Genomic DNA, 72,089 nt, shown 5'->3' on the forward strand with positions numbered 1-72,089 from the left:
GCTGAGTTTTCCTATCTCTAAAATATGGCTAAATCTACCTTGTATTCTTATATAAGGGGCTTCCCAAGTGGCTTAGTGGTTAAGAAAATGCCTGCCAATAAAGGAGATGCAGGTTTAATCCTTGGGTCAGGAAGATCCCCAGAGAAGGGAATGGCTACCTAGTCCAGTATTCTTGCTTGAGAAATCCCATGGACAGAGGAGCCTGACAGGCTACAGCCCATGAGGTCACAGAGTCAGACATAACTGAGCGCACATTCTTATATAAAGCAACACTTGGTGCACAAGTATTCAAAACATGTTCACTGAATTACAGTTCTATTTTATCAGTAGGATGAGGACCAATTAGGCCAAACGTGAAAATCAGAATCAGAGACTGGGCAATAGAAATGGAAAAGGATTCTGGGACCCTTGGTAGAGAGAGGACAGCATCTGATAGTAATCCTGTGTGGGGAGGAGAAGTCCACTGAAAAAGGTCCTGCTTGAATGAAAAGTAATGAACTTCTGAAACAGAAACAGGAGAGATGGACTCGATGGAGAATAAACACTGAAATTCTTAGGAGCTTTCAAAGTGTTAATTTTTTAATTAAAAGTTAATTTATTGAACATGCTTAAATTTTTTTCATGGACATAATTTTTATACCAAATGTCAATAAAAACCAAACCAAACATTAACATATTAAATATTACAAAGATGTGAAAACTCAGGAGGGTATGCCTAAAACTCAAATTTTAGGAATTAGAAGTAATTTGAGGGGCATCATAAATTATGAACCAAGCTCAAGAGACTCATTACTGTATTACCGTGTGCCTTTCTCAACAGGAAGTCTGCCAGCACCCAACACCACGGGCGTGCCCACTGAGCCGAGGGCCACGTCCTCCACTATATTCCGGCTGTCGGTGTAACCTCGGCTGAATGGCTGAGCCAGCGTCAAGAAAGGTATCCTGATGCTCCACGAGCAGTCTCTTTCTGTGGCAACATTTACACGCTGGAGCACAGGGGGCTCGGTGTCCTCGACTTTTAGGGTTGACAGGGAAACCGGAAAGAAGTGACAGGGGTATAGATGAGAAGAACTAGCTTTCCATAGTCATCTGAATTGTGTTTACAGCGTGCTTTCAGGAGTCTGCTCTCTAACACGCCTGTACTGTTTATTTCCTTCTGGGTGAGTCATTTAAAGTGACTTTTCACATGAGGGGAAAGGTAGTCGAAACTTCTCCTGAAATCCTCTCCCAGAGAGGACATTTAAACAAGGCTGACTGAGCTAGAACCATTTTATTGATGGTCTAAGTTTAAAACTGTTTCAAACGTGTTATGTTTTCATATGTTGTGTTCTTAAGAGTTTTGCAGGTGATGATTATTTTAAAAATATTATTGACTTAAATCTCACAAGACTGAAGTAAATCTGTGAATATCATATCCACTTCATAAAAAGAATAAACAGACATGGTGGCTTGCCTGAGAAACTATAGTAATTCAGCAGTACACTGGATCTCTCTGCTAGACCTTATTTTTAAAGCACAGCTATAATAGCTATATCGAGATTTTATGAAGTGGAGTTTCATTCTACTACTCCACGTTAATGAACAGATGTTCCAACCGTGGTTTATCTGCCATGGTTCATGGAAAACAAACAAAACAAAAAAGAACCAAACATACCTACACCTCTACCCTGTGATCCCATTAGCTAGTTTATTGCTGACAGCTAACCAGCACATTCTCTGTAGCAGGATAATAAGATAAGTCACTTGTTAGATCATTGCATAATTAAACAATTAGATGTTGTTAGGGTTTATGGATGACCCCTGTCTACCTTCAGATGCTGTACTTGTTTTAGCTTTTGACTATCCCATTCTACAAATGGCCATCATTTTCAAAATGGTAAACATAAGCTTAACATGACTTAGCAATTCCACTCCTAGTATATACACAAGAGAATGTAAAACATCTCCACAAAAAAACTTGTACATGAATGTTCACAGCAGCATTATTCATAATAGCCCCAACATGGAAAGGACCTAAATGTCCATCAACTGATGAATAGGTAAGCAAATGTGGTATATCCATGCAGTAGAATGTTATATGCCATAAAATAACAACAAAGCACTACATATGTGCATGTTATATCACGGATGAGACTTGAAAACGTTATGCTCCAGGAAAGAAGCTAGGGACTCCCACAGTAGTCCAGTGGCTAAGACACTGTGCTCGCATTGCAGGGGGCCCAGGTTTGATCCCTAGTCAGGAAACTAGATCCCACATCTCAACTGAAGATGCTACATACCATAACTAAAACAAACAAATAAACAAACGTTAAAAAAGAAAGGAAGAAGCCACATAAGATTCCATTCCATTCCATTCCATTGTAAGATTCCATTTATATGAAATGTCCATAATAGACAAATCCATAGAGACCAAAAGATCAGTGTTTATCAGGGGTTGGGGCAGAGCAGAGGAAGAGTGGTTGCTGGTGAGTATGGGGTTATTTGGGGGGATGATAAAATGTTCTGCAATTACATAGTGGTCATGGTCGCACAACTGTAACTACTCCAAAAATCCATGAGCTATACATTTAAAACTGAATTTTACGGTATGTGAATTATTTTTTAATAATTACTTTTCAATTATTTTTCAAAAAGTCATCAATATTATTTCCTATTTCTCACATGCTGGAGACAATTAATAGCACTTCCAAATGAGCAAGAAGGAAAGGTATATTTTATTTTGCTAAAGTGAATCTGAGAATCTTGATACTAACTATTGCTAATATATGTATTGGCTTAGAATAGTTTTATCTCACACTCTGATCAATAATGGATTTATTCTTCTTATCTGAGAAAAATTAAAAGTATAGGGAGCTACAGTCTGGAAGGAATTATTATAGGCTAGAACTCTTTGAAAAAGAAAAATACTTGTTCTCAGCAATATGAAAATGAAAACTTACCAGGAACTGACCCATGGATGACAAGAGGTAAAACAAAGCCACCACGTTAGACAAAGGTTTACACTGACAAAGTTTTAAAATTTACAGCACATGGAAATCCAGACCCAAAACAGAGTCTTGAAGGTCCTAGTTCCTGCTCTCTCCACTTTAGGTTCCCTCCGAGAGGCATTTCTACGGTGAGCTGGTGATGGCTCTCCCTGCAGAAGTCACCCGTGCCGCTCCCAGCATTCGCTGGGGATGGCCACAGATGGCCAAAGTCACAGGTCACGTGCTCTGCAGCCACAGCAGCTTGCTCCCTACCACCAGGGACAACGCTGCACAAAGTAAAGTGACGCACAGGAAGTTGTTTTTTACTCAAAACAGTGCAGTCTAGCCTCCCTTCAGTCTAGTCTGGCCTCCCTTTAGTCTTGACCGCCCCTTTCACGTTCGTGTTTCACAGAACACTGGTCTGCTGCCTGCGACGCACTCCAAGCCACCTGGATGCCACAAGGACTATGTCTGCATGATTGAGTAGAGCTTAAAAAAAGAACAGCACGCTTCTTGCACTGTGTTCACGTATGAAAAGGGAAAAGACGGCTGTCAGTTTTCCAGGTCTTTGGCTAAAGCGTCACGGATGAACTGTAAGGTACGCTGGTACAAAAAAGCATCCTTTTTCTTTGGCTTACAAATGTTCAGATGGTTAACATCCACAGGAATTAGATCTCCAAGGCCTAGATCTAAAGAAAACAGAAATGTCAATAAAGTCTAGGTAAAAATATAAGCTGCCCTCGTCAACAGGGAAAGAGACCACCAGATGGGTAGATGTAAATGTCAAGTTGGTTGTGACAGAGATCTCTAAAAGATAAAGGAACTTAAAGTTTGACTCTAGCTAAACGGTATGTGCCTACTCATGAGAGGACGGAGTCTTAGGCAGTGCCCTTATATGCCTATGCTTTTCTCATCAATTCTGCATATGTGTGCACTGCCTGCTTCCTGACCTAACAGTGAGCTGTGCCAGAGCACTGTCATCTTCAAAGCCTTTATACACTGCAGGCTGTTCCTAAGTTACCCCACACTTCTATGAACCACTTCTTTTTCTAGAGTTAATGTGAGAAACTTGATAGTGAGCTCCCTTGCCCTGATGAAAAGAATGGGAACGTCTCACACAGAATCCTTTCTATGCCCAGACCCTCCATGCTCACTCTACCAGGGAAGGCGATGACATGGTGCTTGGGAGACCTGGGTGAGTTTTTCATGTTTCAACCTAGCCAAGTCCACCTCCTGGGCATGCCAGGAGGTACAAGTGAGGCCAGCCTGGTGAGCAAGTGCAGGTGGAGGTTATGAAGGAAGACAGGCCAGCTGGTGACACAGAAGAAGGGGTGGACAGAGTCACAGCAAGGCTATGTCACTGCCAGCAGCTGGTCCACCATACTGATTCTGCTTTAAGCTTCCAAAGTCGTCATAAAAAACAAACAAAAAGCCACTGTTCTTTGAACTCTTTAGGTTCTTCAACTACCAAAAAGCAACCCCTCACCTCATGGCATATTACTTTAAGGTAAAGTCTCTTCAGGTTCCACTACAGGGTATCAAGCCTTTTTCATTTTACTTAGATAATAATTAACGCAGCAGGAGAGAAGGCCCATAGGCAGGCACTCCGGATACGCTCCACACCTGGCTGCCCGGAGCCCGCAGTGCCACCAGGACAGCACCTGATTCAGCCTCTGAGGCGATCAGAAAAGAGTTTGATGAGCAAACTCAAGAGTTAGCCGGATGAGGGGAAAGCATTTCAGGGAGTGGAGTGTCCATGCTGTTTACTATGCACAGAGGAACAGAGGAGGCTGCAAGGAGAATGGAGACTTGAGCCCTGCCCGCAAGGAGCCTTACATGGGCTATAGGAGTGGGTACTGGCCATGTCCCTCATCCCAGGAGCAGGAAGAGACTTTACACTAGTTTTTTTCCTTTCAAATCTTTGTTGCTTGAATATTCCCCATGTACCCTCCATTTATTTACTAAGCATCCATGCCTTTAGTAGATTTAAAGGCTCCTGAAGGTGGCTATCAGTCTGTTAAATGAAATAGTCCTTTTGATTGGGCTGATAGAAAAGTTCTGTATTCTTACCTGAAGGCAGCAGCTTTCAGTGTGGGAGCTAACACAGCGTTAGCCAGTTAACCTATGCCGTCTAATCAGTTAAATCAAAGCAGGGGAGGAAATGCCAAGGTTAAATGTTTGCCGAGAAATTTTAATCTGTGGCTTAACAGAGTAACAGAATCTAAATCTTCATAAAGCTGTCTTCTAAAAACTGAGAAACTGAATCTAAAAGCTGACGTTTATGATGACCACCTACCAGGAATCTAAGGTCAAACAAGTTTCAAAAGAGTGAATACCTGCCGAGTCCAGGGGCACCACGTGGAGCTTAATCATGCTACCGATGTAGGTCGGTAGTGTTTCTACAAAACTCAGCACCTGGAAGTTTTTGTCTTTTGCAAACTCCAGAAAGTCGTCCTGTAGTGTTTTAAGGGCAGGAGAATCTGTAGAATTATAGAGAATGAGAACATGACAAGTCCTGTGTATCTAGTTCATAATAAAATGCAGCAGCCTTGTGAATTTCGGGAGGAAATTAGGTTCTGATTCAAGATAGTGGCTTAGTTTCTTCACTTCCTAAGGAGCCATGAAGATGAGAGTAAAGGGCTAAAACCACGCGAGAACTGAGGAGCTGGTAGCAGCAGCAGCAGTTTCTCACGTTACTGGCTGACAGGAAGCAGTGCCAGGGCAGTGTGGTATGTAGGACGGAGGGTCCTGCAGTGTGCTGGCGGACACACCTGCATGCATCCTGAAACACCTCTCACCAGCAGAGCCTGTGTGTAGTCACAGAGCGCCTGTCCCCCACCCTCAGATAAGAAAAGGGCAACCAAGAGGCGCCAGGTCTCAGGAAAGCCTGCCACTGGAGAGAGACCCGGCGAGCAGACAGAAAACCTGAGCACAGGAGACAGTTAAAAACAAAACCTCTGGTATCTTTAGGATGATTTCAAAAGAAAATGGATCACAGAAGAAAGCTGCTGGAAAATAAAATTTGACTTCAAAAAATAAAATTCACCAGAAGGTTTCAAGGTAAAGTCCAATAACTCTCCATAAAGCAGAAAAAAGAACATCTGAGCAAAAGGACAACGGCATATTAAGGCTTAGGCCAGGGGTCCCAAAATTCTCATAGCAGGTGTTCCAGAGAAAGAGAAGATGCTCATTAACCCAAAATAAATATAATGCCTTATAGTTAATATGGTGAATATCTTTAAAGCTCATGTATATTTTAATAGTTGATTTTCCAAACCTGTGGGAAAAAACAGTTCATTGGTAATTTGGAATAACACTTAACGCAGAACATTATGTATCTCTTAAAATTGTAAATATTTAAGATAGTATTAAAATTGTTGTATTTCTTGAGAAAATAATGTGTGCTAAAAAAAATGTGCTAAGTTGCTTTAGTGGTATCTGACTCTTTGAGACCCTAATGATCACAGCCCTTCAGGCTCCTCTGTCCGTGGGATTCTCCAGGCAAGAACACTGGAGTGGGTTGTCATTTCCTTCTCTAGGGGATCTTTCCTACCCAGGGATCGAACCCGTGGTTCTTATGTCTCCTGCATTGGCAGGTGGGTTCTTTACTACTAGCACCACCTGAGAAAATAATGCTAAGAAGAAAAAGGGATGGTATCAAAGAAAAATTCACCCCAAACTAAAAGTTTTCCATGCTAGTCTAAACACAACTAATATAGAAACAGTAAAGTGAGGTAATCTGGGTCAAGTTAGAAACTGTCTTCTCCTCCTATATACTGGTGTTAACACAATGCCAATTTTCTTCTGAAAGAAAGAATTACCTTTGCTGAGTTCTTTGACTTCCAAAGAGGGAAAGAGAAGATAGCGAATATTAACAGAGTATTCAGCCAGATGGGATCCATGATGAGGGACGCTATAAAAAATTATTCCTCTGGTATTGTTTATAATAGTATTCATTTCTGGCTTCTTCGAGGCTTCCAACAGCATCTTTTTGACAAGAAGACCTAGTCACAGAGAAGGGAAAAAAAATGTGTAAGCTAATTTCCTTCGCAAACAAGAATACAGAAAGAGATGCTTTCTTTAAAAAAGCTGAAACAATTGTTCTCTGTAGTCCAACAAGCAAGGCCTTAAAATATTAACACTTAGTCATGCTCCTAAGCCTCTAAAATCTGTGGCACAAGACTGCACACAGGTGAGATTCTACAAACTGTTTGTAAGGCAGCTCTTACTTCACAGGACGCCCTCTCCCAGAGAAGAAGGTCAGGCCTTGCATGCTGAGTGCCCATCAAGGCGGTGAGTATGCATGGCCAACCCCCACCCTAACCCACAGTAGCCCACTAACCGCCACTCCATTAAGACAGTACTAAGATTAAAAAACACAGACTCTCATATCGTGGGAAAAACAAAGCTGTTGTGGGAGAATGCACCTAGGAATGCACCTTCTCCTCTGTCCCCCAACCTGTGCTTAGAGCTGACAGGGAAACCCAAGGTAACATGGAGGGGAACAGTGGGTCTCTGAGAAAGTGTTACATCCACCTTTCGGCCCAGACACAGAGCCAGCAATCCTGAGCATTTCACCAGATAATCTAAGCCAGGAGCTGTACAAAGGCCCTCTGTGAGGTAGATGGTGAAAATTTAGAACTGGACTCGGGGAGAGGGTTGGGAGAAACAGGAGATGTGGCTAGCAAGCAAGCATAAGGACCGAAGAGCCAACCCCTGCGATCACACCGCCATCGTGGGCTCCAGCCAGGGGAAAGCAGGCCGGAAGGGGGCTGGGGCTGTGGGCACCGGAGCAACGACAGACTCTCAATGATGGTTGAGAAACAGGGAAGAAAGGGAGGGCCCTGGGACCAGCCATGCGTGCTGAGCGATATTTACAAGTCAGGCTTATACATGCCATGGACAGCTTCTGACATTTACTCATTATCACGCTTAATGCCTCATGAAAGCATTAAGTGGCAAACTCATTTGCTTCTTTTTAGTTTCTCATTTTTCTTTTTATATGATCTGTTACTAGTTGTCCCTTTCTAGAAAAACAAATAGCATGGAAGGAGAGTAGTCATTCTCAACCTCCAAGCTATCGCCAGAAACATTAATTCAGGGGAAAAGGGGCCACCATTACACAGCCGCAGAGACTTCGCTCAGCCTGCTGGCTGACGACTCACAGTGCTGGCTGGCAGCAGTGAAGCGCACTGACCTCCCATGCTGTGCGACACCCATACCACCGGCCTGTCCCCAACGCCAGCAGCTCTGAGCTTCCGCAGAAGTTCGTTGCTCCTGAACGCGATGGACTTCCTGAACAAAATGAGAACATCAGGCATGACAGGACGCTGTCGCTCTCCCCCACCCCCAGACTTTGCAGTCCATTCTTTAAAGCAAGAGCCTTTGTTCACTGTACCAATTCTACAGGCTACATTTCGGAGTCAGGACCACCTCCATTCTCTCGGGTTGATCCCTGCAGTTGCTTATTCCCCATTTCTAACTTAATCACGCTAGCGGAAGTGGACATCTTTACTAAACAAGCACTGTTCAGGCATCTAACATGTATCTGGCAATTTTCACGGGTCCAACTGCCCCCCCACCCCACTTAGACTGTGCATCCCCCTCTCAGTATGTGGCCTCACTGGAGACCACGTGGTCCCTTGCAAGTTCACCTGTGGAGTCAGCTCTCACTGCTGTTTAGCTCTACTTGTATTTATGTCACAAACACTAAGCTTCTATCATTTTGGTTATATTCCTTAGAAACAGCACAAAGCTAATCAGAATCGAAGCATTCAAATACATGTTTTTAAACTAGAAGGGAACTTTAAAGCTGTCTGGTCTAGTAGATTTAAACTGTGTATCTGGAGAATCCTTTCTTTAAATAAAGGTGTATGAGCACTCGTCCGAATTAAGTGGGGAGGGAGCCCTGTGGACTTGTTCACTGACCCCTAGGCACCATTCCTCCATCGTCTGGGTGGGGATCATTCAGAGATAACAGTTTGAGAACACTGATCAGACCAACCCCCTCCATTGGCAGATCAAACTTCCCAGACCAGTGAAATGACCTAAAGTGGCTGGTGAGTCAAAGGCAGAATTGGCTACAGTCTGGTTCCTGACACCTGGAAGTCGCGTGCTGTCGCCTGTACCTACAACTGGACGAACGACGTACAAGTGACCGAAGGAGCCCACACGGTGCAACCTCTCTCGGCTGCCTTCAGGTGGTGTGCTCGGGAACACAAAAGCCAAAAGCCTCGTGTTTACTTCCAGGAGTTACGGAGACTGTGCTCCGAATCTGTGGTCCTTACTCAGTTCAGTTCAGTTGCTCAGTCGTGTCCGACTCTTTGCGACCCCGTGGACTGCATCACGCCAGGCCTCCCTGTCCATCACCAACTCCCGGAGCTTACTCAAACTCATGTCCATTGAGTCGGTGATGCCATCCAACCATCTCATCCTCTGTTGTCCCCTTCTCCTCCCGCCTTCAATCTTTCCCACCATCAGGGTCTTTTCCAAGGAGTCAGTTCTTCGCATCAAGTGGCCAAAGCATTGGAGTTTCAGCTTCAGCATCAGTCCTTCCAACGAATATTCAGGACTGATTTCCTTTAGGGTGGACTTGTTGGATCTCCTTGCTGTGGTCCTTATTATGAGAGGAGTTTTAAGTGAACCATGTTAGGAACCCAACAGTAATACTCTAAGCCTTTGGTAGTTTCATTACTTATAGCTAACTGTCTCTAGAAGGAAGAGGGAAAAGGTTAAGAAGAAAATCCTGGCTGTGACATCAAAGACAAAACTCCCCTCCTTCCGGGCCACCTGTGGCCCAGCCCCTTCCCCTCTGTTACCTTTCTGTAGGGCACCTGGCTCTCCAGTCGCTGAGGCTGGTGTCGTACTCCACAGATATTATTCGGAGAGCAGGACAGTCTCTTGCTAACCACGACTATGTAAAATAAAAAGTACAATAGGACAAATATTAATTTCCACTATCCCACTTACTTCTTAGCACCTGAAATGTGTACCTGAAGGCCCCTTGTTAATACTGACAGCCAGTCAAAGACTGCATTGGAGTCAGGTGTGAAGGTGACCAGAAAAATGATCGCAGCATTTTATCTTTATATCACTGCTCGCAAAGGGATATCAGTATTTACAGCATAAGGCCTATGTAGGTGTTAAGAGTATGCTCAATTTTAATCTGCTATAGACAAAAGCAGAGCCTGGTTTTGGAGTCTAGATCAAACTGGCTTTTTGAAAGCATTTAACAGAAAGCTATGATCTCAGGACAGACAGAACAGAGTGACGGAGGTTAGAGAGCCGATCTGAGAACTCAGAGACACTGATCAGAGTCACGGTTCTGTCTCCATGTTCCGATGGCACCAGAGGGAGGGCGCCAACTATTCTTTCTGCTGATAAGCCTCGTGAAGGTGAATAAGCAGCAGTGGGACAAAGCCCCAGAAACTATACATATTTACAGCATCAATTTTCACCAAGCTTTAGATCAATTTCATTCAGTAAATTCATCCCAGCATTTAGGCTCTTTAGAGAAATCATGTCAAAGAAATCCAAAGCAGAATTACTTCTTCAAAGTCTTTCTATTATAATTATTGAAATCACAGAACTAGTCAACTGTCATTAATATATTATTTACTGAATTATATTTTCAGTGTGAGTGAACTATTACTGGCCCTCACCCCTGTTTTTTTTCACTTAATACACTTTGTATCATAGCATGTACCCAACATTATACAACAGAGTGACAAGCCCAGCTGTTCATGTAACATACTGTAGGTGTCTCTAAGGGAAAGAAAAACTGCACGGAAAAAAACCCCAGTAGAAGGAGAAAAACAAGTCACAATGAGGACCCAAAGGCTGGTGGCACAGCCGTGTGTCAGGATACGGGTGGCCCGCCGGAGGCAGCCGCTTCCTTACCTTGGGCCAACATGTTGTATACTTGGTTTCATCTTCTGAGACCTTTTCAGTTAAATCCTGATCATTGTCCTGCTGGCGCCACGTTTTGAATGCTGCTCCCATAAGGCCATGAATAAAAAGGACATCTGCTTTAATGGGCTGACTAATAGGCGGGAGAGAGTTTTGAAAAGAAGCAGAAAAAAGTGCGTTATTACTTTGATAGCACAGCTGGCCAGGCAGACCAACCAAAATCAACTGTAATGCACTTAGAGATCAATGAAGTGACATGTCATAGATTACCCTCCAGAGAATTCCATGAGAATATTACACAAATCAATAAAAATATTTAAGACATTAAATAATATGCTAATGTAGTTTCAAACTCAGAGTGCACGAAAGATTCTTTTTACCAAGGTAAGTGATGTTTATCAGAAACAGAGCAAATGAGATTTTAAAGTAACTTTATTCTCTCTTTGTATATGACATTTTAAAAATTACAATAGCATATTACTTGCAAGCTATTTATAATACACACACAGTTATGCCACACATATAAAATACATTACCATATCACATTATTTACAAATGAGAATTAACCAGGCCATCTATTTTTCAAGTTGAAAAGAAGTTCTTGCTATTTTCTGAGGTATTATTTTTAAAGTACCTGACAAAAACCCAAGATATGTGTAATTTTTTTGTTGTGGTCCTTTTTATATTTATTGTCTTAGCAATGATACAGCTAGAAATAGTGGCCAGAAATAACCTGAGGAAGAAGCATGAGTCAGATGTATCATTACAGCCCATTCTGCCAGGCACCGGCCTTTATACTCGCCTAAGCCTTCTCCAGTCCCTTGAGTTCTAGGCCCAGGCTCATTTGGTGCCTGCATATAATAATGTCCTAGTCCCTCTTCATCCAGATCAGCCTCTATGACCCTAATCAGTCAATAACTTACATCTCCATGAAAAAGTATAATGTAACAAAGATGAAATAGGCATCACAAAGTTTAAGTGAGACAAGTTATAAAAGGTGAATGCAGTCTTCCTAAAGGTAAGCCCTTGGTAGAAAATAACCCTGGTAACTTAGCTGGTTCCCATTCTTTGGTGAGTGCAGACTGGGTAAATGAGGTATCTGACGTATTTGTACGGGATTTCACTGGTCTAAATCGTGCAGAAGGCAGTTAGAATGTTAAGCCCTCCAGGCCCCAGGCCCCCGGGGACGGAGCGGCGCTGGGCCTTCTCACCTGGTCCGGTACTGCGGGTGCAGCACATACACGCCATCGTGGTACTTGTCTGGCACGGTCTCTCGGTCTAGGTTAGCCAGCGTTCTGGCGGCATGGGAGGCCTCCATGACGTGCTGAGACTTGATTGCTTCCGCCAGTATGGAAACCCAGCCTGGTGAAGAGAACAGACTCCCTAAATACCAGCCCCCATTGCTCTCAGACTGCTGAGAGGCTTCAGGCTAAAAAGGGCGGGAGGAGGGCAAACCTCTGCCTCTGTCTGCGAGGAAAAGCCTGACCGCCCCAATTCCATTCTTCCCTAAGGCCCTCTGGGTCCCACAACACAACGCCACGATGTCCCCAGCCATTTTTTTTTTGTTTAGAAAATGTAACAAAAGTTGTAATTTCTAGGGATGAGGTCATAAACTGTAAGAAAAGGTCCTATTTTGCTTTAGCAATGATTATTAAACTCAGTGAGTTAATACTAGTTATTTCATTCTGATTGGCAGTCAGATTAGCAGGCCTTAATATCCATGAGGAAGTTGTTTCTTAATTATGAACTTAAGACCTGAGGTTCAGAGGGAAAAAAAATATTTTTTTAATTGAAGCATAGTGGATTTACAGTGTTGTGTTCATTTCTGTGTACAGCAAAGTAACCCAGTTATACCTGTATCTATATATTCTTTTTTATATTCTCTTCCTTTATTGTTTATCTCAGGATACTGAGTATAGTTCCCTATGCAATACGGTAGAACCTTGTTTATCCATTCTCTATATAACACTGGAAAAACTTTCTTAAAGGGAGACAAAGAAATACTGCCTGCAGTACCACTGCATTTCTTTTTGATGTTTTTGTGGTTTAAAAGTGTACTGCTTTATGTACATAAGTATGTATGAAAGTCTACGCATGCGTGCACACATCACACGCAAAGACCTAGAAAGAGGCACCAAACTAACAAATAGCCACTACCTCTTAGGAGGGGAGGCAGTTGGGATTGGGGTGGGCTCTGTAAAGGTGGGTTTAATTTTTTGCTGTATCTGTGTTCTCCGAAGTATTTACAGTGAGAGTCTGCCCATGCATTATTTAATTTAAAATAAAATAGGACATGGGCTTTGAGGTCAGAGAGACTTGGGCATCCAATTTCTGTGCCCTGCTGACTTGCTATGGAGCCTCAGTCAAGTTACTTTGCTCCTTTGACCCAAAGGAAGGTTCTAATAATTAATCTAGATAAAAACTGCCATTACCAAGCCCAGCAGGTGCTCAATAGACAGCGGCTTGTCCTCATGTCCTCCTCCCACTTTCTGTGGCAAAGTGTTGAGAATCACTGTGATGATAGGAGGCCATTATTTACTAATCCAGAAGAAATTTCAGACCCAACAATTTTTTAAACAATATTCTAATTTTAAAGAAAACCCTCTTCAAAATCTGTTGTAGAATGCTTTATAATAGATAATGTTTTAAAATTCTACCTAGAGAGATATACAAGTTTGTTACTGGTATGTACAAAAATATGGCTTCGTTTTTAATGGAGTCACAAGAAAGGTAACAGTAGAGAGAGCGTGGCACAAGCCATTTCTACAGCATTCTTCAGTTGACAAAGTATTTTAACAAGGCCTGCAATGTTTCACCTTTATAAACCATCAACTGCTCCTTGGGAAACTTGTGTCTTTCTTATATATTTACTGTTTTTAAATTATATAATCTCTGAATATATTTTAATTGTAAAAATGAACAAAAACAGCATTTAAAAATGAACTCTAGCATCCCCATCATTTCCCAATTCTCATTATATCCTCAGAAGTAACCAAAGTTAAAAGTCTGGTAGATACCCTTCCAAACCTTTTTAAAAATTCAACTACATACCAATTTATACATATATCCTAGCTCCATATACTTTTATTTTTGCTAAATGGAATTATCCTGTTCCTACTGTCCAGTGAGTTGATTTTATACTTTAGCCATGTACACAGATCAAATACCAATAATGAAATTGAATCAGTAACAATAGTAATAATAATAAACTCCCAACAAACAAAAGTCCAGGACAAGATGGCTTCACAGGCGAATCCTACCAAACATTTAGAGAAGAGTTAACACCTATCCTTCTCAATCTATTCCACAAAACTGCAGAGAAGGGAATGCTTCTGAACTCATGCTACGAGATCAGCATCACCCTAATGCCAAAACCAGACAAAAATATAACAAAAAAATAAAATAACAGACCAATATCACTGATGAACATAGAAGCAAAATTCTCAACGGAACATTAGTAAGCGGAATTCAATGTACAAGAATCATACACCATGACTGAGTGTGATTTACCCCAGAGGTGCAAAGATGCTTCTACACCTGTAAATCCATCAGGGTGACACACCACATTAACAAATTAAAAATTGTGAATTACTATGCTGTATACCTGAAACTTATCTAATACTGCACCTCAACTATACCTCAACTATACTAAATAAAAGTTCATTAAAAAACAGAAAGGGAAAGCACAAACAAATGTTTGGAAAGATATGGACAGAGCCTCAGTGACCTGTGGAACAGAATCAAGAGGTCTAATATACAGAATTGAGGTTTCGGGAGGAAAGAGAGAAAAGGGGACAGAAAAAAATCTAACGATACACTATCTGTAAAGTTTCCAAATTTGAACAAAAACATCAACTCACAGATACAGTCAGCTCAGTGAACACCAAGTAGGATCAACAAAACAGACTAGATACTTCACAGTCAAACTGCTGAAAATCTTAAAAGAAGGCAGAGGAAAAAAAGACACATATCATATAAGAGAACAAATGGACCTAAGAGACTTCTCATCAGACAATACACACACAAACCAGCATGGTGACAGGAGCCTGCTCTTGGTGTCTTGGAAACATGCCCCCAAACTGCTGCTTTGTTATCAATAAAAGATTGATGTTCAAAAGAAAAAGGAGAATAGAATGATATTTTTTAAGTGCTGACAGAAAAAAAAAAAAAAACACCACATTATCAATTAAAGTATTTTTTACCCATGGAAAATAACCTATCCCTGGATAATAAAAGTCAAGATATTTTCAGAAAATGAAAGGTGAGAGAATTTATTGCCAGCAGACTCAGGTCTTTAGGTTGAAGGGAAATGATATCAGATGCAAACTTAGATAGAAAAGAAGGTAGAGTTCTGGATATAATATGTAAATAAAATTTGTTTTCTTATATTCTTTAAATATCACTTGACTGTTAAAAGAAAACTAACCACAATATATTGTGATGTCTATGGCCTGTAACATATTATAGTATGACAGTACCACAAATGATGGCAGAGGGCATAAAGTGAATTACACTGTTGGAGACACTCACATTATATATGAAATGGTATACTATGAATTCAGAATAGACTTGTAAGTTAAAGATACAGTCAATCAAAAAGTACACATTAAATACTGTAAAAAAGCTAAAAGAGGAGAAAGAATAGAATATAAAACAATACTCAAGTAACCCCAAAATTGTCAATAAAGGAGAAAAAAAGAAACAAAAACCAGAAAGGGGGAAAAATGCAAGACAACAGACATAACCAAACAATATCAATGATTATATTAGAGGCAAACAGACAAAACACTCCAATTAAAGGGGATTATCAAGCTGAACTTTCTAAAGAAGATGTAAGTGTGTGATGTCTGTGAAAGATGTACTTATTTTTAGGCACAGCAAAATGAAAGCAAAAGAGAAAAACACAAAAGACATGCAATGCAAACAGCAAGCACTGAAAAAGGCCAGCTGGCTATTTTAATACCTGAAAAAGTAGACGCCATGAAAAGGAGTATTACCAGTGATAGAGAAATTACTTAATAAAAAAGGAACAAGTCACCAGGAAGAAAAATCTGAGAGAACTAAAGGGAGAAACAGACAAATTTATAATCACAGTTGAAGAATTTAACTTGTCTGGGTAATTGATAAAAACTAAACAAAAGATCTGGAGAAGATTTGAATAATATAATCAACCAGCTTGGTTTCACTGTTACCATCGCTGTAAAACACTTGACCCAACGACAGGATATTCATTCATTTCAAGTGCAAATAGTTCACCAAGAGAGACCATAAAACAGGTCATCACATGAGTGTCAAATTACCAAAGACTAAACTCTTATAGGGTATGTTCTTTGAACGCCTGGAATATTAAACTGGAAATAAGAGACATATGATATCTAGAGAGCCATTAATATTTGTAAATTACTCCAACACACTTTTAAGCAACCCATGAAACAAAGAAGAAATCATAAGGAGAACTGGAAAATATTTCAAACCGAATACTGATGAAAATACATACAAAATTTGAGGGATGCAGCTAAAGCAGGTTGGAGGACATTTACAGCTCTAAATACCTATATTAGAAAATAACTAATGATTAAATTAAATTTATTTTAATTAGTTATTTAAAATAACTAATAATTTAATGATTTTAAAACATGTCTTCAAATTCTTTTGACACTGTTCTCATCAAGAGGGGATGGATCTAAACCCCTTCTAAATCCTCTCCCCTCAAATATGAATTAGCCTTAGTGACTAGCTTTTAATCAACTAATACAATTATGTAAAGTTTAAAAATAAAATAAAATTTAAAAAATAAATAAATAAAACAGCATTTGGAGCAAAAAAAAAAAAAATAGATTTGGCAAAAATTACTTCCAGTGCTTGATTTTTTTGTAAAAGGCAAAAGAGCATATTATACCTGGCTCTTTCTCGGAAAATTTGCCCTTGGAATCCAGCCACCATGCTTTAAGGAAGCCCAAGGTGGCTGTTGAAGGAAGCGAATGCTCCTGGCCCTGGCTGAGCTCCCGGCTGAAAGCCGGTACCAATTTACAAGTTGTATGAGTGAGCAATCTTTAAAGGGTAATCTCCATCCCATGGTTGAGCTGCCCTGCTGATGTAGCATAGAGCCCGTAAAGGCCCTCCCTACTGAATCTTGCTCGAATTTCAGATTCATGCACAAAAGATATGACTGACGTTCTAACCAGTGAGTTTGGGGTGGTTTGATACACAGCAATAGATAACTGAAACAAGAAAAAAGGTTCAAATCACTGATCTAAGTTCCCACCTTAAAAAAAGAAAAACAGGAACAAATAAAACCAATACTGTAAGTGGTCCTTTACAGGAAAGTCTGCTGATCCCTGTATCAGACTTCAGTAAGTTAAAATCTTCTGCTTATCAAGACACTCTTAAATATAAATTAAAAAAAAAATGGAGAGAGATACAAGAGAAAATAGAATATAAATTCATCATTTCTACTAAATATTGTTGAACACATGCATGCATATGTGCACATATGCATGGATATTTACATATGTGTATGTATACATTTCAAATAAATGTATACATTTATTTGTATATATCACCCTGCTTTTTCCACTGAAAGAGCCAAGAAGCAAAGACATCCCAGGAGCAATAAGCACATCTAACGCTATAGCACCCAACCTTGGTCTCTTAACAATTAGCCTCCACTAAAAGGAAACAGGAGTCTCTGAAGAAATAAGCCTGGAACATGTCGTTACACCAGCACGTAACGAATGCCTCCCAAAATGAGGTGGGTACATCAGAGGACACAGGAGCTAGCTGGCTGGGCTCCACTGACCAAAGCTGGGACAATCTGGCATCAAAGTACAGTGAGAAGTTGTAAACCATGAAAAATTAGGAATCCATGTGCCCATACTGATAGGGAGGGAGGGAGGGAGAAGGAAAGGAGGGAGAAGGAAGAAAGGCAGGAGGCAGAGAAGGAAGGGCTCTTGCTTACAGCAGAATGCCAAATGCTGAACTGTCAACGAGGCAGGGATGCTGCAGTTGGAAAACCACCATGGTGCAGGTATCATGATGCATCATGACAGAGACCAGAGCAGGTGGGAAATTTCATCCACAGCATCTCCCCACAGGTGCTTTATTAGTTACAAGGCAGGGATATCACCTCTCTTTAGTCTTACTATGCCTCTTGGTTACCCAGATCATATCAAAGATGGTCGTCATGGCCGAAACTGCTCTCCTATGACTGTCTACACACTGATTAGCGTAGGTGAGGATTATCCACATGTCTCAAGCAATTCTTTGCCCCTACTAAAACGACATGCTCTAAGGACCCAAAACTAACCCTAAGCAAAGCCTTATGTCTGTTGAGAAATTAGAGTACCACGACGGAGGGGTAGAGGTGGGAGAAGAACAGAGGGCTGGATTCCAAATACTCAGTATGTAAAGTTGTTACCTGAGCGAACTATAGTAGAATGAAGATGTTCATTCAAAGCCATATTTCCAAGGATGCGCATTATATTTCTCTGCACTTTAGGACAGTCCTTGTGAAGTTGGTACAGCCTCTGCAGTAGCTGCAAGCCTCCATTTGCTTCAATTTTATCACAATGTGTGGGTATCTAGCACAATAAATTAATGAAAGCTCACTTTACTTTGTACAAGTTCACTAACCAGGTGACAAGAGCATGCTGGCGGGCAGCCAGGTGGCTCCTGCTCAAGGAAGAGACCCAGGGAGACCCCCAAACTCTCAGCTCAGCTCAAATATATCAGCCAACCCCCATCTGCGTGGAAGTGCTTTAAAAATTACTGGAAAATGAAGGCCACTAGGACTTGTGACATTTTTATTCTTAAAAGTCATTCTGCTTAGCTCTTGGTTGGATGGAACCATGATATCATTATTTCAGAATTGTTTCAGTATATATGGATATTTTGATTGGTTTCAAACTACATTAAAGGGTCTTCTCCCCTTGAGAAACCTGCCACCTGATGCCAGGAAATAACCCCCTGTGTAAATGGCAGATGTTGCTTCTGTCTATATGAACTCCCAGATACAGATAAGCAACATCTGTGATCCCACACAAGCCCACAGCTTGAGGGGGCGGTGCTCGGAGAGGCATGCTCACCTCAAACTTAAGAGTTGGACATGTTTTTAAAAGAGAAAGATCAGGTAAAAATTAGAAAGAAAAGGGGATGTGCACTTTTAATGGAGAAAAGAGATCAAAGAAAGCCACAGGAAATCTATGGATTAAGGTAAGACGACAGAACTGACCCAGGACAGTCTGCCACGATCCCCAGGGTGGTCTTGCTCTTTTTGCCAGCACTTAGTTTTATCACTTATGTGACACCATGTCCTGTAGATGCAATGACTTTCCCTTTCTAAATTCTTATTAAATTTCACCACATTTTAAATGCATTTAAAAGTATGCCTTTGGGACATGTATCAGCTGAGATATGTCATACATTGAGAAGTTTCTGGAAAGGAAACTGTTACATTCTGTGCACTGGACCTACTACTACAGATGCACCTGTTATTTCAGACAACAGTCATAAGTCACAAAACAGTCAAGCTGCTTCTCCCACGTTCCCTTTTCAGTGTGTTACCACACTCAAGACCCTGGTGCTCATTCCTGATTCCACCAGTGGGAGCTGAGATGAGCACTGCGCTTCTGTGCCGTGTCTAACGGTTCTCAGTTAAACGGGAGCATTTAGAGCTGATTCTCATGATGTGGGATGACCCGCCTGCATCAGCCTCACCAGGGGTGCCTGTTACCAATGCGAACTCCTGGACACCACCGCACATCGACTCCATTCAAATGGCCAGAGGTGAGTAGGAATGTGCATTTTAAGCATGCTTCCTGGATAATTTTTATGCACTAATGCTTGAGCACCACAGTTTGTTGCTTTTTTCTTTATAAAATCAAACTATGATCATGATAGAAACGTTGTCATAATGCAAAAAAAAGTTTTTAAAATCACTGACATATACATGCTATGGTTAAAATTCAAGGCTATGGTCAAGTAGATACTTTTGCCAAGTATTTACTTTTTTCCTGTCTTACATCTTTGGCACATATTTTAACTGGAAATTAACTCCAGTTAAATACTAATACTTGTAAATTTTAATATTATTGATAATATTACTTGTAAAAACTATCTGAGAAAGGTAATGGAAGACAGCATAATTGAAAGGTAAATGCTATATTTAGACAACAGGTTGCTTTATGTACACTTGAGATTAAATCCATTTTTAGAAATACTTAGCAAAGATGAAATTCATGTGTTGGTGCTAAATCATGATTATCAATGCTAATAATTGAGAAAAAAGCAGGAAAACAAGCAAAAAAAATTTTTTTTTCTTTTATAAAAAATTAGAATTACTTCCCTTGAATGAATCAACATGTATAATGTTTTCAATGTGATCATAAAATGTGACCATATTTTGAAAATGTAACTTACCTCAGAATGCTTTACTAAAGCTTCCAAACAGAACATTTCCACTGTAGCTGAAGGAACTTCTCCAAAACTTTCCGCATAAGGAAGTCCATTTCCTCCGAAACACCATAAACCACCCTGACAATGAGATGATCAAAATTCTTAGTGCAAAAAAGGGCCTAATATTTTTTGTTTCACAAAAAAAAAACAAAAAACAAACAAAAACCTCTGTACTATATATAGTAATTAGAAAGAACTAATATGTAGGACTCAAAATATTTCAGAGACTTACAGGGAACTTTCATTATGCAAACTGTTGCTAGACTAGAAAACATGTGGGATTATTCTTAGAAAACAGCGGTCTTTGAGCTTCTCAGTTCTTTCCTCTGTGTCCTCTTATCTGAAAGTACAGAAACTAACACACAAATCTTCACCCGGTAAGAAAAGCCAGGGCTGAACAAATGGTGTTCTGGTGTCAGATTATGCCAGTAGAGTCTAGCTAAAATCTATCAATAAGAATGATAGAAAAGGCATTACTCAAAAAAGTTAAAATACAGACAATAACAACTGATCAAAGAGCTTTTAATTAAAAAAAGGGGGTGGGGCACGAATTCCCCGGCAGTCCAGTGGTTAGGGCTCGGTGCTTTCACTGCCAGGGTCGGGGTTTAATCCCTGGTTGGGGAGCTAAGATCCTGAAAGCCATGCAGCACAGCCAAAAGAGAGAGAGAGAAAGCTTTTAAGTCTTCTTAAGTTGAAATTCAAATTCACATGGAAGAATAAACAGAAGAGTTAGGAAAATTACGAAGGAGAGGAGTAGTGGGGACTAGTCCTTAGTAGATACTAAAACACAAAAATAAACTGGGAAAGGAAAATTTCAGTTCTTACAGCAGATTGCTAACATGTGATGATCGCCCACAAATCAGTGAGAAATACCAACAAGGCTATGGAAAAATGAGCAACAGTCAGAAGCAGAAAGTTCTTAGGAAAAGAAATATAATGCCTCTAAAATATATGAAACAGTGCCCAACATTGCTGGATTGTCCTTAAACCAAGACCACAAGAGCTTCACAGTGGAAAAACCACTGCACCACGTCCACTGTTCTTTGACCCCAGGCGGTTTGTCATATTGGATCAAAAAGAAGTCACAGTCTGCACTGTCCAAATGTTTGCATCCTGTTTGCACCCTTGGGCTCTGAGGTCCTCCAACAGAGGCTGAACCTGGAGACAAGGTGACTGGGAGTGTCCAATGGTAAGAAAAACCAAACAAGACAAACCTGGATCCCGACATCAGAGGAGGAGCAATCTTGATGGTAACATGTGGGATGGTAGAAGACCAAGGACCATTCCTGCCTGGCCTCCCTCCAGAAGTACAGTCAGCAAATTTCCCAGGCTTTAGCAGTGGGAGTAGGTGACCATTAAAGCTAAGAAGCGCTTTCCTGCTCACCGACCCAGTTCTCCCAGTGAACTGAGAAAGTAAAAGCAGGGAAGCCAAATCATCACCAGGGTGGGTGGGGTGCAGGGGGGTGGGGGGTTTTGATACTGCCTCTAACTGTGGGTCCCTTCCTTTTAATACATGTGAGAGCTAATCTCTAGTGTTTGTTCATAAAAAATTACAACCTTAGAGCTCTGCAACTTGTTCAGATTCACTGGGCATAAACGACGTTCATTCTAAAGCACGAGTTTGTAACCCAGGTTATCCTTAAGGGTCTGGGGTATAGAGAATTCGGGGAAGAGAGGATGTAAGCTTGGATGGGAAAAAATTGTCTCTTTAACTTTCCTAACCCTTAAGTGAAACTTTTCATTGTGTTCAATTACCAACAAAGATAAAAAGCCACAGTGACAGCAGCAGTCTGTGCGCCTCTGCCAGCAATAGAAAAGAAAGAAAAGGGACGTCGCTCAGTCGTGTCCAACCCTTTGCGATCCCATGGACTGTAGCCTACCAGGCTCCTCCATCTGTGGAATTTTCCAGGCCAGAGTATTGGAGTGGGTTGCCATTCCCTTCTCCAGGAGATCTTCCTGACCCAGCGATCGAACCTGGGTCTCCCGCATTGCAGGCAGATGCTTTAACCGTCTGAGCCACCAGCGAAGCCCTGCAAATAATAGAAGGTGCATCTTTTCCCCACCACACGTCACTTGCTGCAGCTGCCTGAAAACAGCATCATGCTCATGGTTCCTTTGAATGCCAACTGCATATTCTCACACTGGTGACCCCAAACTGACCCTGCATCTAACTCTCAAAAGGCACAGGGTGGAAAACTGTAAACGTGCGTAAAAACAGACATAGAAAAAAATGTATCTATAGGGCTTCCCTGGTGGTACAGTGGATAAGAATTCACCGGCCAATGCAGGGTACATGGGTTCGATCCCTGGCCCAGGAAGATTCCACATGCCTCAAAGCAACTGGGCCCACGCGCCACAACTACTGAGCTTGCGTGCAGCAACCACTGAAGCCCGCGCTCTAAGATCCAAGAGCCTGTGCTCTGTATCAAGAGAAGCCACTGCAACGAGAAGACCGAGCACTGCAACTAGAGAGGAGCCCCTGCTCACCACAACTAGAGAAAGCCTGTGCAGTGATGAAGACCCAGCGCAACAAAAAAAAAAAGGAAAAAAAAGTATACACACATATATATGGAGAGTAAATGGGGAATGATAAAACAAATGGGATAAACTAGGAATAACTGACAAGTCTACTGAAATATATTATTGTTGCAATTCTTTAAGTTTGTAATTAAAGTACATACTTTACAAATTTGTAAATTGGATAATAGTATTTCAATATAGTCGGTCTCCCGTGTAATCCTATGTATTTTAAGCACCTAGAAATGAGTTCATAGGCTTTATCAAGTCACCAGAGGGATCCATGGTGTGCAGAGGTTAAGAAGCCAGGCTCTGAACCCAATCCTAACTGCAGGCTGTCCGCTAAGCCCAGAGGGACCTCTGCACGTGAGGAGTGTTGTAGAGAAGCTGCAGCCCCCACCGCCCCACTGAAGGGGGCTTGGGGACTGTCACGGGACAGGTCTGTCATAACTGGTCAGATCACTAAAAACCAGACGGGCGTGCCTCCCACTCCTTCCCCCAACTTACAAAAAAAACCAGAGCCTGACTAAACTGGGAGTAAGAGTAACTGAAGTGGAGTTGCTCACTGGTCTGATGAGATGGGATCTCAGAACTAAAGTTACTGATTTCAATACGAAACTAACTAAAGATGGGCTACTCCTCTAAACTGCTGGCTGAGGCCACGATGTCCAGGTAGCAAGGAAGTGGTACAACGTGTTACACCATGCACTTTCTTCACTTAGCGAAAGGTGAGGACACCCTGTAGAAGGTGACAGAACACTAGAGAAGGCAGAGGGATGTCAACTGAATAGTCATAAGCAGAAGAAAATCTTTGGTGCTGAAAAATGAGGAACTCCAGGCCAGGTAGCAGGAGCTCTGCAGGGGCGTGAGGACAGAAGTTGAGAGAGAAGTTGTGGGAGACGGAAGCGGTGGGATGCCCTGTGGGAGGCAGGAAGAATCGAGAAGAGCCAGGGACCTCTCACCATCAGAAAACACAGGTGCTCTCACAGCTACCTTGGGGATAGAATTAAAAAGGACAACGAGGAACAGGCTCTGGTGGCCAGGCAGTGACGCTCTGAGCATCGAAAGGAAAACGATGATTACACTTCATTTGAGCGATTCCAAGACACGGCCCAAAGGAGAAATTGTAAAACATGGGCTAGAGAAGTCATAGCTACTAGTATGTCCCTAATTTCTCATAAAAACGGAAATGAGGGAAAGACAAGCTGTCTGGAAAAAAATGAATAATGTGAGAGTTGTGAGTGAAGTTTTATTTGGGGAAAAATGAGGACTGTAGCCTGGAGAGAGAGCGTCTCAGATAGTTCTGAGGAACAGAGGCAGGGGGAAGGCCAGCATTTTATGTGGTTTTAATGACACACTATGGCAGAGGCCGAAGTGAGGAGCGCATGACACTGTTAATGATTTTACTGCTTTTCTAGATAAGAGGACATGCGAGAACTTGGGCTCATAAAATCTTTTCCTAAAAATATCCATCTGAAGGCCTGTTCTGCCGGTTTTCCCCAGAGCACAGAGGGCCTCATTCCTGATCTCCACCCTGAACTGCCTTCGGGGTGTGTTGATAGTGGCTACCGTGGTCAGTGACTTAATCCTTGTGGAGGCAGATAGCAAGTGCAAATTTTTAGCTGGCAGTTCAATTGGTAAAAGAATACAGAATACTATGATTTGTTTTACTGATAATGCTTTTTATTTTATTGCATTTTTATTGCAAAACAAATGCAAACAAAATGCATTTGTTTCACTGATAAAATGCTTTCTCCTCACTGAGTTGATTATGTAATTAATATAGTAATAGTGACTATAATTTGTTTGGATTCCTCTTAGAGATGTAAGAGCTATTCTTTTTAACTTTTTATTTTGTATTGGGGTGTAACTGATCAACAAACAATATTGGGATAGTTTCAGGTGAACAGTGAAGGGACTCAGCCATACACATACCTGTATCCATTCTCCCCCAACTTCCCATCTACCCTGCCACGTAACAGAGCCAAGCTCCCTGTGCTGTACAGTAGGTTCTTGTTGGTGATCCATTTTAAATATAGCAGTGTGTACATGACCATCTCAGACTCCCTAACTGTCCCTTCCCCGTGACAACCATTAAGTTTGATCTCTAGGTCTGTGGGTCTCTTCTGTTGTAAGAGTTATTTTTGGAAGACAGAAGTCTTGCTGAGATGATAGCAGAGGAACAGTGGAAGCCAGTGACCACGCTGGGCAGGCCGGAGCGGGAGTCTGTTTAGGAGGCTGCTGTGATTCACCGAGAAGCCCTCTGCTACATATGGGTGGTTTTATGCCAGGTGTTCACATCTGGTCAACAGGCCGTGGCTAGAACAGCAGGAGTAAGGGTTGCGGGGAGATAACAGACACCTCCATCGGAAGTGATGGTTTTTCCTGTCTGAAAGTAGTCTTACTCCCAAGGAGTGGAGCTTCCCTGGGGAGCACTCTAAGAGCTCTGACCACGGTGCAAACACCGCCTTCCTCACCTAAGTGTGGTCTCCTTCAGTTTTCAGCCTCTTTGCCACCAAACAAACTTTACATCTGTGCCCAGTGGCGCCTCCCTGTCAATCTCCTCACCACTCCTAGGGGCAGGCACACCGGTAAAACACAGGCCAGTCCGTGCCTGGATCACAGTGAGGGGTTCAGGTTTAATGTGCAACGGGGAGCCATTTGGAGGGCTCCAAGCAGGAGTGTGACCTGATCGAACTTGTGTTTTGTTTTTAAATCACTGCAGCTGCTGAGGACACAGAACTGGAGACAGAAGTTGGAGGTTGAAGCAGTGTCTATAGCTCTTGGAGGTGATGGAGACATGATAAGGAAGCTTTCTAGATGCAGCAAGAAGGTGAACTTGGCTCCCAGGTACGGACACAGAATGTAGCCTATCATTACACTAAACAAAAAATGTACCCACCATCAAGCCATCAGCCACTGCGGCACAGGCTACCCACTGTGCGCCCTGGGGGAATTCCAGATGGAGGGAAACAGAGAAAAGTCTGCACTCTGGATACTGGCCCGAGGTGATAAAGATGCATATCTAATGAATAATTTCAATGAGCCCAGATTTTTAACTCATGATGTGTTTGTGTGTGTGTGTGTGTGTGTGTGAGAGAGATTAGCAATAATCTTTGGTGTTCAACCGCAGGGTTTTTTTCCCAACAAAAACTCATATACCCTGGCTCCTTCCTCACCTCTGTGGAGCAGTTCCTTGGAGCTACCTTAGCTACAATCCTCAATAAGTTCCCCAAATAAAACTTAACCTGGAACTTAAGGTTGTGATTTTTTCTTTAGTTAACATACTGAGCCCCTCCCATGACAAACATGCTTAATAAAATATAGCAAAACTATTTTGAAACAAAGTTAAGCTCTAAAGAAAATAAAAAAGAAATAAAGGGAAACCCCTGGGTGCTAGAACTGAAAACAATGTTCAGCAGAAGTGGTCAGCACATCGGTGATGGGTCAGCACATCGGTGATGAGGTAGAATGCTTGCAGGCCCCTGAGGATGGGATAGTAACACGTGTTCAGGGGTCACATCACCGCAGAAGATGGGGTTTGAGTCTCACGTTCTCTGGGAGCTAGATCCAAGATCTCTATTTAAAGAGAGAACCCTGCAAAGTTTGCCTCCTTGTCTATAAGAGAGTCTAGAAAAACTGTGCTCACCAGCCCATGAGCAAGAAGCCTATCTCTGCTGGGCTTTGAGTGGGAAATCACAACCACAATCTGTATCATCCACAGATGTATGTGAATTCACACTACCAATGTGCTCTAGAAATTCCAAGCTAAGGAATTAATATAAAAAAAAATTAGTCCCATTATAGTGAACCCTTGGGGTATCCAAAAGAAGCAAACATAAAAACTTCTCCGTAGCAATAAATTTAGAATCTGAGGTACTTGGGACTCCCATAGAAAACAATCAGTCTAGCTAAAGATAAGCTCACAGTAAAAATGATTAACGTGTGTTAATCCACAATATAATATATCGGGGAGCCTCCACAAATAGGAATCAACACCCCAGTAAACTGAAATAAAAAAAGAGACTTTAAAATTATTTTTAAATGAAGGGAAGAACAGAACCAGGATGAAGGAACAGGACACTATGAGGAAGAGATGATGGTGGCCAGGAGTAAGTGGCTACAGTGAGGATGGTGAGACAATGGATTCAAGGCATATGTGAAGGAACAGCTTACACTAACTGCTGATCAGATGAACATGGAAGAAAAGAATCAAGAATCCCTAGGCTTTAGCTTAAGCAACTACATGGATGCTCTGCCCTCTACTGAAACAAAACAGATTAGGGGAGGAAGAGCTTTGTGGAGGGAGGGAGGGAGAGTTCAGTATGTATAGTTGGGATGCCTGTTAAACATCCATGTAGAGACATCAAGAAGGAGGCTGCAATATTTAAACCTAGAGCTTAGGTGAGAACACAGGTTAGAGAAGTTGAATTCAGGCATCACCAACATAGAGGTAATGTTTAATAGCCTTGTCGGTTACTACCTATTTATTCTTCAAGATCCAACTTCAGAGGACGTCCTATAGAGCTTTTTGAACATGGCCTCTTACAAAGAGTGATGGGATCCTGGATCTCTCTTACACGCTCTGTAACTTTGTTTATTAACTGTCTCCCGTTATCCTGAACACCAAGCCCAGGATGTGGCAGACAACCAGGAATCAGAAGTATTCAGTTCCTAGATGAATGACTGCCCTACAGCTCTAAGTGCTAGCCTCTAGCACAACATTTTAGAAAAGTGGACACTCAAGGGTATTTACTAACAGAATAGAAGAGCTAACCTTCTGAGCAGCTAGACTTTGACTGCTCTCACTCAGAGCCAAAGCTGTAAAACACTGGATACACTCGTCCAGGTCCGTTTGAGGTAAAGAAGCCAGCAGGTGTCTGAGCTCTTCTTCAGTGGAAGAATCCTGAAATAAAGGGAAAAAATTCTTCATAACTAAATTCAACAATTGAGTATAATGAAAAGCACCCAAAGAATCTAAGCCAAAACAAAACAGTAGAGGTAAATCAGTGCTTTTAGTCTTGCAGCCGGTTGCCCACCCTGGTAAAAGAGGACTGTTTAATTTTGAATTCCATACTTTCCTGTCTACTACCTCAGCCTGAAAGACCTACTGCAATTTATCGCTCAAGATTTCACCTCATGGGCCACTTCACATCTTGACTCAAAATGAATTACTATATTCTCTCTAATTAAAGCTGGCTTTTTAATATCCACAACTTGTTCCTATTGTTCTGATTTTCACTAATAACTTACGTCTAGTATAGTTTTTTTCTGTTTTTCAAAAACTCATGGCAAAGTTTTCAGATTTTCACTTTCTAGGAAAGCCTAGGAAAAGCACTTAGGAAACATGCTCTAATATCTTTATTAGTGGTTAACAATTAACCATTGTTATTAATTAACCACTATTATTTATTATTAATTAACCACTATAATTAATACTATTAATGTATACTAATACAGGGAGACCTGGTGTGCTGCAGTCCATGGGGTCTCAGAGAGTCGGACACGACTTGGCGACTGAACAACAACATGGTAATACATTAGTATCTAAATGCAGTGCTTCTCAGGGGCTGTTTTGCAGACTAGGAAATATTTAGAAATATCTGGAGACATTTTCGGTTGTTACAATTGGGGGGTGCTTCTGTCCTCCAGGGAGTAGCTGCCACTGTGTACAGAACATCTTCCAACAACAAAGAATTATTTGACCCAAAATGTCAGTAGTGTTGAGATTGAGAAAAACCGATCTATAACAATCTTAGTACAAAGGACCAATTGATGGATGCTGATATGCTAAGAAGCCACCCTCTGGTAAAAAGAGACTCCCAACTCCACAAAGAGGAAAATAATTTAGGAGAAATAGCACCTCCTGAGGAATCAAGAAACCTTGGAATGGAAGCTACAATTGCAGGTTTACAGCCTAACTAACCTGCTTGTGAGAAGCTGCCAAAAAATTGTTTTTTGAATTGTTATTTTGCACCCAAAGTGAAGATGATATATTAAACTTTTTTTCACTCAGCAGATTATTTTTACTTACTTCTTTTAAAGATGGCAGGGGAGGAGGGCGGAGAAAAAACCGAAGATCACTGTCTTTGCTTCGTGCCAAACCAGTAAGAGTTCTCATATCACAGGCTTGAGCGATTATCCTGTACTGGTAATCTATTGCAGAAGTATGCTGTTAGCACCCAACTTAGGCTATGGTTGTTTCAAAGATTAAATGAAGAACATAATTTTTAAACTATAAGTTTATAATTCAAAATTTTGCTGCATTTACAATACCAATAAGCAAAATATCCAACATTTCCATGACTGATCTAATTTTCAACACATATCTAGACATATCACAGTCTAACTAGCCTTTTTGAAAAAATAAACCTCAAATGTGAAACCTGATAGATCAGAACCAATTTAATTTCTTCTCCTTTAAAAAAGAAATTCCAGCATTCAAAAGCTATTTTGATCACTACAGAAAACCCTGCAAGGAGATCAAACCAGTCAATCCTAAAGGAACTCAATCCTAAATATTCATTAGAAGGACTGATGTTGAAGCTCTAATACTTTGGCCACCTGATGCAAAGAGCCAACTCATTGAAAAAGACCATGATGCTGGGAAAGACTGAAGGCAGAAGAAGGGGGTGGCAGAGGATGAGATGGTTAGATAGCATCACTGACTCAATGAACATGAGTTTGAGCAAACTCCGGGAGACAGTGAAGGAAAGAGGAGCCTGGCATGCTACAGTCCAGCGTAGCAAAGAGTCAGACATGACTTAGCAACTGAACACCATCAACAAAAGCCTGCGGTTCCATTTAGATCCATCATCCCCTGGTACTGCTATTGTGCTCTGGCATTTCATGATGCTGATGAATAATCTGAGGTCCCAGATAGCAGTACTTTGGTTTAGCCTTCATGATTTCACTGTTCCATTCTTTATGTATTGCTATAGAGTGAATGTTTGTGTCCCTCCCAAATTCATGTGTTGGAACCTAATCCCTAATGTCATGGGATTTGGAGGTAGGGCCTTTGCAAGGTGATGTGCAGCGCTCATGACTAGGATTAGTGCTCCTGTAAAAGGGACCCTCCATCCTTACCAGACACCAGGGTGCCAAGTCTGCTGCCCTGATCTTGTATTTCTCGGCCTCCAGAAAACCGTGAGAAATAAATTTCTGTTGTTTATAAGCTACCTGAAAAGTGAAAGTCGCTCAGTCGTATCTGACTCTTTGCAACCCCATGGACTATATAATCCATGGAATTCTCCAGGCCAGAATACTGGAGTGAGTAGCCGTTCCCTTCTCCAGGGGATCTTTCCAGCCCAGGATCAAACCCAGGTCTCCCACATTGCAGGCGTATTCTTTACCATCTGAGCCACCAGGGAAGCCCAAAATAAGCCACCTAGTCTATGGCATTTTGCTACAGCATCCCAAATGGATTAAGACATGTGTCAAAAAAAAAAAAACCAAAACCTGCAACCACTGGAGGAGACATTATTTTTAATAATAGCCCTATGTAACCTGGGTGTAAGAATCAAGTGTGGAACTTTTTCAAAATCTACATGCCAGGGCTCCAACTTTGATGTTTCTGATGGAGCAGAAATCTGAATGGAGTCTTGGAAGGCAGATTTTGAAACAGATTTTTATTCTAAACCGCCACTCACATTCTCCACTGAACTAGTTCAGTTCAGTCGCTCAGTTGTGTCCGACTCTTTTCGACCCCATGGACTGCAGCATGCCAGGCTTCCCTGTCCATCACCAACTCCTGGAGCTTGCTCAAACTCATATCTATCAAGTCGGTGATGCCATCTAGCCATCTCATCCTCTGTCGGCCCCTTCTCCTCCTGCCTTCATTCTTTCCCAGCATCAAGGTCTTTTCCAATAAGTCAGTTTTTCGCATCAGGTGGCCAAAGTACTGGAGCTTCAGCTTCAGCATCAGTCCTTCCAATGAAGATTCAGGACTGATTTCCTTTAGGATTGACTGGTTGGATCTCCTTGCAGTCCAAGGGACTCTCAAGAGTCTTCTCCAACACCATAGTTCAAAAGCATCAATTCTCTGGTGCTTAGCTTTCTTTATAGTCCAACTTTCACATCCATACATGACTACCGGAAAAACCACAGCTTTGACTAGATGGACCTTTGTTAGCAAAGTAATGTCTCTGTTTTTTAATATGCTGTCTAGGCTGGTCATAGCTTTTCTTCCAAGGAGCAAGTGTCTTTTAATTACCTCCACCATAGTTTGGTCTCTGGAGAAGGCAATGGCACCCCAGTCCAGTACTCTTGCCTGGAAAATCCCATGGACGGAGGAGCCTGGTAGGCTACAGTCCACGGGGTCGCTAGGAGTCGGACACGACTAAGCAACTTCACTTTGACTTTTCACTTTCATGCATTGGAGGAGGAAATGGCAACCCACTCCAGTGTTCCTGCCTGGAGAATCCCATGGACAGAGGAGCCTGGTGGGCTGCCGTCTATGGGGTCGCACAGAGTCGGACACGACTGAAGCGACTTAGCAGCATAGTTTGGTCTCAGGTCAAACAACAGGGAGGGAACACACCCCAGCCCATCAATCAATAGAAAATTGGATTAAAGATTTACTGAGCACAGCCCGGCCCATCAGGATAAGACACAGTTTCCCCCTCAGTCAGTCTCTCCCATCAGGAAGCTTCCATAAGCCTCTTATCTGTCAAAGGGCAGACTGAATGAAAACCACAATCACAGAAAACTAATCAAACTGATCACATGGCCCACAGCCTTGTCAAACTCAATGAACCTATGAGCCATGAAACTAGGGCCACCCAAGATGGACAGGTCATGGTGGAGAGTTCTGACAAAACGTGGTCCACTGGAGAAGGAATGGCAAACCACTTCAGTATTCTTGCCTTGAAAACCCCATGAACAGTATGAAAAGGCAAAAAGATATGACACTGAAAGATGAACTCCCCAGGTTGTTCGGTAGGTGTCCAATATGCTACTGGAGAAGAATGGAGAAATAACTCCGGAAAGAATGAAGAGATGGAGCCAAAGTGAAAACAACACCCAGTTGTGAATGTGACTGGTGATGGAAGTGAAGTCCAATGCTGTAAAGAGCAATATTGCATAGGATCCTGGAATGTTAGGTCCACGAATCAAGGTAAATTAGAAGTGGTCAAACAGGAGATGGCAAGAGTGAACATCGACAATTTAGGAATTAGTGAACTAAAATGGACTGGAATGGGTGAATTTAATTCAGATGATCACTCAAATTAAGTAAGCTTATTTTTACATTATAAATTACTATAGTCACCAATTAGTCAAACTGACTGACTAATTCGTATGGAGACAGAGATCTTATTCTGAAACTAAACTTTTCTTTGAGAACATCATTTTTTTTACATGTTTGTGAAAGTGAAAGTGTTAGTCACTCAGTTGTATTAGACTCTTTGTGACCCCATGAACTGTAGTCTGCCAGGCTTCTCTGCCCACGTAATACTCCAGATAAGAATACTGGAGCCGGTTGCCATTTCCTCCTCCAAGGGATATTCCCGCCTCAGGGATCAAACCCAGGTTTCCTGCATTGCAGGCAGATTCTATACTGTCTGAGCCACCAGGGAAAGTGAAAAAAGCAAAAGCAAAGTCGTTCAGTCATATCCGACTCTTTGTGACCCCGTGGACTGTAGCCCACCAGGCTCCTCAATCCACGGAGTTTTCTAGGCAAGAATATTGGAGTGGGTTGCCATTTCCTTCTCCAGGGATCTTCCCGACCCAGGGATCGAACCCGGGTCTCCCGCATTTCAGGCAGACGCTTTACCATCTGAGCCACCAGGGAAGCCCTCTACTAACAAAGTATATACTTTAGTCCCTGTACTATATTCAGAGCAGATCTGAGCTCTTGCTCATGTACTTTTACCGCAGAACCTGCAATTTTAAATACAATTAAATATTAAAAACCTTTCTTAAAAAACAAACATACACATGGCCAATTAGGTACATTTGACAAATTATTATATTAAAGCCAAGAGACTGTCAACTGAAAGCACATATCACTTTGGTGCAGCCAGCAATTAAAATATATCTCATTAAATAGGAATGAAAAAACATGCCAACACATTAAGCTATACCTATCAGAATCAAGAGTTTCTCCCATCAAGTATAAAAACTTCATTCTGGTAAAAAGTTTATACAAATATATCTACCTCCGTTTTCAGGGGGTTCTTACCAAACACCCCATGGCTACCAGGTCAGCAGTTTTCGTACTTTATCACTGGAGTTTCTTTTAAAGTTTTTGAAAATATTGTTTACACATGTTAATATTTCCTGAATTATTCTCCTTCTTTGATGTCTCTGGCCCTTCATTTCACATCAGAGATCACGAGCTTGCCGATGTGTGCGGCGTGCGCAGACGTCTCCTTACCGTGCCAGTGACGGGCCTCCGACATCTCCTGGACGGCCTGCAGTCGGGCTGCTCTGTCATCCGACCGGCTCTTCCTCAGCAGCAGCCACACAGCGCAGTCGTGATCTTCTATATCGACTGTACTAAAAGTGTCTTCACGGTAACAAAAAAAGACAATGTGAACTGCTAAAACGTTTTCATCCTCACGTGTAAGAGGGTAGTTTGTTAAGTATCTGAAATCTACAATAGGGAAGTTAAATCCATCGCCAGGTGTTGATAATGACTGAGGCTTGTTCTCAGTTCTGTCATATTATGCTGTTTCATTTGTTACATATAATATGTACGTGCTCTTGTTTTATATATTATGTTGGCTTTCACGATAAGGTCTTTGTTTCTTTTTGGCTCCTTTTCCCTAAAGAAACTTTTTATTATGAGAAATATCAAGTATATGAGATAGATTAAAATAATAATACATTAACAGCCAGATGTTTACCACAATTAGATTTAACAAATGTTCTTATTTTGCCATAGCTGTTTAATCTGCATGGTGTGTATAATTTATTTTACTTTTTTGCTGTGCTGAGCAGCTTGTGGGATCTTAGTTCCCTGACGAGGGATTAAACCCAGGCCCTTGACAGAGAAAGCGTGTAGTCCTAACCACTGGACTACCAGAGAATTCCCCTAGATGTGTATATACTTTTTTTCTAAACTGTGTAAAAGAAAGTTGCAGAAGTAATGATATTTTACCCTTTCATAATTCTAAATGCATCTCCTAAGAATAAGCCTACATTCTCCTATATAATCACAATGCCATTATAACACCTAAGAATACTAACAAAAATCTTCCAGATCGTCTAAAAATCAGTCTAACTCCATCTTCAAATTCCTCCAACTTTTCTCAAAATATCTTTAGAGCTGTTTAAAAAAAAAAAAAAACAGGATGTGGTTAAGTCTCTTTAATAATTCTAGAAAGTTTTCCCACCTTTCCTTTTTCATCACACCAACTTTGTAAAGAGATCAGGTCAGCCCTTTTACAGGGAGCTCCACAATGTAGATTTGCCCAATTGTGAATCTATATTTTTGATGCAATATGAGAAAGCATGGAAATGATTTTCTAAAAAATAATTTTGAAATATTCATCAAGAGAGTCTCAATATTTATTTGGGCTTCCCTGGTGGCTCAGAGGGTAAAGTGTCTGCCTGCAATGCAGGAGACCCGGATTTGATCCCTTGGTCAGGAAGATCTGCTGGAGAAGGAAATGGCAACCCACTCCAGTACTCTTGCCTGGAAAATAAATCCCTTGGATGGAGAAGCCTGACAGGCTACAGTCCATGGTGTCACAAAGAGTCGGACAACTATCTAAAAATAATGCATCCATAAAGACAGAAGGAAAAATCTTTCCAAGGCATCAAGTCCATAAAATTAAGTATAGCCCAAGAGAACAAGGTTATTCAATTTTCCATAGCTACAATAAATCTTAGCACAAGAAATGGAAAAAAAAATCTCAGGTTGATCATTGAATGACTTTCAGATTACTGATAAGGATTCTCAATTAAGTATGTGATACTTACCAGCAAATGGACCCCGAAATATCCTGGCTGATGTTGCTAATACTTTTCTTACTGCTTTGTGAAGCTCTTTTCTTGCCTGGTAGGTGATTCCTAGAGTGATTACAGATGTAAATAAAATCAAATAGGTACTCTTAATGCTGTGCTCCAATACTTCAAAGAAAAATGTATAAATTAAGTTCTGATTTTTTAAAAAGAAAATGTAAAATAGCATCTTTCTTTTTTTACTGTCACTATTAAAGCAACTAAAACCATTATGGGAACACAGAGTCTCCGAATTCCTACCCCGCTTCCAAAATTACTTTCCTAGTCAGGGAAAAGGTGAAAACAAAACAAAAGCAAACACACTAACTCAAGCTAACAAAAATCCTCATATACAACACAGGATTAACTATATTTGAGAAAATGTCACTTAAAAATACCCCTCTCACTGTGATGGATTCATTTTGATATTTGGCAAAACTAATACAATTATGTAAAATTTAAAAATAAAATAAAATTAAAATTACACACACACAAAAAAAATACCCCTCTCAAAGCGAAAATTAGAGATACGTGACTAGTGAGATTCAGCTTTACTATATAAGTAAATTATATGCTATAAAAACTAGCTGTGTAATTGATGTAACACACCATGAAAGCATGCTGAAATAAGTAGGGTACACTAACAATACATGCAGACTAGAGAGGGCGGTGATAGATACAGCTGCAGACAGGGGAGCAGCAGAACCTGCCCGACTCGGGGAACGTAAAGTGCTCACAGACATGGTTATTCTGGCTGACGATGTACAACAGGCAGCTGTAAATCTAGTGTGATGACTTGCCAGGCTACCCATATCCTGATGAAAAGATACTCTGTTCTAAAAGTTCATGTTCACCAAGCAACCATCTGATTATTAATTGGGTTTCTATCTGACCTAAATATGGAGGAGGGGAGGGTTTCGACTAGTAGAGCCAGGTTTTCCAACCTTAATGACACATTTTTTTTTTCCCTCTGTAAATAAGTTGGCATTCACATTTATGAATCCATCCCATGAGTTTAGGGTGCATAATAATAAATGCCTTAGACAAAAATACCTCTGAGCTAAGTGACAAAAATCATGTTTTCATGTTTGCTAAACTGAGGACCAGCGTCTGAACTGACAGTCCTCGTGAAGTAAAGAACTCCAAGTGAAAGTGAAACTCGCTCAGTCATGTCTGACTTTTTGTGACCCCACGGACTGTACAGTCCATGGAATTCTCCAGGCCAGAATACTGGAGTGGGTAGCCTTTCCCTTCTCCAGGGGAATCTTCCCAACCCAGGGATTGAATCCAGGTCTCCCGCATAGCAGGTGGATTCTTTACCAGCTGAGCCACCAAGGAACTCCAAGTTTAGACTAAAACAGTTGGCTAGTCTTCACCTGACTTAGTTATAGGAGAGCTGCAAATTTGGGTTAAATATGTGAAGTCCAAAATTTGATTTTCAATTAATTCCTTAGCAACTTGGTTCTTACAGGTCTGGTTATTCTTACAGTTAGCTGAACCTCTTTTATTAATGTTGTATTCATTTTTTAAAATTTTTATAGGTTTTTCTTCAAGTTTTATTGCACAACAATTGACATACAGGTCCGTATAAGTTTAAAGTAAACAGCATAATGATTTGACTCACATGAAACGAGTACCGTAACATTTAGTGAACATCTATCATCTCATGGATACAAAATTAAAGACATAGAAAAAAAATTTTTCCTTGTAAGGAAAACTCTGAGGATTCATTCTCATAATAACTTTCATATATAACATACAACAGTGTTAGTTACATTTATATTCATTAATGTACGTTATACCCTGAGTACTTATTTATCTTATAACTGGAAGTTTGTACATTTTGACCACCTTCATCCAATTCTCCCTGCCGCCACGTGCCCTGCCAATGGTAAGCACAAATCTGATCTCTTCTCTATGAGTCTGTTTGTTCTTGATGTATAATTGACTTACAACATTGTGTTAGTTACTGGTATTGTTGTTGTTGTTTAGTTGCTAAGTCCTGACTGACTCTGCAACTCCATGGACTGTAGCCTGCCAGGCTCCTCTGTCCATGGAGTTCTCTAGGCAAGAATACCAGAGTGGGCTGTCATTCCCTTCTCCAGGGGATCTTCCCAACCTAGGGATCAAACCTGTGTCTCCCACATTGACAGGCAGATTCTTGACCACTGAGCCACCAGGACTGTTGATATCACAATATAACAATCACTGGGGCAGGAACTATGGATTTTTTATATCCTTTATTTTTCTACTTTTCTCTGTTCTGTATCTAATCCTCCTGATCACTTTTAAAACTGGGTGGTTGGGGAGAAGCTTTTCCTTCACAAAGTTATTTCATTTTAGTTTGATACAGTTAGTATGGCTGGGAGACAACTAAGAAAATTTTCCTTTACTGTGAAACATTTTAGTTCTAATTTCTGCCAGTCACATGAAGTAATTTCATACTTCTATATATTTCAAAATGATCAGCACACTAAATCTAGTTATCATCTCTCACCATACAAGAGTACTGCATAATTACTGACCACATTCCCCACACTGAATACTTTATATCTGTAACTCATTTATTTATAACCAAAAGATTGTACCTCTCAATCTCCCTTGCCTATTTCTCTCCTTCCCCAAACCCCACTCCTCTGGCAACCACGTGTAGGTGTTCTGTATAAATGATTTGGTTTCTGTTTTGTTTACTCATGTTCGATTTTTAGATTCCACATATACATGAAATCACACAGTATTTTGTCTTTCTCTGTCTGACTTATTTCAATCAGCATTATACCCTCTGGGTCTATCGTGTTGTTACAAATGGCAAGGTTTCATTCCTTTTTATGGCTGAGCAATATTCCGTTGTGTATATACACACACATATCTTCTTTATCCATTCATCTATTGATGGGCACTTAGGCTGCTTTCATATCTTGGCTATCGTAAATAATGCTGCACTGAATAGAGGGATGAATAATCTTTTAGAATTTTCTTTGAATAAATACCCAGGGATGGAATTGCTGGTTCTAATATAGTTCTATTGTTAATTTTTTAAGGAATCTGAATACTGTTTTCCATAGTGTTTGTACCAATTTACATTCCTAAATACTCATTTTTTAAATTCAATAACTAACTTCCATTGTTCACAAAGATGGGATTACTTTACCATGACCATGAACTTACCATGATTTTCTGTTTTATCTAAAGAAACTGTGTGCACATATATATATGACTTCATTTTTTCTCTTTCTATCACTTGAGTATCTAATGTCAAAGACTTCTTCAAGGCCAGAACTTCATATGTAATAAATAAAGAGCCTCTTAAAAAGAAACAAAAAATTCATCATAAACATATAATCTAAATATAACACAGGAGCCACTCTTTTTTAATAAGCTTTCTGTAGAACTTTTTCTTTCTTTTTTATTGGGAAACATAGTATGAATACGGTAATGTGTATATAACATACATTATACATATATATATACAAATGTATATACACATTTCAGCTTAACAAATAATAAGAAATATCTGCATTACATTCCCAGGCAAAAAGCATTAACAGTACCCAGAAGCCCACAGTGCGTCCCTCCCTGATCCTGACCCTGTCTCTCATCTTTATAGCCAATTATTATTCTCTGATTATAATAATATCCTTGCTATTCTTTATAGTTCACCACCTAAACACGAACCTTTAAACAACAAGGCCTAATTTTGTCTGTGAATGTCAAAGGAATGGAATCTCACTGTATGTACACTTTAGTTCAGCTTTCTTCCTGTGAGATTCACCCATGTTGTTACATGTATCTCGAGCTCAAGCATTTGTATTTTCACGTGGCATGTGATTCATCCACTGTGTGGCTATATAATGACTTACTTATCCATTCTACCACAGACGGGCATTTAGGGAATTTCTGTTTTGAGTCAATTACAAACAGTGTGTTATATACACACCATATACTTCTGCACTGTAGGCATGTGTATATGTTCCTCTAAGATACATACTCGTGTTCTATAGATACATATGTTCCTCCAAGATACATACTTAGAAATAAAATTATAGACTTTCTGAAAGTATTTACATATTGTTCAACTTTACTAGATAATGCCAAAGTGTTTTTTAAAAAGATTAGTCAATCTGTACTCCTTAACACCAGCATATGAAAATTTCTTCTCTCCTAAGCGTTAAACCTAAAATCAAATATTTGAAGTGAAACACAAGGACTGCTCTGACGACCCAGTGGTTAGGACTCTGCCCTTTCACTGCCAAGGGCCCAGGTCCAGTCCTTGGCTGGGAAACTAAGATGCTGCAAGCTGCACGGTGGAGGTGGGGGGAAGCAAACTGGAATTTGTTTTTAAGTGAAATACAATGTTGTACATCCTAAAGTGCAGGATTTTTCCCCTAGTCAGACTGACCTACACACTCCTTATATCCAGACACAAAGGCTGCACTCTGTGAACTCAGAGCTTAGAAACAACAGTTATATGAAGCCTTTTCCCAAGCTTCCCACCCTACAGCAAAAGCAAGGAAGACAGAAAGGCCAGACACCGCCAGCACCAGAAGAATGGAGAGAAAGCTCTCGAGAGTCACCACCTCTCTGCGGGGATCAACCAGGGCAGCCAAAACAAACAAATCTATTCAGTATTTTTATCGCATGTTTCATGAAAGACAAAACTCTTTACTAGAAATTGTGATTTTTCACAATATTCCTGAATTTTACTATGATATAAACAAAGAAACTGCATCATAGAAAAGAATATAACATGTATCTTTTGCCTGGAATGAGTCCAAGGAAAAAAATCCTCTAAATATGTTCTGTCTTACCTTATAATGTCATGGAGAAATGTATGTATTTGGATAAAATGGCAAATATATCTACTTTATCATTTTAGTATCTAAGACTTGATTTCATATTTACACTAATGAAAAAGAATATTATTAACAGAAACACTAGAGCAGCATTGGACATACACTTAATATATATCCATCCCTCCTCTCCAAAAAGAAGAAAAGAGAATGAAAAATAACAACCTTTGGAAGAAAATCACTCCATTCATTAAACATGTGCCTCTGAAACAGCATGAAATGGGAGTGTCAATCTAGTGGTTTTCTCAGTCAACCTCAATTCCTTTCATAACAGCTTTATGGTGACTCAAAGGACTTTCAAAAATAATTTTGACTATAGTTGATTTCAGCTTTCTTGAACCTCTTCATAACCTAACACAAGATGTGATCTTAGGTATGTGAAAGCTAATCAGTGAGTGCCTGCTCTGTACTTGCCAAGTGCTTTCCTCAGAGCAACAGTGCCAGGGCAGAACTCCCAGATCTACACTTAGATCCAAGAGAAAACACTCCTCAGGGCTTAAAGTAACTGGATCAAGACAACACTGAAGTGACAGAACCAGTGATTAACCAGTGATGAATCCACATGTTCGCAGATTCCAAAATCTATACCCTTTCAGTACCCCTATGCTACCTGTAAATTCCTTCCACTGGGCTCTCAAACAGTAGTATAATGAAGTCAATTAACATTTCACAGTTGACACTTACCCTAAAATAAGTGATCCAGTAAACTTTATTATATTTCCTTCAAAAAGAAAGGGAAAAAAAGACAATGTCAATGTATAATTTGTTGGATGTATAGAAGCTTTGTTCCGGGTTTTGTTCAGAGCTTCAAATAATGCTGCCAAGAAAACATTTCTCCTCCCTACTGAGGGTTAAGGAACTCTCCACTGACTTCCCCACATATCAGCCCAAACATTCCTCCCAAGTTCTAGGAAACAGTTCCAGAACAGGAAAGAGGATAATTCCAGGAAGTCTTCTTTATTCCAAGATGGCTTCCTGGACTTCCTGAGGAGCAGCTGGTTTGTTTCCTCCTATACTGCTGGCCCTGTTCCTTCATACTAGGATGTTTCTTTTTCACTAAGCCCTGGAGACAGAGCGCAGACTCACAGACTCTTCTGCTGCCCTACAGTATATTCACCACTCTTGAGTTTGTTCCGCTAGAAATGATGAGAGAAGAAAAGCTCCCTTCTCTGTTCCACTCCTTTTTGTATTTTTAAAATACAAAATCACAGAATTTTCCAGATGAAAAGGATCTATCCTAAAAACTGATCTCTCTTAAAGACCAAAAGGAAGCTCCATGAGGACAGACTTTGTCTTATTCAATACTGTACCCTCAGGGCCTAGTAGTACCCAGCACACAGCAGAATGAATGAAAGATGGCCTAGGTAATATTCTCATTTTACAAATAAAGGTTAGTAATAAACATAAACATTTACAAATAAAGACAGGACATTGGTGCTAGACCTTAAGTTCTTAGAGGGCAAGCGAAACATCTTCCTGGCTCTCCACTGAATTCCCAGAACCTAATACATGGGCCTGGCGCCAGTGGTATAGGAGCTTAATAAACAGCTGCTGAAGAATGGAGTGAGACTTGAATTTACAAGGATGAGTATGAACCTGACAGGAGCAAAGGGAGGGGGAGATTCCCAAGAAAAAGGACTATGCCTGCCTCTGGGCCTACAAACTGGGGGTGAACCATCAGTCCAGAAAAGTTGTAAACAAATCTGAGATTTATCACGGATTAAATAAGTCTTTGCGGACCACCCTGGAAACTTAACCAGAATTCTATCACTGTTTCTACAAGAAAATACTGTCGTTTAAACTGTACTCACTGATATCTCTCCAGTATGTGCTGCTTTTTGGCGGAGGAGTAGAGGTTCCCATTCTTCTACAGCAGATGACACAATAAGCAGCCAGGGACATTCTGTGTATTTAGAACAATTGTAACAGATTTAATTTAGCATGTAATTAAAATATTTCTTTTAATTATAAGAACACATCATTACAGAATAGTTCCACTGCTCTAAAAATTGACTGTGCATTATATATTCATCCCTTCCCTCTACCTTCCTCTAAACCCTGGCAAACACGGGCCTATTTACTACCTCTATAGTTTTGTCACTTACAAAATGTTATTATAATTGGAATCATACAATGAAAAAAAAAAGAACATGTCACAATCACAGTAGATTGACCACAGAGTTAGATGTTTCAAGACTTGGAAAAAAAACTTTTCTATTAAAACAAAATTTCTCCCTTAAAAATTTAAAGCAGACTTATTAGAATAGTATTTTGCTGGTACCTTGACGATTATTATTCAAACCGTATCCAATTGTGAACAATGATTAGTAGGAAATAGGAAAAGAGGTTATTGAGAATATCAATATGGGTGTCAAAAAACTTTAAATGCCTTTGATACATATGCATATAGATAGATACTTATATTTATCTTTGGTGACTGTGAAGTCCCTACAGAAGTGAAAAGCACTCTGAATGGAAGATATACTTAGGACCCATGGAAGCGTTTAGCCCTTCTTCAAATCCTTTAAGATGGTACCCAATATTGTTTAAAATCTTTGAAATTTAATTGTTACTTAGTGGCATCCTGACAAAGAAGATGCTGCTCAACTATCTAATCACTCACCTTTCATGCAACGATTTAACCAACTAAGTGAAGGTGATCTAAATATGATGCGATGGTTTTTAGAACACCTCAGTATTCTAGAATCAGGCTGTCTCCGGATGAAACATTTCTTCTTTTTTCTTTTGGAATAAGAGAAAAGAAAGAAGATGCCTTGAGGAACTCGTAAGAAATGGTCTTTGGTTTATTTTAATACAGTAAAAACATCTGGCAGCCTTACAGAGAGTAGAGGGAAAATAATCTAACTAATGCTTGGTGTAAGAAAATCTGTTAGGAATAACACAAAATAAAAAGCTTAAAAAATTTTCTTGTGGTTCTAGTACATCAACTGATTAAGCAAACTGTTTAAGCAACAGGTAAACTTGTAAAGATCACTGTTTTAAAGGTCACTGTTTCTTATTTTCTCACTTGTTTAAAGAGTTGCTGTCACTTCACAAAAATTTTCACAGTATTACCTTAAACACACACACACACCTGAGCAGGTTGCCCTCCACCACATCCTGAATATGTCTGAGTGCAGCAGAAATCTACTCCATCTTCCTTCCCTCTAGATTTCCTCAAATGCCAACACTGGCCCTTTCAGCTTTTTCTAGAATAAGCTGCTCCATATCTAATTCTCTAACGTTCAACTCTCTCAGCATCTAGACTACTTCCAGTTCACTGCTCTCCAGCCTCAACAAACCTTCCATCTTTGCCTTCCCGGGAGTGAGCAGCTATCTCATGGTTCTACTTTCTTCCAGACTCGCCTCAACTCCGGGGTACATCACTTCACCTTCTTTCTACCTGCTCCCTCAACACACCAGTTGAGTGAGTGAGTGAGTGAAAGTCACTCAGTTGTGTCCAACTCTTTGCAACCCCATGGACTATAGTCCATGGAATTCTTCAGGCCAGAATACTGGAGTGGGTAGCCTTTCCCTTCTCCAGGGGATCTTCCCAACCCAGGGATTGAACCCAGGTCTCCTGCATTGCAGGTGGATTCTTTACCAGTTCAGCCACAAGGGACGCTCAGCAGAGCCCTCCTCTTTCTAGTAATACTATCCTGCAGCCCCAACTTGAAACGTGTTTTCTCTGTTCCGACACTTGGGACAGCCAAGACGGGGGACAGGGGCCACAAGACAAACTGGGAGTGGGCTCCCAGGATGATCTCTGCTGTCCCTGATCGTTTCTCTCTTACCCTCACAGCAACTGCCCTAAATAGCCACGAACTCTGCGAAGCGGGCTATGCTCCCTTCATCCCTTTCAAATGATTTGTCTCTCACTTCGCTCAGAAAATGAAGCCTATGAACTCCTTCAACTTCTGCCCCCATACCTACAAGCAGGGATTGACTGAGGTATTGAGGGAAATAAATTGTATTCAAATAGTGGGGTAGGAGAAGGGTAGGAAGTTCCTTTTAAAAAAAAAAAAACACTACACACAAAACCACAAATATCAAATTAGGTACTAAAATGAAAGTAATTTAGAATGAGAAAAGATACCACAATAAATTCCTGGAGTCCTAGAAATGTTGATACCTTTCTTTTGGAGTTTCATTAGGTAATCCTTCGGAAGTGCTTACAAAGAAATGCTTCGGGATTATACTCTGATCTTCCTCCCTCCCTAAGACATGACAGGTCCTACCAATTCTGAGTGCTCAAAGGTGCCCATGTGATTAAGGCACCCCCAAGCCTAAGCTTCATAATATCACAGGAAATCTACCCTGGCTGTTTTTTACATCGTTATCTGCATCACCTTCTCCAGATTGCAAATGGACTTTTATCAGCACTATTCTTTCCTATTTCTGAGGAAAAGGTCTCATCCTTCCTCACGGGGAAATGTATCATCTATGTTCTCATCTCTTTCACTTCCACAGGGACCTTGATCCATTCATTAACTTTCTCTTCTGTATCTTCACACACTCTCTTTCAGCTCTTTCTACTCCTCCCCTCGAAATACTAGATGTCCAGTGTTCTCCCATCAAAACACAAAAACTTCTCTCACCTCCTCAAGTGGTGGCAGTCTCTTCACGCCCACGACTGCTCTGAACATCCACATGCTCTGCCAAGCCCCGACCTGACCTCCAATCCGCCACCACTTCTCTTTCCCATTGCACGTCTGTCACCTGCATTTCTTAAGACTCTTTCCCCAGTGTGTCTTCCTGAAACACTAGACTGGCCCTCCCCAGGGTCACCAGTGAGTGACATCTTTGCTGCGAAAGCCACTTTTCAGTCACCATCTTCCGGTCTTTGTCTGAAGCGTTTGACTGCTCCCTCTTTCTCTCCTCTAGCTACTGTGACACCGGGTCTTCTAGGCTGAATTCTCACATTTCTGGCCACTCCATCCCATTACTCACTTGGCAAAAACTTACTAAGCACCCACCGCCTGCAGGGGATGGAAACCTGAGATGTGCCCTCAATGGGCTTACAGCTGGCTCTGCTGCCTCTGTGCGTGCGTGCATGCATGCTACATCGCTTCAGTCGTGTCCGACTCTCTGCGACCCCATGGACTGCAGCCCACCAGGCTCCTCTGTTCTTGGGATTCTCCAGGCAAGAATACTGGACTGGGTTGCCATGCCCTCCTCCAGGGGATCTTCCAGACCCAGGGAACAAACCTGAGGCTCTTACATCTCCAGCACTGGCAGGTGGGTTCTTTACCACCAGCGCCACCACCCAGTCCTTAAACGTCAGTGTTGCAGTGGGTTCCACCTGAGGTCCTCTTTTTTCCTCATACTATCTTCTCGTGCTAAGTAATTTCAGTGTTTTCATAATAAAGTTTTACCTGTAAGCTTATGATTCCCAAACTTCTATAACTATTTCTATTCAAGTCTCTCTGCTAAGCTTCACACACATATTCAGCTGCCTAGTGCACATTTCCACTCTGAAGCACCACAAACACCCAGGCTGTCTGAAGTCAAATTATCATACTCCTGAAACCAAATATCCCAAGACCATTTACTACCAAAACATAGTTTTCACACTGATTAGAAATGACTGCTTGCTACACCAAGGTCTAATCTACCTGGGGTCCATTTCTGGAGTTCTGTGCCACTGTTATATTTGTCTAACTCTGCATCCATGATACAATACCTTTCTTAATTGCCATACCTTTAAAATAAGCCGATAGCTTCTAGGTAAGCACCCCGCCCCTATTCTTTTCACAATTATCTTGTCTATTGGGATTTTTATGGAACTGAATTGAATTTACAGACTTAATTTGGGAGAATTGATGCTTTTGAACTGTGGTGTTGGAGAAGACTCTTGAAAGTCCCTTGGACTGCAAGGAGATCCAACCAGTCCATCCTAAAGGAAATCAATCCTGAATACTCATTGGAAGGACTGATGTTGAAGCTGAAACTCCAATACTTTGGCCACCTGATGCGAAGAACTGACTCATTTGAAAAGACCCTGATACTGTGAAAGATCAAAGGCGGGAGAAGAGGACAACAGAGGATGAGATGGTTTGATGGCATCACCAACTCAATGGGCATGAGTTTGAGTAAACTCCAGGAGTTGGTGATGGACAGGAAGGCCTGGTGTCCTGCAGTCCATGGGGTCGCAAAGAGTCGGACACGACCGAGCAACTGAACTGAACTGATATCATATGGAGCCTCTCCATTCATGAAAAGTATATCTTCAGTTCTTCTTTTAGATCTTTTGTAATTTTCTCCACAAAGGTCATGCATGGTTTTTCTTTGTTTCCTCATTTCATGGAAAATTTCAAATGTATACAAATGTGGAGAGAATAATAAAATGAATCTCTCATCACTCAGCTTCAAAACTTATCAACACAAGGTCAACCTTGTTTCATCTACACCTGCTCTAGCCAAAAGAACTTATGCACGAAAGAGATTTCCTACTACTAATGTGAAAATATGCTAATATGACTGAGGAACTGTCATTTCAAATTTTAAATTTTAATTAATTTTAATTACCCACATATGGCTAGTGGCTATAGTATTGAACAGTGCAATCTGTAACCTACATTCACTCCACCACCATAACACTCAATTATTTTGAAGCAATTCCATGATGTCATGTCTTATTTAACCCTTAAATACTATAGTATGTTGCTGCTGCTACTGCTGCTAAGTCGCTTCAGTCGTGTCCGACTCTGTGCGACCCCATAGATGGCAGCCCACCAGGCTCCGCCATTCCTGGGATTCTCCAGGCAAGAACACTGGAGTGGGTTGCCATTTCCTTCTCCAATGCATGAAAGTGAAAAGTGAAAGTGAAGTTGCTCAGTCGTGCCTGACCCTCAGCGACCCCATGGACTGCAGCCTGCCAGGCTCCTCTGTCCATGGGATTTTCTAGGCAAGAGTACTGGAGTGGGGTGCCATTGCCTGCTGAGAAAATTAACCATCATTATTACCCTCTCCAAAAACATTCCTCAGTATCATCAAATGTCCAATGAATGTTTCAATTGTTTCATAAACTTTGGTTTTGTACTACTGGACTATTAGAATTAGGATCTAACCAAGGTCCACATTAGGCTGCTAATGTGCATCTTTTTTAGACTCACTTTATTTCTATAACTACTAATTTAGATTTTTCTTTTCTTGAATTAGTCTTGATAATATTTATTTTTCAAGAAAGTGGGAATTTAGGTTTTTCAAAATCATGAACATAAAGCTATTCCTGCTTATTCCTATGATCTTTTTATCCCTAAAATTGCCTTTTTTCTTCCTAGCATTATTTGTTTCTTTTTTACTTTTCAGCTGTCTTCTAAAAGTTTACTAATAGAAAATGTTATTAATTTTCTTCATCTATTGGTTTTGCTGAGCATCTCTGTTTTACTTTGTTTTCTATTTCTGCTCTTCACTATCTTCTTTCTTTCTTTGGATTTACCCTGTCCTTTTCTTAACGTCTTCAATAAAACTTAATATATTATGAGCATTTCTTGCTGTTTCATAGTGCATTTAAAACCATAAATTCCCCTCTAGTTTTGCTTTACTTCAATTTCACAAGTCCTGATATTTCCACTGTGTGTGTTTAGTCGCTTCAGTCATGTCCGACTCTGCGACCCCATGGACCATGGCCTGCTGGACTCCTCTGTCCATGGGATTCTCTAGGCAAGAACACCGGAGTGGGTTGCCATTTCCTTCTCCAGATCTGACCTGAGACAAGACCTCCTCCAAGCTGTGGATTGTTTAGTTCTGTTTCCAGTCTTTAAACATGAAATTTCTAAAGATTATCTTTTCATTGTGCTAGATGGCATAGATTCTTTGGAATTGTGAAGACATGCTTTGCCACCTAATTGCAACCAATATTTATAAATGTATCATATAAACTTATTCTTTGTTATGGGCAAAATTTATAATATCCATTATAGCAAGCTCATGAATTTTGTTGTTAAAAGGTATACTATGGCTTTACTGCATGATCTTCTAGTACCTCAGAGAGGTTTTTAAAAATTCTCATCCTGGTTTCTTATCCTTATGGTATCCTTGGACTTGTCCATTATTTCTTTAAATTATTTATTCATTCAACAAATACTTGAGCACCTATAAACCAGGAACTGTTTTAAGTACTGGAGATACAGTAATGAATATGAAAACTATGTACCTGCCCTCATGCATCTTACCTTCTACTATAGAACCCCCTCACTGTGCCAAACGAATATGGTCATATTTTGGTCATGATGTGAAAAGACATGTCATTAGGTGTATAAAAACTTAAGACTGTTGGAACCTTAGTACCCTGTTCATCATCGTATCTGATCCCTCGTTATCCCTATTAATATTTATTGCCTTAAGTCCTATTTCATGTTAATATTTACTTTCCATTTTTCTTTCAACATGTGCATCATTTTCCCCAATCATGCTTATAGTCTTTTGATATCATATATATTTAATTCCAAAATCTTTTAACAGATAAGCTTAATCCATTTACATGTACTGTATGTGGGATAAATCAAGTTTTCTTTATTACCCTTTAACTGGTACTGTATGTGGGATAAATCAAGTTTTCTTTATTACCCTTTAACTGGTTTAATTCCAAAATCTTTTAACAGATAAGCTTAATCCATTTACATGTACTGTATGTGGGATAAATCAAGTTTTCTTTATTACCCTTTAACTGGTTTAAAGTTATATCATTTATTTCTATTCATTTAAAAAATACATTTTTAACATGCTACATTAAGTATAAACTTAAAGCAATACAAAAATTGTCCCAAATGAGAATGCTTTAAATCTAATCCAATCTCTATCTTTTTAGGTATTTTTGCCTACTATTTTAATTCCACATTATTTTTAAATACTCCAATGGGAGTCTGTTAGACACTTCACTAATAGGAACAGTTTCATGGACTATGGAAGTTATAAAGCAGACATGCGGGTAGCGACCTCACAAGAAGTCTTACGGGCAGAAAGTCTAGTACCAGGTACTTCCTCCAAAAAGGCAGAAGTTATCACTCTCACCAAAGCAGGATGAAGTATATCATACAGATGTCCCCCATCCAAAAAACCTGGAAAGAAGTACTCCCAGAAAACCAATCCCACCCAGTGGGTGGAGCCTCATCAGGTTTTGCTAGTAACTAATTCTTCTGCTAAACTTGAAGATGTTAAGCCTTGGATTCATCCAAGTGAAGGAGGATCCCTCCTGGCCATCAACACAATAAAGGGGAAAGCTGCTGCTGAAAGCCCTTAACAGACTTTTAACTCTTTAGAAGAAACAGGAAGAACAAACAGGATGGCTCCTAACATTAAGATAAGGGCTGCAACTGTTTGGTTGCTTGAGCAAAGTTCTCTTATCTGATCCTGGAAACTAGTTCGGACTCTCAAGATCAAGTTACTTTACCCTTTCACTATAATTACACTACTTTGGAACTGAAGTACCCATTTCTGTCACTCTCTAATTTAGATTCAGCCTTTCAGTTCAGTTCAGTTTAGTCACTCAGTCGTGTCCGACTCTTTGCGACCCCATGAATCGCAGCACTCCAGGCCTCCCTGTCCATCACCAACTCCCGGAGTTCACTCAGACTCACGTCCATCGAGTCGGTGATGCCATCCAGCCATCTCATCCTCTGTCGTCCCCTTCTCCTCCTGCCCCCATCCCTCCCAGCATCAGAGTCTTTTCCAATGAGTTAACTCTTCGCATGAGGTGGCCAAAGGACTGGAGTTTCAGCTTTAGCATCATTCCTTCCAAAGAAACCCAGGGCTGATCTCCTTCAGAATGGACTGGTTGGATCTCCTTGCAGTCCAAGGGACTCTCAAGAGTCTTCTCCAACACCACAGTTCAAAAGCATCAATTCTTCGGCGTTCAGCCTTCTTCACAGTCCAACTCTCACATCCATACATGACCACTGGAAAAACCATAGCCTTGACTAGACAAACCTTTGTTGGTAAAGTAATGTCTCTGCTTTCCAATATGCTATCTAGGTTGGTCATAACTTTCCTTCCAAGGAGTAAGTGTCTTTTAATTTCATGGCTGCAGTCACCATCTGCAGTGATTCTGGAGCCCAAAGAAATAAGGTCTGACACTGTTTCCACTGTTTCCCCATCTATTTCCCATTTTCATAACGTATGGTACTATATAGGGCCCAGACTAAGGCAGAATTTTTTGGAGTGATTATCCCACAATCGGCTAGGGAGAGCTCATTGTGGGTGTGTGTCAACAGGACTGGATGGCAGCATCCTCTGCAGGGTCCGGGTTATAATGTGAAGTGCTGTCTGCCACTTGTGTTTCCTGTTGTGCTTTGCCCTCACACGTACCAGCCTTTTTTTTGCAGGTGGGCCCCATCCTCAAGGTTACCTCCTGCCTCTGCTAGCCCCTGACCAGAATCAGTTTGAAAGTGAAGTCGCTCAGTTGTGTCCAGCTCTTTGCCACTCCATGGACTGTAACCTACCAGGCTCCTCCATCTATGGGATTTTCTAGGCAAGAATACTGGAGTGGGTTGCCATTTCCTTCTCCAGGAGATCTTCCCAACACAGGGATTGAACCCAGGTCTCCCGCAGTGTAGGCAGACACTTTACCATCTGAGCCACCAGGGAAGTAAGATAGTTTAACCGTGCTCAAACCCACAAAAGATGTGGAATGTTACAGGAGGCCAGGTGGACCACAGAAACCATACTGAATTTGGGCACCACCCTTACTCATATTACTGTGATCTGGGGCACCTAATACTTTTTGGCGAATACTCTTTACCCGAACTGCACCCAACCAATCACTCCCCAACTGAACCAACACCTGTGGTGACTTGAGCAACACTGGCCAAAACCTAAGAGAAGAGAGAGATACTGAGGGACCTGGGGCTGGCTAAAGGGGATGAGCCAGAGAGGAATGGCCACCAAGGAATACGGTCATGGAAAAGAAAAGGGACTATTAATGCAGATAGATGGATTAACAGGGCTACTATTTCAGGAAGAAGGGACAGGTGAAGAAAGCAGCCTAGAAGACAAATGATACTCTGAGTCAATGCACAAATCAGACCTAGAAAATAATGGCAAAAATGCTAAGAACCACTTCTGCGAACGGGCTGATAGAAACACACAGCAGAGCTTACTAAGCATGCTGATTGAACCAGAAGCCAAACTGGCATCTAAGCAGTGGTCCACTATACTGGGGGGTAGAAAGTCAGAAGGCAAAGCTTTGGGAAAACCCATGCCCTCCTTGCCCCCTAGGACTATGGGATATTTTGAGCAGTAACTATAATTTCTGCCACTGTGCCGTGACGGCAGCTGTTCCCTGGATTAACAAAAAGGGGCTGTAGGCAAAGGGAAAAGGAACACTTGCCAGAGACAGCATATACAGCCCATGGGGAACCACTGGGCCCTCATGAACAAACTGTGCCCCAGATTCAGATATGCAGCTCCAGTTCTAACTGTCACTTCTTGTCATGCATACAGGCTTCTCAGGAGACAGGTCAGGTGGTCTGGTATTCCCATCTCTTTAAGAATTTTCCACAATTTGTTGTGATCCACACAGTCAAAGGCTTTGGTGTAGTCAATGAAGCAGATTTCTTTTTTTTTTTTAATTTCTTTTTCTATGATCCAGTGGATGTTAGCAATTTGATCTCTGGTTCCTCTGCCTTTTCTAAATCCAGCTTGTACATCTGGAAGTTCTCAGTTCACATACTGCTGAAGCCTAGTAGAAGGATTTTGAGAATCAACTTGCTAGCATGTGAAATGAGTACAACTGTATGGTAGTCTGAATATTCTTTGGCATTGCCCTTCTTTGGGACTGGAACGAAAACTGCTGAGTTTCAAATTTGCTGGCATATTCACTGCAGCACTTTAAAAGCATCATCTTTCAGGATTTTAAATAGCTCAGCTGGAATTTCATCACCTCTATAAGCTTTGTTTGTAATAATGCTTCCTAAGGCCTACTTGACTTCATCAAAATTGGGAAAGGTATGCCAAGGCTATTTTTAAAAGGTTAAATAAGCAGGTACATCACCCTGCTTATTTAACTTCTATGCAGAATATATCATGCGAAATACTGGGATGGGTGACTCACAAACTGGAACAAAGATTGCAGGGAGAAATATCAACAACCTCAGATATGCAAATGATATGACTTTAATGGAAGAAAGTGAAGAGGAACTAAAGAGCCTCTTTGATGAAGGTGAAAGAGGGGAGTGAAAAAGTTGCCTTAACACTCAACGTTCAAAAAACTAAGATCATGGCACCCAGTCCCATCACTTCATGGCAAACAGAAGGGGAAAAAGTAGAAACAGTGACAGATTTTCTTGGGCTCCAAAATCACTGCAGACAGTGACTGCAACCATGAAATTAAAAGATGTTTGCTCCTTAGAAGGAAAGCTATGACAAACCTAGACAGCATATTGAAAAGCAGAGACATCACTTTGCAGACAAACATCCATCTAGTCAAAGCTATGGTTTTTCCAGGACTCATGTATGGATGTGAGACAGGAGTTGAAGTTCATTTTTTCCCCCTCTATATGAATAGCCAATAGGCCCAGCATCATTTGTTGAAAACATTTCCCTATCCTCATTGAATCGACTTTGTGCCTTGGTTGAAAATCAATTGATTAAATAAGTAGGGCCTATTTCTGTACTACACTGCATTCCACTGATCTATTTGTGTACCCTTATGTAAAATCACACAGTACTGATTACTGCAGTTTTATAATAAATCTTGGGGCTTTGCAGGTGGTGCTGGTGGTAAAGAACCTGCCTGCCAATGTAGGAGACATAAGAGACTCGGGTTCGATTACTAACTAGTTAGTAGTTAGTGATTCTGCTTCTGTAGACAAGCAGTAGTAATGATGGCATGATAACATGAATATCCCTGAATTGTACACTGTATGTGGTTAAAATGGTAAATTTTATGTGACACGTATTTAACGCAAAGAAACAAAAAAGAAATCTTTCCCAGAAACAACATAGCCGCCTATATTTTTTTCTAAGTATTTTTCAGGTGTGTCTTTCACACTTAGGTCTTCAGTCCATTTGGAAATTGCTGTTATAAATGATGTGAAGTAGGAATCCAATTTTGTCTTCAATCTATATGGATACCACATAGCTCAGCATCATTTACTGAATACACTGTGCTTCTGTACTACTACTTGGTGGTATACTTCCATATGTATATGAGCATGTTTCTAAGCTCTCTCTTCTGTTCCACGGGTTTACTTTCCTGTCCCTAAATCAAGACCAGTAATTAAGCCAGGAGTCTTGATTATTACGGTTTTATATTGTTTTGATACCTAGAAGGCAGAGAGTTTTTCTTCAAAATTGAGTTAGGAATTCCGGGTGCTCTGTCTTTTCATAGACATATTAGGTTCAACATGTGAAGCTCCATGAAAAACCATATTCCAATTTTAATTGGAATTTCAACAAATCCGTAGATTTGGAGAAAATGGACATCTTTAGAATACTGAGTCTTCCTACCCCAAGAATATGGTGAGTGAGTGATAGTCACTCAGTTGTGTCTGACTCTCTGCAACCCCATGGACTGTAGCCCGCCAAGGCTCCTTTGTCCATGGAATTCTCCAGGCAAGAATATTGGAGTGGGTTGCCATTTCCTTCTCCAATGAATATGGCATACGGCTGCATTTACTTGGGTCTTCTTTTATGTGTTTCAATAGAGCATTATAATTTTCTCCTTAAAGGACAATGTACCTTTAGTTTGATCTATTTCCAGATACCTTCAGTTTTCAATACTGTTATGAATAGCATCTTTTTATTATTAAAATTCCCAGTTATTGCTGGTGTGTAGAAGTTACTCTTTTATTCAGAAATCTGCTTGAATTGAAGGTCATTTTTGATGACCTCCTAACAAACAAAGCCCTTCCAGTTCTTCATTATCACATCCTATCAATTAACCTTCTAGTTATCTGATTTTTAGTGTCCTTTTCCCTGCCTATATTTAAGTTGCCAGCTCACATTGTAAGTTCAATGTCTAGAATAGGGTCTGACATATACTGCACAAAATGTTTGTTGAAAAAAATGGCGATTTTAAATCTAGATGATTTGGAAAAACAAGGGAAGAAAAGCAGATTTTGAAGTGATGGTGAAGTAAGGTCTAATTCAGGTTGGGAGGAATTCTTTAGAATTCTCACAGGTCATTAACATGCAGGCATCTGGCCACCACCTGGAGCACAAGCATAGAGGTTTGATGTGATGGAACTGATGAGACAGTGAAAGAGGAGAATGCATTCAAGAAGAAAAAAAAAAGAAAGAATATATTTAGGAACAACGAGAGTTGGGGCAGATTAGAGAGAGGGAGGGAACGAGCATGAGCAGCAGCATGGAAACCAACCGGACCGGAAAGATTTGAAGCAAAGAAAGAGGGAAATAAATAAAAGAGCCAGGTTCCTAAATCACATGAACACACAATTGGAGAAGTACAATTTCACCTAAGGAACAGAAAGCAAGAAACCTCATTTCTCGACTGGTAAAAAAACAATTAGAGCTCCAATACATTGTTGTTCAGTAGCTAAGTGGAGTCCGACTCTTTGCGACCCTATGGATTGCAGCATGCCAGGCCCTTTCTGTCTTCCACTATGTCCCCGAGTTTGCTCAAGTCATATCCATTAGGTTGGGTGATGTTATCTAACCATCTCATCCTCTGTTCCCCTTCTCCTCCTGCCCCCAGTCTTTCCCAGCATCAGGATCATTTCCAATGAGTGGACTCTTCCCATCAGGTGGCCAGAGTATTAGACTACAGATTCGGGAATCTGGGGAAGGAAGTAATTTTAGAACTCTCTGGGTCTTTCCTCCGGGCTCGGAGGACCCATTAGCATTCAATCTTATTCATCCTCTCGCGTCACAGCTATAGAAGCTGTGGTCTGAAAGGTTCCGATCTGAACTGCGGATACTTGTTTCCTCCTCATTTTCACCATCCTTCCTGTGGCCGACGGTACCGGCAGGTGCTCTCTGGGCCTGGGACTGGAATTAAGAGGAGGGTGGCGACCGGGAAAGCAGAGCTGGGTTGCCGAGGCGGGGAAACAGGCCCTCACCTCACGCCCAGCGCCGGGTCAGCGGGTCAGCCAGGGGCCGCGCGCCCTCCCTGGGGCGCCCCGGCCGCGCCGCGTCGCCGCCCGCCGCACGGCCCGCAGTGCCCGGCTTCGCCGAGGCCTGCATCCGCCCCCACCCACGAGCCCAGCCCTACCTTCCTTACCTGCCGGCGCACGGAGGCGGCTACAGTCCCCTGGCAGTTCACGCAGGAGCAAGTCCGCGGGGAACTCGCCCCAGCCCACCGCTACCAGTCCCCGCCCCTCCACCAGCAGCGGGCGACACGTGACCCCGCCCTCACCTCGCCCCGCCCCGCAAGAAGCCCCGCCCACGTCCCTCCTCTTCGCCGGCGCGCCCCACCCACGAGGCCGTCGCGGTCGCTATGACGTAGGAGGCGCATGCGAATTCGGTAGTCGGTGTCTAGGCGCTGCGGGATCCGTGGGTGGAAAGGTGCGTGGCGTCGGCCCTCGGAGCCATAGGGGAGCCTGGGGTGCGTGGAAGCTCTGTGGGTTTCCAAGAAAAAAGGAGGAGAGGGAAGAGTCCCAGAAACCTGTCTTTCAGGTTGCGGGGATACAGGGTTCTGTCCTGTCTCTTTCTGACGAGGCCGGGCGGCTGCCCCGCGGCAGTTGAACTGTGAATTTCTTTTGCAGGGGGGCATTGCCCAGCGCCCAAGTATGGAAGTTTAATAAGAGTTAATTTGGCGTGCGGTGAATGGGTTCCTTACCTTCGAGCGCACGTCATTGGGGTACATATTTTATTTGGCAATATAACACAAGATCTGGAGACTTGGATAGTTCTTTTTCTGCTGGTAGCTGCGACTTAAATCTTTTTGCTCCATCTCATCTGTAAAACGAGATGGTCGGAGCCCCCATATAATTTTTAAGGCCCCTTGCGAAGCTACCATTCTGTGACTCCTGTCTCCGAGAATTTTACTTTTTATTATACTTCTAGGTGGGAAAAAGAAATATTTTGAATAATGTACTTGTTCTAAACCTGGATTGGCCACATTGCTGTGGAGTTAGGCCCCATTACGCTTTCATTAGGATTGACTGGAGGTAGGTTTGTTTGCAAATAAGATTTGTGCATTGTTACTATCCCAAATAGACTCGTTTGAATTTTGTTAAAAGATCAGAATATCTGGATGTTTTCCTAATGTTAGCTCTATGTTTTCATAGACTTATATGTTTAGTCTTGGCATTTAATATTTTGCCTCTGTTCAGAAGTAAATCACCGAAGGATATTGAAGTTAATGCTTTTCTATTTTGTCACCTTAGGCTTTGTTAGCATTTTTAGGGTCATCAGCACCTTCTGACTGGGAAAAGATGGTCAACGTCTTGAAAGGAGTGCTTATAGAATGGTTAGTAGTTTTGATACTTATTAAGTTTTAAATCCGCACATTGAGTCTTGATTTGCATGTGTACTGTTTCCAAAATCCATTTTGTTTTGTTCTTAAGATCTGAATGAATCAAGTCTTTCAGCTTTCTCAACTTCATTTTTCTTGCTTAGTAACTAGTGGGACAAATTTTGTTGCTAAGTTTCTTCCTAGTGCCAGTTTTCAGCATCTCTGTTGAATTGATGTAATTGGCGTTATTTCCAACAAATTGTGGTCAGTGGCAGGCAGCATATATGTTAAATTAACCCTCTTTAGGGGAACAGTGCTTGTATTTTCAAGTCATCAGTGATTAACTAGAATTTTAGGGCCTGCCAAAGTCACACAAACTTTGGTCTTTAAAAAAGAGGAAAAAACAGGAGAGCCAGTTGGAGGTTTCTTAAACTAGGCACACATTCCAAAGGCGAAACTAAAAGCTGTGGGCAGAGTTAGCTCCTTAGAGCTAAAGTAGGGCTCAATTATCCCCAGTTTGAAAATCTGAACTGCTGGACCAGTCTTGCTCAGTCTCCACTTTTTTTTTTTTTTTTAAGCCCCACCAAATAATTCTGTTTCATCTGGGAATCCTGCCCTGATTGTCTGAAAATACTACTGTCTACATTTCTTTACCTCTAATGTGAGCCATCATATGGATGATGATACTGTTTCTGTGGTGGCAGCGTTCAGGGAGGAGCAAGACCAAACCCTCGGATATTCTGACATTTCAAGCAGCACCATCCAGTAGAAATATAACATGAGCCCCATATTTAGTCTTAAAGTTTCTAGTAGCCACACTGAAAAGTAAAATGAAACAAGTGCAATTTATTTAACTCAGTATAGCTGAAGTATTTCATCAGGTACAAAATCCTCAAAGTTCATACTAACACTTCAGGATTGTATTAAGTCTTTTTCCATGCTGCTGCTGCTAGGTTGCATCAGTCGTGTCCGACTCTGTGCGACCCCATAGACTGTAGCCCATTTCCATAGTAGAGCTTCAAAATCCACTGTCTTCTGTACTCTTATAGCTAGTCACAGGCTAGCCATATTTCAAGTGCTCAGTAGTGATGTGTGACTAGTGGGCTGCTTTATGGATAGTGCAGATTTAGCTTGAGTGGAGACCCCAAAGATAATTAAGAAAACAGCCAGTGAAGTGGAAGGGAACTTAAGGGAACGTTTCACGAAAGCAAGTAGGCTGTGTTAAGTGGTGGTGAGAGGTTGAGTAAGATGAAGACACTGGAGGTCATTGATTTTTTTTCTTTTTTTTTTTAATCAGAGCTCCAATAATTTAGTGGAAAGGTGGGATAGATACTTCAGAAAGGGGAAGGGAGGAAAGGAAGTGAGACTGTTTGTCTTGATAATGAACAAGTGAAGTCGCTCAGTTGTGTCTGACTCTCTGCAACCCCATGGACTGCAGCACCCCAGGCTCCCCCCTCCATGGGATTTCCCAGGCAAGAATACTGGAGTGGGTTGCCATTTCCTTTGCCAGGGGCTCTTCCTGACCCTGGGATGGAACCCAGTTCTCCCGCATTGCAGGCAGATTCTTTACCGTCTGAGCCACCTGGGAAGCAAAGGGATAGAGAAATGGGTTGGTCACAGAGGAAGGATTGGTTAAGATACTCTGCTGCTTGTTACTCTCACTATTTTAACGTGAGAGACTAGAATGTTTGGTGATGGAAGTAAATGCTAGAAATGAGGGAAACGTTCACTTGGGAAAGCCAAGGGATGGATCTAGATCCCAGAATTCCAAGCATACTGCGCGGTTGTCTTTTGGGAAACACTTCTGAGCTACTTGTTTTTTATTTTTCTTATTACTTTGTCATAGCTAATAAAAACATTTTTCTGGTTGGTCTTTTAATGTTATTTTTTTTAACACAGAGGATCCACACACACATTGTCAGCTGTTTTTCCCTTTTATTTTTTCCAATTCTTCCAAATTTAATCTTCCTTCTGGATTTGATTGGTATTTACCTCTCTCCTAGGGTCTTCATATTTTTCTTTTAATTAATATTTTGTATTTCATTCATCTGGAATTTATTGAGAGGAGGGGCAAATTAAATTAGCTGTCTTTTTTTTTTTTTTGGTCGATAGCTGAATAATTGTCCAACATTTATTTCCTTCCCTCATGATGTTTGATGGCTCTTTTATCACATCGTCTTTCTGTCCTTGCTACGCTCCCTAATCCCATCCCATATCCATTTTTTGTCATTCTTACCTATTCAAGAATAACCTGGGAATAATTTAGTTTGTTTCCAAAATAGTCCTTTTGGAATGATGGTTTGAATTGTATTACACACATGCGTATATATTTTTCAGTGATAGCTGGGAAGCATTTTAAAGAGCAAAACTTTGGGTGACTCATTAAAGTTTTGGTGGTAGGCTTTCAGTTTTAGCCCTAAGAACAGAGAGTGCAAGTTTGTAAGAGGAACTGAGGTACTTTTTCCTTACGGGGCAAGCTCCCACTGGTTTGCTTGTGACCAGCCTCGAAATTGTCCCTGGGCACTAGTGGCCTTCTGCCACCTTGTTTTTCCATGTATTGCCCAGACGACCAGCACCAGCACCATCTGGAGTTTGTTAGAAATGAAAATTTTCAGACCTCACCCCAAATCTCCTAAGTCAGAACTGTGCATACAAAAGGATTTTAACACAGTGCACTTAATCAGCTGAAGTTTGGTAATCAGTTTTGCAGTGGAGAATTGTCTTGCCCCAAGACTAGATTTTATTTTTCAGAGGGATGCTATCCTAGCAGGGGCTTCCCTGGTGGCTCAGTGGTAAAGAACCTGCCTGCCAGTGCAGGAAACCCAGCAGACCCGGCCGGGTTTGATCCCTGGGTCAGGAAGATCTGGAGTAGAAAATGGCAACCCACTCCAATGTTCTTGCCTGAAAAATTCCGTGGACAGAGGAGCCTGGCAGTCCATAGTTCATGGGGTCACAAGAGTCAGACACAACTTAATGACTAGGCAATAACAACTATCCTTGTAAAACTTAATTTTTCCCTTCATGGTGAAATCTGAAGTGTAGCCTGAACAATTTTTCAGAAGGGCAGCTGTCTTCCCAAAGATTGAGATCTTTCAAGAAGGCTCCAGATCTAAGCGATAATAGAGTCGTAAAGGGCATGGCCAGGGCCAGTGGCCCTCCTTCATGAGTAGGTGCACCTGTGGGGATGGTGGTACCTGAACGAGTCCTTCAGTCCCCTCATGTCTATACTTGATGCCAAAGGGAAGACTGTTGATAATACAACAGCAGCTGTATACTTCTGTTTATCATCTCATAATATTCATAGATGGTATGAAGCATTTAGGTGAATTGGAGTACAGATCTCCATTAAAAAAATAAACAGTGTATAACGTTGGCCATTTAGTCCCAACTGTCAGTGAATTGAAAAATTGAAAAGTACATGAATATAATAAGATTCTTTCTTCCCAACGCTTATCAATACCAGAGTCTAAAGATTTTCATATTTTTTTGTCAAAATGAGGTTGGTGGAAACTTCCTGTTTTTTGGGATCCACCTCTTGTCATTGACTGCCAGCCTCACACCAAGAGTTTCCCTAGTGGAGCCAACCACAGCAGTTACTGAAGCAAGCCGCATATGCTCAGCACATGTCTGCGTCCGATTCCAGGTGCTCGAGCAGACCTCTGGTGTGATACTTAATCACAGTTGGTTTGGCAAGGGCTTCAGCAAGGAAGATTTGTAGTACAGGTGCAAGTTCCAACCAGTTCACAGCACGAGAGCAAAGAATCTGGAGAAATAGGTAGTATTAGACCAGTCTTGTCCTTACACTTTTGGCTTCCAAACCTGCATTCTATTTGAAAAGCAAATCAGAACTAAGGCCAAGCCAGTCTAACCACTGTCCTATTCTTTCACAGTATTTGTAGTATCTTTTGTGAGCCTTTGCTTTGTATTCTTAGCAAGGCCACATTACATTCACTGAAGTTTCTTGGGCACCCAGAACAATGCCTGAGATATATATAGAGAGAGAGCTACTTAGTAAATATTTGTTTATTGAAAGAATTTTGGTAATAAAATTGAATCAAGGGGTATAATTTCACTTTAAATTCCAGATGATTAGTGTTCCTTTGGAGCTTGTATGCTACGACAGTGAACTAGAGTGGGTCTTGATAGATTGAATTCAAGTTTCAGTACAGAAAAGGTTTGTACAATAGGCCTCCTTTTTGGCAAGTTACATCAGAGTAGCTTTTTTTTTCTTTTAATTGGAGTACAGTTGATTTACAATGTTAATTTCAGGTTTATTGCAGAGTGATTTAGTTATACACAAAATTACTTTCTCTATGACCATATTAATTCATCAGAAAAAAATAAAACATCAGGATGACTGGTGATTTTGTACTAGGTGAAGTTAAGCTGAAACGTTAATTTGACTTAAAGGCAATTAAAAAAAAACAAGACTTAGTAATACGTAATGCACGTGTAATAGGAGATGGCTAAAATGGCAAGGGTAGTCTGCAAATGGCAGAAATTTTGAAAACACTGACCTCCTGGTTAAAAACACAGATGTGAGTCCCTGGCACTTCTTGGTTTCAGTTTGTTCAACTTTTATTCAATGGAAAGTATGCAGATGTATTTTATTTGTAAAATTTCTGGAGATGAAAGTCTTCATAACCACTTCACCCTTGCTGTCTCTAATCCCAGTAGCTAGTCAATTGTGTGTCTTCTGTGAATGCACTGCACTCAGTAACAAGACAACGTATCAATTCGGACAGCAGTATTTATAACGTCCTTAGTTCTCCTCATTGTTCCAATTAGACCCACAGTTTATTTTAAAGGGTTAACAAAAAACTATTGTATGGCTTGCCACCTAAAGTGTATCTTTTTAAGAAGCCTCTGAATGTGTGCTTTTTGTAGGAGATACTAAGATTCCTGTGGGGTCTAAGGCAGTTCAGGACAGGAAAGGCCGTGGGGGTGAAGTGGGCACCAGAGTCACCAAGAGAGAGACAGGCGTGTCCCTCCTCGCAGGGACGTGAGGGAGCAGCCTGGGTGCAGAGCGCTGAGGCCAAGGGGTGGTTTCTGTCTCCCCTTAAACTGCCCTCCTTCCTTTCTCCACCTCTCCCCACCCCCAAACCCCCATTTACATGTATAGGCTTGGAGCAATTGAGACAGTAGCTGAGATTTCAAAGAGTGTGAGCAGGAAGACAGAAGTTGTAGAGAAGCTGAAGCTTTGGTTTCCCCGTCCTGTGGGCCTTCCCATTTTCATTTCTGTAAAATCTGAAACAACCCTGTTCAGCTGCTTCGTTACTGCCAGATTCTTTCTAGAATTATTCTTTAAACTCTTTTTTTTTTTTTTTTAAATATTTCACAGCCTGGGTATGATTGGTAAGATGATTGGATGATTGGTATGATTGTCTACTTCAGTGAGATTTCTCAATTCAGGGTGGTGTTGCTTTACAAAAATTTCTTACTTAAATTTTTATTCTGTGTAACTGCCAAAATTAGGGAGTTACTGCAGGTGTAAATTTAACATCCTCAGTATCTGATTAAATCTGTGACCATCACATTGCCTCTCTTTGTATTTATAGAAGACCCTGTTGTTTCTCCCATCCTGCATGGGCAGTGATGGGACCAGATGCCGTGATCTTAGTTGTCTGAATGTTGAGTTTTAAGCCAACTTTTTCACTCTTCTCTTTCATGTTATTATCAGCCTTGAGACTCTCATTCCTAGGCCCTCAGTCACCCAAAACGCCACAGATTTCCAGGTCATCCTCATTCATTTTACATTCACTACCTTATGGCTCTGTTCATCGGCACTTAAATTCTACCTCCCCCTCACCCCTAGCCCATCCTTTCCACTTTGGCCTCTAGAACCTAGTGAAAGCAGGAACCCCCTGGATCCCAGCTTCTTCTCTCAACTTTCCATCTTTCTTCTCCCCCAATTCCCCTTTTTGTTGTTGTTATAATAAAACCTAGCTTTCCCCTGAGCCCACTCTGTTGACCTTTTTTCTCTAATATATCTTGTACCTTTGGGCCAAGAAATAGGATGGGTATCTATCTTCTTTGACTGTGTGGATCACAATAAACTGTGGAAAATTCTGAAAGATGGGCATACCAGACCACATGACCTGCCTCTTGAGAAACCTGTATGCAGGTCAGGAAGCAACAGTTAGAACTGGACATGGAACAACAGACTGGTTCCAAATAGGAAAAGGAGTACATCAAGGCTGTATATTTGACACCCTGCTTATTTAACTTATATGCAGAGTAGATCATGAGAAATGGTGGGCTGGATGAAGCACAAGCTGGAATCAAGATTGGTGGGAGAAATATCAATAACCTCAGATATGCAGATGACACCACCCTTATGGCAGAAAGTGAAGAAGAACTAAAGAGCCTCTTGATGAAAGTGAAAGAAGAGAGTGAAAAGGTTGGCTTAAAGCTCAACATTCAGAAAACTAAGATCATGGCATCCGGTCCCATCACTTCATGGCAAATAGATGGGGAAACAGTGGCTGACTGTATTTTTCTGGGCTCCAAAATCACTGCAGATGGTGATTGCAGCCCTGAAATTAAAAGATGCTTACTCCTTGGAAGAAAAGTTATGACCAGCCTAGACAGCATATTAAAAAGCAGAGACATTACTTTGTCAACAAAGGTCCGTCTTACCGGGGTCCAGCCCCGGTTGGATCCAGGGATTCCCTCAGGATGACGGCGTTGGCGAAAAGGATAGAAATAGAGAAAGAGATAAGGAAAGAATTTTGCAGTTAAGAAAATAGAGGCGAGAAAAGAGGCTGATATTCCTTGGTTTACGCAGAAAGCCAATAAAGCCCCAGCACGGGACTTGCTCTGTTCATGTAGGCCGCAGGCACCCTCTCGAATCACTGAAGGTGCCCCACCTTAGGCACCTTCTCTAGTGGGTCTTATAAGCCTAGGCAGGAAAGTGAACTCAGAGAGCCCCTGCACTCCAGGGGATCAGCCTGAAAAGGAAAAGGAAAGAGAAGGAAACAAGAAAGAACCACACGGGGAGACCAAGCTTTGAGCAAGGCCCGTAGCTTTATTTTCAAAGGGAGCTTATGTACCTTAAGTTGTGCATAGAGGATAATAGGGGGTGTGAAATCATGCAAAGTCAGCAGTCCTTGATCCTTATCGAGACCAGGCTTTCTTTTCTGCAAACTTATTGTATACAAATGGCTTAGGTGGTTTACATCATCTTCTGGCCAGAAGGCCTGTTAACATTTTATGACTCTGATAAAGGTTTGTCAACCATAAGACTTACTTTCTCTAAGAGTAATTATTTTAAAGTTTGGCGCCATCCTCCGAAGGTATTAGATAAAGTTGCATTCCTATAGGGCAGAGGTGCAGTGGGTTTACAACAAGGAAAGAATTTATTACCTTAAGGGTCTAAAGTTGTTAGCACCAAGGCCACTACTTATTTTTTCTACATACCAACTATATTAATTAATACACTTCCAAGGATACAATACAGGGGATGTGGAAACTTGGCAGCAAGCATTGGCTCAACAAGGAAATCTTCTACTAGTTCTATTATGACAATTTCTAACTCCCTGAGAGGCTCTATACTATTTGAATATACTATTTGAATATCTTAAGCCTCCCATGCCTCTCGAAGTTGGGAGACGTATGCGTAGCTGTAGGAGTCCGGGTAAACCTGTCAGGCAAGTTAGAGAGCCATCTGAGGGGTTTGGATTTAAACACTCCTATTATGCCCAGGAGGCTAATTAGCTAGAGCTCTAAGTTGATTTCCTTCAGAGAAAAAGTGGTAGGGGATAGCCCCTCGTTAATGTCAGAGGAGTTGGTGAAAGTTGTAAAATAGTAAAACAGATTCTGGTTTTGGGGTAGATGCTCAGGCAGGTCCAGGGGGGGCCCCTTGAGTCCTGACTCGCCTTTGCATATCAGGCCTCTCTGCATGACCTTTGTCATGGGTGGAAACTCCCGTGCTGGCTCCCGGCATGTCTAGTCAAGGCTATGGTTTTTCCAGTGGTCATGTATGGATGTGAGAGTTGGACTGTGAAGAAGGCTGAGTGCCGAAGAATTGATGCTTTTGAACTGTGGTGTTGGAGAAGACTCTTGAGAGTCCCTTGGACTGCAAGGAGATACAACCAGTCCATTCTGAAGGAGATGAGCCCTGGGTGTTCTTTGGGAGGACTGATGTTGAAGCTGAAACTCTGGTACTTTGGCCACCTGATGCGAAGAGCTGACTCATTTGAAAAGACCCTGATGTTGGGAGAGATTGGGGGCAGGAGGAGAAGGGGACGGCAGAGGATGAGATGGTTGGATGGCATCACCGACTTGATGGACATGGGTTTGGGTGGACTCTGGGAGTTGGTGACGGATAGGGAGGCCTGGCGGGCTGCGGTTCATGGGGTTGCAAAAAGTCGGACACAACTGAGTGACTGAACTGACTGACTGCCTTCTTTATTATTGCCACTTCCAGAAATCCTCCACCCTGTCCAGGAAAACCCCCGGTTCCCAATCTGATGAACCCACCCAGTAATTCTCTCTTGTAATCATCTACAAACACCCCAGTCTTTGCTTGAAGGTTTTTCTTCGAAGGCGACCTGTCACTCTTCAGGAGCACTCCATAGATTCTTAAGTGATTTCATGTGTGTAGTCCTTTCAGTCCCCTGATGACCTCTCAGCTTTTTGACCTCCTTTTCCAATGAGCTTTCCTTGCCCTGCTGTCGCCATTCATTTGCATTGTCACACCTACCAGTATTGTGGTCTTGTCAAAATCTCTGTTTCAGGCACCCACCTCTGACCACCACCTCCTCTTTCCAGTTCATGCCCTCTAATACCCTAGTTTAGAGTTAATAGTTTCTTTTGGAGAAGGAAATGGTAGCCCACTCCAGTGTTCTTGCCTGGAGAATCCCATGAACAGAGGAACCTGGTGGGCTTCAGTGTATGGGGTTGCAAAGAGTCAGACATGACTAAGCAGCTAACACAGTTCCTTGGGACCTCCCTGGTGGCTCCTTTGATTCTCCCAGACCTGCAGATCCCCCCAGCTCTTCCCTGTCCTGCACGGTCCCCACACCCTCGCTTCCATCAGTGTACTCGTCCTCTTAAAGACCCTCAACTCCCTTGGCCCTCTCCCAGTCACATTCACCAGGTCCGGTTCATTCTAGCCCTCCCGCTGTTGTGAACCTTTACTTCCACAGCTCTAGATGGCTGGAGAGCATACTGATCGGTCTCACTTTAAATTCATGACTGTTACTAAACTCACGACTTAAATAAATGTAGCCTGCAAGTTCCTAAGTTTTCATTTGTTCTCCCAGTTTCCCAGTCAAGCTGTTGTATTTCATCAAATTAAGAGTCCACCAGTTTTAAAATTTAGCAGTATGTTATGTCCCTCTTAAGAAAAAACACATACCATTAAATCGAGTCCCATCCCAGTTTGGGAGATAATTCAAATCTTGGAATGAATGGAATGTGGTATTTCACCTTCTCTTATGGCAAAAACCACCCCTGTCCTCACCTCAGCTGGTCAATTTGTTTCTTGTTTAATTGAGAAAATGGAAGCAGTCAGAACATCCGCGAGTCTTTTATCACATGGACCTGGGCCCATACACTCTTCCTGCCGTGACGCTGTGAGTGATATCCTTCTTCTCCAACTCCCGCTTGATTTTCCTGCTCTTTGTAGCAGAATTTCTCAGAAGATACATCTCTGTTCACCTTTCTCTGATTTCTTTCCTCTCAGTCTAGAAACCACTCCAGTCAGATTCTTTGCTGTGTCCTCATCGTCTTGAAACTGCTCTTGTGTGGTCAGTTTTCAGTCCTTATCTCGCTATTCCTGTTAACAGCGTTTGACCCGGTTGATCTCTGCGTCTTCCTGGATATCCTTTGTTAACATAACTTGTAAATACGCTTCAGATTTTCTTCCGACCTCAGTGGTCACGTTATAGTCTGTTTTGCTGGTTCCTCCTTTCCTTCCTAACCTTTTGGGGTTGGGCTGTCCAGGGCTTGGTGCCTGGACTGTCCTCTCTAGCTCTGCTCCCTCCTTGGTCACGGCTCTAAATGCCATCTAGACACTGCTGACTGACTGAGTCCTTGTTCTTGACTTCACTGCTGAAATGCAGAATTGTATATCTGGCTTCCTGCTCAACCGCTTCACGCGGGCGACATCTCAAAGGTAACATGCCTGAAACTGGACTCCTGATCTTACCTGCTTACTTGTCCTTCCGTGTTCCTCCTCATCTCAGTGCAAGACTGCTTCATCTCTCTATTATCTCAGGCCAAAAGTCTTGGCATCTCCTTAATTCCTCTCAAAGTTCGAGTCCAGTCTCAGCAGGTTATGTTGGCTTTACATTCGGCATGTGTCTAGCAGTCAGCCACTGCCCAAGCTCGTTTTTACCACCGAGGTCCAGATTGTTGTGTCTTGTCTGGATTACCGCGGTCACCTTCTGAGTCTCCCTCCTTCCAGCCTTGCCTCCACCGTCCACCAGTCTTTTCTCAGCCCTGCAGTCAGTATGATCCTTAACATTTAAAAGTCAGGTCAGTTTGTAAGTTAAATCAGGATAAAGCTCTGACCTCATCTGGTGCTGCTCCCCCCCAACCCCCGGCTGCCCCCTCCAGCTCTGTGGCCTTGCTGTTGGCTCTGCCTGGGCAGCTCTGCGTCGCGTCACCCCATGGTTCGCTCCCTGCCTCCTTCTGACGTTTGTTCAGATACCACCTGCTCAGTAAGGCCTTCCCTGAGGCCCCTTCTTAAACTTCCAAGATCACGTCACTGTCGTCACTGCCATTTCTCACTCCGATTCCTTGGTTTTTGTGCGTTTGTCATAGTGTTACCACTAGACTGTAAGCTCCGCAATAGAAAGGGTTCTGAATTATTGTTTGCTTCACTGCTGGATCCCCCGGACCACAATAGCACTGGACACATGTTGGGTATTCAGTAAGTTTTCACTGAATGAGGGAATAAAACTTAAAATAGCATATTTGCTACTTCTGAGCAAATCAGTACCCCACATTAGTATGGTCATTCTGATACAGCAACTATAGAACTTAACTGAATTTTGCCAAACTTAAGTGGGTAAATATAACCTTGGTATTCTGAACCTAAGGTAACAAACAGACTAGGAGCTAAATTTAAAATCTGTGTTGTTTCTGACATGGGCAGGCCTGCTTATTTATTCACATAATTTTAGAGCATAGTAAATTGTTAATAAAATTATTTGGAAGGTAAGTTGTTGAAAGTAATTAAGACAGCCGTTTTTTCAGGAAGAGTTGACTTTATTCATAGTTAATATGCCATGCACCATACTCATTTAGTAATTGAAATCCATTACCTATTAGCTTCACATATACCTATGCTGCTGCTAAGTCAATTCAGTTGTGTCCAACTCTGTGCGACCCCATAGATGGCAGCCCACCAGGCTCCCCTGTCCCTGGGATTCTCCAGGGAGGAACACTGGAATGGGTTGCCATTTCCTTCTCCAATGCATGAAAGTGAAAAGTGAAAGGGAAGTCGCTCAGTCGTGTCCGACTCTTGGCAACCCCCTGGACTGCAGCCTACCAGGCTCCTCCGTCCATGGGATTTTCCAGGCAAGAGTACTGGAGTGGGGTGCCATCGCCTTCTCCGACATATACCTATGCTTGTACTTAAAAGCAATAAGATGTATACAGTTTTTACTAAATTACACTGACCTCTTTGAATTAAATAGGTATTTTTGCAATTGATGTTGACATCCCTCAAAAAAAAACGAAAGATTGTGTGAGATTATGCTTTCTCTAAGAATTAAAAAAAAACCTGTATATAACCGGACATAATTTTATATTCATCTTTTGCTAAACACATTATTGTATATTATGTCCTTTGTTGTGATTCAGGTTTTTATAAAAAGCATTTCTATAAATCCAAAAAATTTTATCTCTTTGCCTTAAGACTATCCTGTTTATTCCAAGCTAAAAATCACAAATAGAGTTGAATTTAGCTCTTTTTTTGAGCTCAGTATGTTCAAAAATATTTGGTTAGAATTTCCTTTAAAGATTCTAAGTGATAGTTCAGACTTAACGAGGTTCAGAATTAAAGAAGAGAAAAATAGTTGAATAATTATCAGCCAGACATTGTCTTTGACATTTTTAAAATCAGTCAACAGGGCCGTGCTTTGGGTCCCTGTTAACTACAGAGTTGTGACTGTTGCTTTACTTTTACACTTGTCGCTGACAGATTATTATTTAAAATCTCATCTTCGGCCTCTTCTAAACTTCCACCAACTGTTCTCAATGAAGCTGCATCTGTGAATCGTCAGCCCTTGGGGCAGAGAAGAGAGGGGAGGGGTGGGGAACACTTGACAACTTTTGAAATTGTCCTCAAACAGTCTGTGCTCAGTCTTCATTGTTCAGGTCGCTGGCACACCTAGACAGCAAGGTGTCGCCTTGTCACATGTTCTATCTCGACAGTGACCCTGCCGCGAAGCAGTTGCTGCTGTACTTGTCTCATCACGTGTTTTATCTCGACAGTGACCCTGCCATGAAGCAGTTTCTGCTGTACTTGGACGAGTCAAACGCCCTCGGGAAGAAGTTCATCATTCAGGACATTGATGACACCCATGTCTTTGTGATAGCAGAGTTGGTTAATGTCCTCCAGGAGCGAGTAGGCGAATTAATGGACCAGAATGCCTTTTCTCTTACCCAGAAGTGAAAATATTAGCTACTGACCCCTTGGGAATTAAAAGTAACAAGTGTGAGAGTCTGCCACCATCCTATGTCTTATGTGACCGGTTTGGTTTACAGAATTGCTTAGAAGCTTTTCATGGGAAAGACAGGGGTATCATTCGTTCATAAAAAAGCCCTGAACTGACTTTCTTGTGCTATTCCCACCCCCACCCCCCGCCCCCAGTATATATACCCTAGAATTAAAAAAATTTAGCTGTTGGGTATAATTTGGCTTTTATTTACCTTTATTAAACCATAATGTGAGAGACCTGGGTTTGATCCCTGGGTTGGGAAGATTCCCTGGAGAAGGCAATGGCAACCCACTCCAGTACTCTTGCCTTGAAAATCCCATGGGTGGAGGAGCTTGGTGCAGGCTACTATCCATGGGGTCGCAAAGAGTTGGGCATGACTGAGCGACTTCACTTTCACTTTAAAACCATAAATGTAATTGGTTTTCCTACCTTTTCATGCCAATTTATTCCATTAAAAATAGAATGAAATATGCTTTTAAATCCTCAATCTAATAGTCTAGATACTTATTTTTCTTGTTCCTATTAGTAATGGGGGTTTGATAGAGAAGGTATCGTTTGTTTTGTTTCAACTAGATCAATATGCCAGGGTGGGAACTTTGGTAATATTTGTGCTTTACAAATAATATCTGCATACCAGCCAGCTCTATTGGTGAAGAAGATATGGAAGAGAACCATGTAACATTACCCAAAAATTCAGTTTTTAAAAGCACCAAGGATTAGAAACAACCAAATGGAAAAGGTGTGTGCTGCTTTGCAGCTTTCATCATTCCTTATTTAGACTTTGTCACATTTTCTTATTAAGGCAAGTGTTCTTTTATTAAGAAGTCAGTTTTACTTGGGACTTATTCCCTATGACAATCCCTGTTTAAACTTATCTCAAAAAGAAAGGTAAGAACAGACAGAATCAAAGTCAGTCTTGGTGGAGGCGGCATGACGAGATTAAGTTTTGTTGCATCTAGTTCTGTGGTTGATGCAGGCAGAAACAAGGACCCTTTTGGAGGCTTTGCTTCCCTTCCTGAAGATGGTGTTAGCAGGATGGGTTCAGATAGCAGGAGTTTTCCAAAAGAAAAGAGAACTTTCAGGATGTTAGGTGGAATCTTCTCGAACCCCACTTCACCTGCCTCCCTATGGTGTGCGTATTCACAGCATCTGTGTACCAACATCACTTGCACATGCATTCCTAAACCTAGAAACTTCCATTGGCATATTTATCATGATTCCCACCCATATAACTCAAACCACCCAATTTTGATTTTCACATAACCGTGCAAACAGTTCTGATGAGTCATTGGGGTTCCCTGATGGCTCAGATGGTAAAGAGTCTGCCCGCAATGCGGGAGACCTAGGTTCAATCCCTAGATTGTGAAGATCCTTTGGACAAAGGAACACTACCAACTCCAGTCCTCTGGCCTGAAGAATTCCATGGACGGAGGACCTTGGCAGGCCACAGTCCGTGGGGTCACAAAGAGTCAGATACGATTGAGAGACTTTCAGTCTCTTTTCCAGTGCCACAACTTGTTGAATACAGTTCCTTCCTTTAGGATTTCCAGCTGTCCTGAAATGTTAATGAGTCTTGTATTTCAGGCATGTCTAAATCAATTTACCTTAGGTTTTTTTGTCCGTTAGCGTTTTAACACGAAAGTGAGAGAAAATTTTTTTAGAATATCAGAGTTTAAAAAGTACCAGAAAGACTATTGGACAGTGACCACAAAGAGTGTTAAGTGGAGGAAAATCTTTTTAATTGTTTAAAAAGTGGAGTTAGGGCAAATGCTCAGTATGTTTCTCCAGACGGCGTCAGAAAGATGGGACGGTGTAGTGCTGGGAGCGCCACACGGCAGCCACTGAGCTGACTTGTCCAACGGTGAGAGAAGCTAGGAGAGAACAGGAAATATCTAGGCAACATCTTCCCTAGGCTCTGCTGCCTGGAATCTGGTTGACACGATTTGATTTAGCACACTTTGGTTGTATAGAACAAGAGAGGTTGGCTGCTGAATACGGGAGAAATTAACTGCTGTCTTTTTAACAAAGTCCTAAATATGTGAAAAGGTAGTATTAACTTACATTTTCCTAACTGCATAAAAGAATCACATGTTAATTTATGGAAGAGAGTTGACCAGTCACAAATACCTGTGTACTAAAACTTGATTTTTAGAATTATGCTAAGTTCTTTAGAAAGTCCCTTTTTTAACACCGTCTAAGGTCAAAACTTCTGAATTCCTTGGAACCCCAATTTCCTTGTGAAATTTAGTGTGATTATTATAAAATTTCAAGCATCCTAAGTAGGCATAATAATTAACTTAAAAAAGTTTGTTGAGAAATCCGTTTTGGTGAACACTAACTGATAATAGGCAACAAAGGTGCCAATCAAAGTTATTAACGATTATATTGTTCTTAACATTATCTACGGGGGGCTCCCACGGGGCACTAGTGGCAAAGAACCCGCCTGCAGTGCAGGAGACACAAGAGACACGGGTTCAGTCTCTGGGTCAGGAAGATCCCCTGGAGGAGGACATGGCAACTCGCTCCAGTATGCGCTCCTGGAAAATCCCACGGGCAAAGGAGCCTAGAGGGCTACAAGCCATGGGACCGCAAAGGGTCAGACACGACTGAGTGAGCGCAAAACAACATTTATAATAGAGGTGATTTGACATAATAGTACACTTTTCTGGAAAGATGGTAAATAATGTGCTTGCTCAATTTCATAGTTACACATTAAACCTCTCTTAGCTCCAGAGAAACGAAAAACTCTGACATACGCCTTCTGATTTTACTGCAATCATTCTCTCAACCACCTTTACAGACAGGAAAAGGGTAGGTTTTAAAGATGAAGAACGATGAAGCCTGCAACTATGGTCAGTTCATATTCTCAGGTATGCATAGCTCTGCTTCATTTGTAGCAGAGACAACACAAAAGGGTCTATTGGTGAGATTATTGAATATGCTTTTGGAAAACACTGTTCTCCCTACAGAAAAGTGATGACAAGCCTGACTGGGTCCAGTCTGCCTGGGTCCAAATGTTAGCTCCCTGCTTTCCAGCTCTGGGATCTCATACGTGTCGCTGAGTTTTTCTGTGCCTCTGAGCCCTCGTCTGTGAAAACAGGAAAAGTTATCCTCAAAACTTGTTTGGATGATTATATGTTAAAATACATAAAGCAGATGGTTCTGAAATTTAGTTACCTTGAATCTAGAAAAGCACAATGAAAAAGAGGGAAAAAAGACATTTCAGAACACATACACATTTTGTTTTGCATGATCACTATACTATGAGAACAAGCAGATGGGGGAGGTGGGGAATTCCTTGTAAAAGAACATTAAGTAGATAGTTTGGGCAACTTTGTCAGGAAATACCTGAATGCTTATCTTTTCTGAGACCATCCCTCTCTCCCTTCGCTCTTTTTTTTTTTAATTAATTAATTTT

General features: G+C 41.4%; 1 protein-coding gene across 2 annotated transcripts; it reads right to left on the reverse strand.

Moving 5' to 3' along the window:
• Nucleotides 1-550: 550 nt before the first annotated feature.
• On the reverse strand, nucleotides 551-54,941 carry SERAC1 (serine active site containing 1). Of its 2 annotated transcripts, XM_019967642.2 has the most exons (18): nucleotides 54,822-54,941; nucleotides 42,264-42,382; nucleotides 41,452-41,543; nucleotides 40,325-40,361; nucleotides 37,959-38,095; nucleotides 34,770-34,859; nucleotides 33,220-33,351; nucleotides 28,879-29,000; nucleotides 27,622-27,750; nucleotides 20,292-20,405; nucleotides 18,292-18,454; nucleotides 12,086-12,236; nucleotides 10,866-11,007; nucleotides 9,785-9,879; nucleotides 8,164-8,261; nucleotides 6,788-6,970; nucleotides 5,303-5,446; nucleotides 551-3,655 (listed from the first exon to the last, which is right to left on the reverse strand). In XM_019967642.2, the coding sequence occupies exons 3-18, from the start codon at nucleotides 41,540-41,542 to the stop codon at nucleotides 3,519-3,521; spliced, it is 1,965 nt and encodes a 654-aa protein (XP_019823201.2). In that variant the 5' UTR covers nucleotide 41,543; nucleotides 42,264-42,382; nucleotides 54,822-54,941; the 3' UTR covers nucleotides 551-3,518. The 2 variants fall into 2 exon arrangements, with proteins under 2 accessions (XP_019823201.2, XP_019823202.2); XM_019967643.2 differs by lacking the exons at nucleotides 37,959-38,095; nucleotides 40,325-40,361.
• Between the last annotated feature and the right edge of the window lie 17,148 nt (nucleotides 54,942-72,089).

The sequence above is a fragment of the Bos indicus genome, chromosome 9 (genome assembly GCF_029378745.1).
Source record: "Bos indicus isolate NIAB-ARS_2022 breed Sahiwal x Tharparkar chromosome 9, NIAB-ARS_B.indTharparkar_mat_pri_1.0, whole genome shotgun sequence".
NCBI classification, from domain to species: Eukaryota; Metazoa; Chordata; class Mammalia; order Artiodactyla; family Bovidae; genus Bos; species Bos indicus.

Bases quoted from the DNA above. Each gene is read 5' to 3' on its own strand.
- SERAC1 (XM_019967642.2), bottom strand. From the start codon at position 41,542: ATGTCCCTGGCTGCTTATTGTGTCATCTGCTGTAGAAGAATGGGAACC. The intron at 34,860-37,958 runs GTAAGTTCATGG...TAATCACTCTAG, and splicing joins AGATAAAACAGAAAATCATG to GAATCACCTACCAGGCAAGA. The intron at 11,008-12,085 runs GTGAGAAGGCCC...CCCGCCTATTAG, and splicing joins CACCCGCAGTACCGGACCAG to TCAGCCCATTAAAGCAGATG.